This window comes from Lactuca saligna, chromosome 9, assembly GCF_052625555.1.
Source record: "Lactuca saligna cultivar CGN05327 chromosome 9, ASM5262555v1, whole genome shotgun sequence".
Taxonomy (NCBI): domain Eukaryota; kingdom Viridiplantae; phylum Streptophyta; class Magnoliopsida; order Asterales; family Asteraceae; genus Lactuca; species Lactuca saligna.
The window spans coordinates 60,237,212-60,309,300 of NC_136425.1; the positions used below are offsets into that span (position 1 = coordinate 60,237,212).

Consider the following 72,089-nt stretch of genomic DNA (forward strand, 5'->3'; position numbering starts at 1 on the left):
GTGCCACTAAAGATTATTTCCGATCATGATACTCGCTTCACTTCTCACTTTTGGGCGAGTATGCAACGTGAATTGGGATCTCAAGTTACCCTCAACACAGCTTATCATCCCCAGACAGGCGGTCAGACGGAGAGAACAATCCAAACAGTAAAAGATATGCTTCATGCATGCGTCTTGGAGTTCGGTGGTAATTGGGATAAATACTTAACTCATTTCAAATTCTCGTATAATAACAGTTACCACACTTCAATCAAAATGCCACCATATAGAGCATTATATTGTCGCAAATTGTACGAGAAAGAATGAAAGCAGCCTAGGATCGACAGAAGTCCTATGCAGAAAATAGGAGACGACCCATAGAATTCCAGGTGGGTGATTTCGTAATGCTAAAGGTATCCCCATGGAAAGGCCTTATGCAATTTGGGATAAAAGGAAAGGTGAGTCCCAGATTTGTTAGACCTTTCAAAATCATCCAGAGAATTGGTAAACAAGCATACCGCTTGGAATTACCTGAAGTTTTGGCAGGTATTCATGATGTGTTTTGTGTGATTTACCTGCGTAAATGTTTGAGCATTTGTGATGAGGCGATCCTATTATCTGAGGTGAAACTGGATGATAAATTAAGATATATAGAAGACCCTGAAGAGATAGTAAACGAAAAAACGACTGAGCTACGTAATAAGGAAGTGGAGTTGGTGCTTGTCAAGTGGAAACACCATCGAGGCCCAAATTATACTTAGGAAAATAAGAATGAGATAAGAGCGAAATATCCCCAATTATTTTAATCGATGTAATTTCGGGGACGAAATTCTCAAAATGAGGAGGTATCTGTAACATACACGTTTTAAAATCGTGTTTTGTAATCTTAAAAGTGAATAATATTATGAAATATTATAAGATTTGAGTAATTGAGTTCTAACGGATAGTTTTTACTAGAACCGAAGTAAAACTATGTTTAGAGCCAGTCAGAATGTATTGGAAGTCTTATGAGATTCCGATCAAAAGTCAAATCTTAAAATTTAACAAAAATATAAAATTTGAAATAAGTAAAATTTTATTATTGAAAGTTGTAAAGAATCTCGTTAAAAACATTTAGGCGAAAACCTCATCGAAATCCGAGTTATAATGAAGAACTTATGACTTATTAAAGTTTCGCAAAACCGGCACAACGCTAAATGACGTAAAAAGTGAGTTTTCGATAAACTAATTTTTAGCCTATATGATCCAAATGAAAGTCGTAGTATTCATTAAACCAAGAACTTTCATAAAAAGAACGTCTAAATCTGATTTCTTATGAGGAAGTTAAGATTTTTCCAAGTTTCAGTATAGCAGTAGACAGCTAAAAACTCGAAATAAACATCGAGTGATTTTTAGCCGAGGCAACCTAAACGAGAATCGAAGGTCTCATCAATAGTGGTACAGCGGTATAAAGACAGACGAAAACAGACATCGGATGAAAAAGTTATGAATCTTTAACGGACTTTTCCTATCCCGCCTGTTAAAAATATAATAATAAAAATAAAGTCAAAACTAGCCGATGGAGTCTAAACGAAAGTTGTAGAGCATAATTTCACCTACGCGTGCATATAAAGAACGACAAAAACAGAGTTTATGGCACAAACTTCGAGGCTGGTCCGAAGGGTACGCCCAGCATACAGAAGTTACGCCCAACGTACTAGAACCGATGAACACGTATCATGCACTCTTGACACGTCCGAGGCTCGGGTTCCGAACAGATGACAACTCGCAAGTACGCCCTGTGTAGCGTGCGCCCCGCATCCTTTCTGGTACGCCCAGCTTACGAGGGTTAAACTCCTTACTATAAATAGCAAGCGAAGCTCTCCGGATTTAGGTTACAAATTTGACACTTTCACAACCTCTTTCATCTATCAATTTACCCTAAACCCCCCCCCCCCCCCCCCCCGAAGTCCTAGTATCAATCCTGACATCCGAAGCAAGTCCCGACGCTCCAAAGTACCCGAGAAAAATATATTTTCAAGTCGAAACTCTTCGCATGTAAAGCCGTTTTTCAACTAAAAATCCCCGGTTTCGTCAAAGAAAGTCATATTTAAAGTCGAAGTGCTGCCCACATTAATACTTTAACCCCCGATTATTTCATGGTGAGTTCAATATATAGGAACAATTGTATGTTATGTGTTATATGTGCTATGTGCTTTTCCGTGTTATTGTTGTTATTTCGTGCTATTATGGTAGCAAAGTTGTACCTTTGACCATGTGATCAGTGAAAGGACTTAGATTCACGGTGATATTGGTATGTAGCCTATGGCCGTGTAGAGCATGTCTTGTAAGAGAATGACATTTATTCTATGGCATTGGTAGAAGGTTAGATTGAGCTAAAAGCCTGAAATCTACCAAAATGTTTAATCAGAAATTGTGTGTCTTCTGTGCCATTTGTGTCGAAGCGTTATTGATGTATATCAAGTATTGAAATTGTTATGTTTCATTGATTGTATATCATTGAATCAAATGATCGATCGATATGGAAAACTTGTTACATGATTCACAGATGTCTTTGTTGTTCCTCATTCCTCTTTGCTTCTGCCATATTGAAGTATATATATGACATAACATTATATTGTATCTATTATTGAACTCACTAAGCATCACTGCTTACCCTCACAATGTTTAACAATTACAGGCAATAAGCAACCAATATAGTTATATACTGTAGGAAGATTTAGAATAGTTATAATATTACTTTTGTATTTAGGGATCATGTAGGTATAAAAGTATAATATCCTGGGAAATTTTGTAACATATTAAAACTTAGTCAGTTTGTATTCAGTCGTATGTAATCAAACTATCAATGTAAAATATTGTTTATAAATATGCATGTAGCATGTTTTGAAGTAATAATGTTTTAATTATGAAAGTGTGGGTCTTTCATTAGAGTAACCCATACTCATAATACCAAGCTTATAGGGTTAAAAGAACATCATTTCATGATTAAATGAGATCTAATTAACACTTAACAAAGTCCAAAGCTTTTTACCACCAAATGATGTCAAATGATGATGTGGTTCTGGATCCAAAGTGTCCCACTCCTCCAAGATGAACTTGTCTTATTCCTTCCTCCTTTAAGGTCACCAAAATACACTCAAAAGCCTACAAATGCTCACAAAAGGGATAGTGTTTGCAAAAGGGTTGAAGTGAGGTTGGAGGCTGATAGAAAGGACAAGGTTTGGGACTCAAGGATGCTTAAATAGGTTCCAAACACTAAAAATTAGGGTTTGAGGTTCTGGCACGTATGCCTAGCATACATGAGCTCCGACCAAGATTTAAAAAAATGTTACTATAGGCCATTTTGCAACACTTCTCATACACAAGGGCTAAAATGCAACAATCTCCATACTTAGAGTTAAAATTTAGAAATACATCGACATCAGGATGTTACACGATATGTTTTTATTTTAAATAAATATATATTTATACCTACTAAATACAAATAAATATTTTTTATATGTAAATATGCTTTTAAAGGAAACATAAACATTCAGATGTGTATAAATATTAAATACAAGTACATATATTTTTACAAATGTATTTATATCTATAAAAATATTTTTATACATTTAAAAATGTATGTACAAATACATATAATTATATCTTTTATACAATATAAACCTTATAAATAGGTATTTTTATATTTATATGTATTCAATATATTTTTAAAAAATGTATTTATATCTATAAAATTATTTTTATATATTTAAAAATGTATGTAAAAATTATTTTTATATATTTAAAATATATAATAATAATGATGATGATAACAATAATAATAGACATATGTTTTGGCTTCATAAAAACAAACAACACCTGAATAGTTTGTGGGGAAAATGACTTATATGGGTAACTATGTTTCAAAAATCGTTCAAAAAATACCATTAAAGTTTGGTGTGTCAAAAAATCACCATCTAAGTAAAGTATTTGTACAAAAAACACCAACGAAGTACATTTTTTGTTCAAATTTGACTTTATGGTAATCGACAATTACCGGTAAAAAATAAGTAAAAGAAAAAAAACATGAGGCAATTACTCAAAGGGGTAACTATGTTTCAAAAGCGTTCAAAAAATACCATCCAAGTTTGGTATGTTCAAAAAATACCATCCAAGTTAACTTTTTGTACAAAAAAACACCAACAAACTATATGTTTTGTTCAAATATTATCCACCAGTAACTGACTCTTACAGGTTAAATGATGACTTGGTTGAACTATTATGACATGACATAATAATTATTGACAAAACAATAAATGATATATTCCTCCTTTAAAAATCGATTTTGGGTTTCTTCATGAATGAATGACTTTTTTTTCTCATATGATTGCTCTTCTTCTTCTAAAGTGATGATCTCGAACTCAAGTCCAAAACCCTAATTCTTGACTTAAGGCAAAAAGGGCTTATTTACCCCTTCCTCAATGGGTGTCCCTCCCCCAAAATCCATAAAAAGCCTAAAAAGGCATCCAAGCTCAACTACAATGCCTCTAAGGCCCAATATGGACCAAGAACCCCCAACATGGCCTTAAGCCCAAAAAAATGACATGCTACAATCAGGTGGGCTCAAGGCCTAACTTAAACAAGTCAAAGTCCATGCATATGCCCAACATATGCTGAAGCCTCTGCGATCCGAATGTCGAGCCAGTATGTCTGACGTACTCCTAGCATACGCCTAGTGTACTCGGCTAGGGTCAAGAACCGCCAACCTTCTAAAGGCCATAACTTCTTCATTGTAAGTCCGATTTCGTCATTCTTTATATCCACGGGAGCTAATTTAGGCATCAGACATCCATACAGAGGGTTATGGCCTTCAATTGTGATTCTTAGTGTTACCTTAATGTTAAATCAGGTTTCATCATTCTGGGGTCCAGCCGAGGGTTATGGCCTTCGGAAACGAAATTGCAATCTAATTTGGACCCCAGTATAGCTCTCTGATGCCTAAATTAGATTGCGATTCTTAGTGTTACTAAATGCTATGTATGTTATCTCTTTTTTTCCTTACCTTACTCTGCCTCATATATCATGTCTTTGGGGTATATATAGGTTGCTCGTTGTTAGAAGAGTTCATAGTCTTGACCGGTCCTTTATTTATTATCCAGTCTACAGACAGGCACGTATCTTGTCCTTTCGTTGTTGTTTTATTGTTTTGTACCATTTCCTTTACATGTTTCATGGGATATGGTTCTGATACTTGTGTACAATGTATTCAAATTTATATTCGTTCGTAACAAGTCGTGGTGTCTACAACATCCATTTGATGATGGATAATGTTTGTTGTGGGGACCGAGTGTTCGGTTTGTGTTGGAGCCCAAGGGCATATCAGTAAGTATTAGTTTGAGCCTTTATGAAGTTTGGGTTTATTTTAGAAAAGTTTTAAGGCAAGGTAGAGTTGATAGAAGTGTAGAGATTCTCGTTTCCTTCCCGTGGATATAAAGAATGATGAAATCGGACTTAGAATGAAGAAGTTATGGCATTCGAAAGATTGGCAGTTCTTGACCCTAGCCGAGTACACTGGGCGTACTGGCTTGAAATCCAGATTGCAAAGGCTTCAACATATGTTGGGCGTATGCATGAACTTGTTTAAGTTAGGCATCGGGCCCACCTAATTGTAGCAGATCATTTTTTATATTAGGCCTTAGAGGCCTTGTAATTGGGCTTGGATGCTTTTTTTGGGCTTTTTTTTATGGATTTGGGCCTGGGGGGGGGGGGGGGGCATTGAGGCAGGGGTAAAGGAGTCTTTTTTGCCTTAAGTCAAGAATTAGGGTTTTGGACTTGAGTTCAAGATCATCACTTTAGAAGAAAAAGAGCAATCATAGGAGAAGAAGAAGTCATTCGTTCATGAAGAAACCCTAAATCGGTTTTTAAAGGAGGAATATATCATTTATTGTTTCGTCAATAATTATTATGTCATGTCATAATAGTTAAGCAAAGTCATCATTTAACATGTAAAAGCCACTTACCGGTGGGTAATATTTGAGCAGAACATATAGTTTGTTGGTGTTTTTTGTACGAAAAGTTTACTTGGATGTTGTTTTTTGAACGATTTTGAAACATAGTTACCCCTTTGAGTCATTTCCTCTTGTTTTTTTCCTTTACTTATTTTTTACCGGTAAATGTCGGTTACCACAAGGTCAAATTTGAACAAAAATGTATGGTATTTTTTGTACAAATGTTTTACTTGGATAGTGTTTTTGGACACACCAAACTTGAATGATATTTTTTGAATGATTTTAAAACATAGTTACCCATATAAGTCATTTTCCCATAGTTTGTGCCTTTGTGGTAGGGATGAGCGTGGGACGAAACCGATACGTTCCCGATTTTCCGAATACCGAATTTGATCGAAAGTTAATCCCTAGTACCGAACCGAATTAACATCACCGGTACTTGTACTCGATATCAGTATCGGTATCGGCGACACCAATTCCCGAATTTCATATATTTGGAGTACCAAGTATCGTCCCATATTTTTAAATTCGGTACGATTCGATACCGGTTCCGATAAGATACCAGTACAGGATCAAGATTTGGAATATACTAGGGGTATTATAAAGTTTGATCGCGTAGATTTATCATTCTATTCTATAGAAAATAGAAAAACGTACCCGATCTTTTTGGAATAGGCGAACGAGTCCTAAATTGCTTGATAGACAACTACCACAAGTCCACAATCACATGAAACCAGGATTATGTTGGGCCCAACATCCCAACCAATTCCAATCGCCCTTTCTTTCCAAGATTTCCGATTTTCCCTAAATTCAATCTCAGATCGATTCACCTTTTAATCTACAAATCACCACACCAACATCATGGCTTCCGCGATCTTCAATCCTCCATATTTATCTCACCCTTCATCGTCATCATCAATATCACCCAAAAATTTTAGAAAACCCCCCATTTATGCTTCTCTCTCCACCTCTCAGATATCATGCTCTAAAACCCCAACCATTCGTTCTTTAACGTGGGTTCCTCATATTGGTTTAACTCCATTTTCTTCTTGGAATGGTCTCAGGACAAATGGGTCATCAATCTTCCTTCAATCCTTGAAATTAGGTATATCTTTTAGATGTCAATGCTAGTATATGTCAAAGGTAAACTTGTATAAGATTCGTTGCCAATTCATCATCTACATCGTGTTGTATGCATTACTGATAAAATTCACCATGAAAATTTGACAACTTTCACATCGATTCGAGGCTTGAATGATTGGGTTGTTTTGGTGGTTGCAGAAAAGAGAAAGAAATGTAAAGGGAAGGGCGTTTTTGCATCTTTATTTGGAGTTGGAGCTCCTGAAGCTTTAGTGATTGGAGTTGTGGCTTTGTTGGTTTTTGGTCCTAAAGGTCTTGCTGAGGTGCGTGTATATCCCAAAAACTTCATTTTGTAATCTCTTTCTGTTTTATTATCTCTTTTAGGATCTTATCTTTGTTTCAATACCATGTTTTCTTGAAATTCTAACACACCTAAACCGCAGGTTGCTAAAACTTTGGGAAAAACTCTGCGTTCATTTCAACCAACAATCAGGGAATTACAGGTAATGCGTGTTTGAATGTATGGTTTCAAAGTGATTACTTATCGCAACTTGAAGAATAAGAATCCGATACTGATTGAATGTTTGAAATGCACAAATTACTCCAAAATAGGAAGTTTCACGGGAATTCAAGAGCACCCTTGAAAAGGAAATCGGCCTTGATGAGCTAAAAAATCCTATACAAGGAAATTACACTTCCACCTCACAAACCCAAATTCCTCCTGATACCCTTCAGAATTCTCAGTTAACAGCAACACCACCTACCACCACCGATGATGATTCTCCGGCAACCACAACCACCCCAGAAGATCCTCAGGCAACAGCGACAACCACCCCTGATGTCAGTCTGGAAGATTCCGGTGACACAGCAGCAACTCCGGCTGTCACCATGGAGGAGGATTCTCAGCCTACAGTCGACACTAGTAAGACCCTGTTTCTCTTTTCTTGATATTGTGGTTGTTAGAACTTAGATGAGGGTATTTTAGACATTTGACTGTAACTGAACACTTGATTCAGCAAATGGGTCTCCTTCAAGCAGAGTGTATACGAGTGAAGAGCTGTTGAAGATCACCGAAGAGCAGCTGAAAGCAGTTGCTTCACAACAGCAGAAAGAGGAGCCACCATTGAAGCCCGAAAGTGAGATGTGAAGTTAAAAGGAAATACGGTTTTTGTTCATAAAGACATGTTGAGAGAGAGAAAGAGAGAAATTTATAGTGCCACGTAAGTTCTACAATCTTTAGGTTGTGAGCTCAAGTGTCTTTTGAGATATGTTGGTGTGTGAGTTTTATGTGCTCAAAAAAGTTAGGAACTTGGTAGGTTAAAACAAGTGTAAGATTTTGTACTTTGTTGTACATTTAGCTGATTCTTATTGTTTCAATTATATCATGTTTGATTTAGAAATGAGAAGAATGAAAAATTCCACCACTGCCATTATATGATTGGGCTTTATCTTGAATCCAAAGTATTATAAAATGGTCTAACAACTTCAAAAATTCATTCATTGAAGCAAACAAGCATCCATGAAGCTTTAACTCTTCATTCTAATGAGTATAACAAAGGGTTCAATTTTGCTTATAACCAATGTAAGACATGTGTTTATATTGGACATAGTGTAAGAGTTATTGTTCCCTTGATCTTGTATGATATTGACATAGTAATCACATGCAATGGATGTCTAACCTTGTAGGATATATAAATCTTGTCTTGGAAATGTTTTGCTACTACATATCAAGGAAGAGCAACATATATCATAGGAATCCAAATTTGAATTGATAAATTTAAGTGACAAATTGGTCATATTCAAAGTACAAACATTGAAGAAATCTTGAATCGATTCAAGATGCAAAGCTCCAAGTTTTGGAACCTTGCAATATAGCATGGTCAATACTGAGCAAGTATCAATGTAAGACACATGAATAAAGCTATTTTGGATTCATCCTTTAAATTCATCATGTATTTAACATCATGTATTTAATGTTATGTACCAAAGTACTTAACCATATATCTAGTATATCTGGAGCATTATTCGTAGATATCAATAAAAGGATAAGTGATTGTCACTATAATTTTGTAACGGGTTTTCTTAAGTGCTTATATGGGACTTAAGACATTTGAAGTTTATATATATATATATATGGTTGTAAAAATCGGTCTAAGCGGCCGATAGCACCTAGGGGCTTGGCGGCCTCCAACCGCCTACGAATAAGAGTTAGAGGGTAAAAAAATCGGCATTGGTCAATATCGGACCCAAAATTGGGCTCAAAAGAGACCACTGCCCCCAAAGCATGGTTGGATCTGAATTTCAGTGAGGTCTTCTACCTTTTTTATAGGAATGTTTGCCCTTGGTTTTTAATCCCACCAACGATGTGAGATACTCAATTGAAAAAATACAGTTAATAGAGTTGAGAGCTGCTCAAACTCAAAATCAACAATTCATTCTCTTATTCTTCTATTTTCTTATTCGTATGTTCAGAGGATGTTTTGGATTCTCGATTTGATTGGAAAAGCCTACTCCAACGATTTCATATGCTTTTATTAAGATATTGGATTGTTTTTTTTTCTTTAATCCGGGATCAAACATTGGGCTGAAGAACAAGCATCGGAATTGAGAGCTGCTCAAACTCAAAATAGTCGGAATTGAGAGTTGCTCGAAATCGATGGAGCCTCACCCATCGCTTCATGTATCATCGATTCATCGCTTCATCGGAATTCGTCGATTTCACCTGATCGACTCTCTCTCCCTGTCGTTAGCGATTGAATCAGACGGAGTGATTGTTAATTTGTTGTTTGTCGAAACACTAAGAAGCAATCAACTGTCATCACAATTTTGGTTGTTCGCGTTCTCAATCATCGTGACCAGTCGCCCCTACCCCATCAAACCACGAAACACGTAACAAAAACAGATTGTAGTTTAATAGCTTAGGCTCCTTCTTCTCCTTCTTCTTGTTATATATTGGTTGGGAATTCGTGAATTTGTGAATCTGTAATCACTTCTAATTTGTGTTTGGGTTTGATTCTATTTGGTTGTATATTGGAAATAAGCAGTTGTTTGTATACTGGAAATAAGAAGTTCATGTTTGTGTGTTATAATTTGTGTTTATCAACATGCATATAATGTGCTCGATGAAATGCCTGATGTGGTTAAAATGTTGTTCTTTGTTCCAAGTTCATGTTTGTGTGTTATAATTTGTGTTTACTTATATTATTATGACTAATGTTATATTTATTAATTTTTTTAATACTTTTTATAATAATTAATGGTCCCCGATTAATCACCGCCTAGTCGATTAATCACTTAACCCCAGTCCACCGATTAACCTACGTCGAGCGATTTCTACAAACTTGATATATATATATACACACACACACACAAGGCGAATGCCCGCGCGTTGCGCAAAAACACCTATATAGTTGAAATCTTTACAAATATATGTTTTTTTTAAATATAACAATAACTTTGTTAAATTTGATATAATAATTCATACACGAAATTGATATAATATATTGATTATTTTGATTTATATTATAATATATACATATATTAAAACTACATAATGTCAATCGTTTGAATGACCTCTACCCACGCGGGTTATTGATAAATGAAAATAAAAAATAATATATGGTTTAATGTTGTTTGTTTTTGTTAATTAACTTTTTAAAATTTATTTGTGTAACGTTTTAATTTCTATCATTATAATTATTTAAAACATCAAAAAATATTTTTGTTTTTAAATGTAACAATATAATCGTTTATATGAAGTTAGTTTTAACTATTGTTATTGTAAGTTATGTTAGGCTACTTATTCGAAATTTTAAATGATTATAAAAATATCTTTACGAAATATTGTAGTTAAATTGAGATTACAATTTAGTTTTTTTTTTTCATTTAACACTACAATTTATCACTTTTAACTATTCACAAAATATTATTTAGGGTTTTTGAAGTGAAACTTAAATTTATATTTAAGTTGACCATGTAATATTAGATTTAAATTAACAGTTTAAGTATTTTATCCAAACTATTCAAAAGTTGTAGCTTTAAATCGATAATAGTTTACATATAACATCATATTAAATCTAATAAATTAAGTATAATATGTTAAAAATTAAAGACATAACTTTATAAGTAGAAGTAAAGATATTGTTTTAATATTAAATTTTATTTTATTTATGATTACATTTTAGGTTTGATATTTATTTAACTTTATTAACCAACTTATAATAATTATTAGAAAAAAATTAAAAAGTCATGCGAGTTTTAAATTAATGTGTATCTTGGGAGTTTTAAATGAATGAGGTTCAAGGAAAAATGATATCTTTATATATATATATATATATATATATATATATATATATATATATATATATATATATATATATATATATATATATATATATATATATATATAGGCTTAGGTTAATATATTCTAATTAATTATTATGTGTATGTATGGATGATTTTGGATCACCACTCATTTTAGTTATTTTAAGAAAGTGATTAATAATTATTATTGAATTAAAAATAATCCATAAATACCATCAAATTTCACTATAAGGGTATTTTAGTCAGTTGAGATAACTTTAAAAAAGAAAAATTCCTGATTTTGGGGGATAATTAATTTTCTTGATTTAAAATTCTGATTTTCTTAATTAATTCAGTTTTAATTGTTACTTGATTTTAATTGTTACTTAACAATTTAACTATTTTATCCAAACTATTCAAAAGTTGTAGCTTTAAAATGATAATGGTTTACATACAACAATATTTTAAAATTAATAAATAAAATATAATACGTTAAAAGTTAAAGACATGATTCTATAAATAAAAGTAAATATATTATTTTAATATTGAAATTTGGTTTATATATGATTACACTTTAGGTTTGATATTTATTTAACATTATTAACCAACTTATAATCATTATTAGAAAGAAATTGAAAAGTCATTCGAGTTTCAAATGAATGTGGTGTCTTGGGAGTTTCAAATGTATGAGGTTCAAGGAAAAATACTATATTTATAAGATATATATATATATATATATATATATATATATATATATATATATATATATATACGCTTAAGTTATTATATTTTAACTAATTATTGTGTGAATGTATGATTGATTGTGGACCACTCATTTTAGTTATTTTAAAAAAGTGATTAATAATTATTATTGAATTAAAAAATAATTCAGAAATACCATATAATTTCACTATAAGGGTGGTTTAATTGAGATAGATTTAAAAAAGAAAAATTCCTGATTTTTTGGGATAATTAATTTTCTTGATTTAAAATTCTGATTTTCTTAATTAATTCAATTTTAATTGTTCCTTAATTTTTAATTGTACCCGATTTTATTCTGACATAATGTCATTATGTTATAATAATATTTTATAATAATGGCAGGATACATATTTTCGAACATAATATATGTTTTGATTAAATGAATTTCTTGAAGAAAGATAACGTCTTTGAACCATTAGTTGAAAAATAACAATATCATTGTTTACTCATGGACACCTGAATGTAGATTTATACATATTCTTACAGAATAACATTCTTATACATTTTATTACAACTATACATATTCTAATAGAATATATATCGTCAATCCATTCTAAACGAATTATATCTTATTAAAATAGCCTTATGCTTCGAGTTGCAGAAGAAGTTGAACTCAAGTATGGCAAATCCGTAAGAAACGCTTGAAATCCGAAAACATGAAAAACAAATACATATTAGATCCAATGAAATCTCGCATATCAAAAAGTTTGTTGTATCTAAGTATATGAAATAACTGAATAAAAACATGGCCAAAGTTTACATGATGATTAATGATGAACATAATTACTTATGCATAATTAATCCATGTACAAGTATTATTTGTCATGCAAACAAACCTCTAATACTTATTTTACTCCATAAAAATGGAACCATTATTCCTTATCATGAAGAACAAACTGTACAAGTTTAGATCTCACCTCTAGTGGAATACGAGTTCGGCGATAGTTTTTGTCAAGCCAAAGTAGAGTCGCTCGTGCCTCCAAAATTGGCTACATAAAAAACAACCATTGAAGGGCATAATCCTAAAAAAATCCAAATAAACTAAGGATAAAAGTTTGTAACCTCTTGATTTGGGATCTTGAATATGAATTCATCAAAGTATATATGAGTATCTGATGAGTCAGATACACTTACTCTCACAGTAAGCCTATCTCCAATCTGTTTTCAACTAGCCCTTATAGTTTCTTGATGGTTTTCTGATGAGTTAGATACACTCACTCTCACAATAAGCCTATCTCCAATATGTTTTCATCAGAAAACCATCAAGAAACTATAAGGGCTAGTTGAGATTTGAGAATAATTATTAAAAAATGTAAAGACATGCTCTCAAAGGTCCAAGAAATTTGAGTGATAAGTTAGACAAAGCTAAAGCATTGCCAGTTTGAGCAAATGTATCGACATTTATGCGTCCTATAACCACCCTAGGGAGGTGGTTGATGAACAAAAATGACAATCATGGATAATGGACACGATGGTCCTAGGTTATAGAAAAAATTGAGAAGAAGGAAAATAGAATGAAAAGAAGAAAGAAAAAAAGAATCGAGAAGTTTTACCTGTTGTAGCCGATCCCACAACCAAATCCTTCTTCTTTCTTGACCTTTCCTGCCTCGTCTTCCTCCTTGGATCGACACCCCAGTTGTTGCTCTTTTCTCCATATCACAATCTACTATTTCTTTCCCCGCTTAAGCAAATGCACGCCATAAAAGGATTTAGGGTTTGGTTGGTCTGTTAAGACCGAAATTGTTGAAGTGATTGGATTTTTTAGGGATGATTGAGTTGAAAAGTACAGAGTAACCACGATGGTCCTAGGTTAGAGAAACAAAATCGAGAAGAAGGAAGATAAAAGGAAGGTGTCTAGGGCGGACAATGGCGGCGACAACTTTGTATCATCGGCTAGGGCTTGTAATTAGTGGAGATTGAGCGACTAAAGGAAAAAAAAAAAAAAAAAGAGTTTTGTAACATCTATAAAATTCACACGAAATTTAAACTTTTCCAATCATAATTAAAAACCATAACATTGTTTACAAAATGTTTTCAAATCATTTTCCATCAGAGTGTCCCAAAAATCATAACATAAGGATGAGAAGCGATACGGTCACGCCTTCTCCTTTCCACAATCTCCTGAAGTACTTGAAACAGTAAACTGAAAACTGTAAGCTCGAGAGCTTAGTGAGCTACCCCCAAAATACCAACACCAAACTGACAATACCATAACAGTAATAATCAATCAATCAACCAACCAACATGCATATTGGGCCATCGGCCTGACTGAACCGCCCTACCGGGCCTACAGTCTGTATGGATCTATCCCGAGCTGTCACACCCCCGAACCAGACGGCGGAAACGTCCGAGGACTGTTGTGACTCAATTGAATACCATCACAGTGAATATACATGAAACATAACATCATTCATCACCATGCATTGGAATAGTACAACTGGTAGTGTTTACATTTAGTACATTGTTTCAAAACATTACATTCCCAAAAAGTAGATTGTTCGATACTAGTTAAACAAACAACAAGATATCACTGAGTACATTTTTCCCTTCGATTTACCTGTTACCTGAGAATACAAGCATTTTGAAAAACGTCAACATATGAAATGTTGGTGAGTTCATAAGTAATGTTTGAAATATAATGTTTTGTATTGTTTTGAAAACCACCAGAAAATCCGATCTTTTCTGAAAAGAGTATTGTATAAAAAGTGTGAAGATCCGTAAGTATGCTTGTTTGTTTCTATAAATGTAAAAAGAATTGTTATACTTGGTATGCATCTCGTAGGTGTATGAATTGAAAACCCTAGGAAAACCCGATGTTTTCCTAACACTTTGAATTACGCGTTTTATATTTTGTTGTACCGTTGCGACGTGTGTATTTGATGATTCCAGGTGACATTGGATTAATTATGGATTGTGAATTGTTATAAACACGCATTAATGAAAACGACTAGTTTACAACTATACAAACGATCGCTTAGGCGTCGTCCGTATTATTCACTTAATCCAACCACCCCGACTTCGCATAGCCCCACAACCGAGGAGAAAAGAGGGTACGAAGCCCCCGATATTTCCATAAGTCGTTCAAGGCTATCGTGAATGTGAAGGGCCCTTGGCCCGACCCGCATTTGTGAATTCTCGACTTTACTAGCGGTACCAAAGGACCCTTGGGGCCCAACAGCACAAAAGCCATTGAAAGTCCTTTTACACGGAATTAGGTTATACAAGACCCAACAACATGTAAGCGAGTTTCCTTCGGGCCTAAAGATCATGTCATTGGGCTAGCTAGACCCAACAAACACGATTTGAAACTTTCGGGCCCAAAGATGGTGCATCGACGTCTGGTGTATTCCCACGTGTGTATTGACTTCCCGAAATTTCCGCGTGTGTATTGAAGTATCGAGACCGAATCAGTTCGTTTGGTAACGATTTTGGTGTTGAAGGTGTATTATATTTCGTCGGTAGTCGTGGTACTAGTATTTCATCATAACAGATTTATTGTTTAAAAACACTAGAATTTTTCTTTTTGCAACCCCTTTCTTTTGGATAAATTACAAATTTGGCCTTTTGTATAATAGAATTTCCATTTTAGTCCTTAAACCATTTTTCTTGACACTTTAGTATCAAAACTTGTAGAAAAGGTATTTTTCAGCTCAAATTTATTTGAAAAACAGTTTTAGTCCCTCAAAATGAAGTTTTCTCGGCTGAAACCTCATTTTTCGCAATTTTTACACTTTTGGCACACAATAGAAATTTTTTGCATCTTTGGTCCTTTTTATATGTGAAAAGCATTTTTAACCCTTGAAAGGGACTTGGAGCACTAGTAGTCCCCTGTTTTACAGAAAAGTACAGTTTCAGCCCCTCTATTTTGAAAATCTCGCAAAGTGGGCCTTATTGGGCCGAAATGTTATTTTTGGCCCATTATGTTTAAAATTTCACCTTTTAATCCCTCAAAAGAGTATATTTCCAGAAAATACATTGTTGAAACTGTTTTGACTCATTTCAACCATCAAAATTTGTATATTGTCATTTTGGGCCCTTCCATTTTATATTTTTAACATTTTGAGTCCAAAAATGGGTTTTTAGCCCAAAGATATTCACATTAACCAACTTGGTTATTTTTCTAGAAATGATTTGCATGTAATAATATAATTTATACTAGCTTCATACAACTTAATGTAATTCTCGGTTTTAAGGACTTTTTGACTAGATCCAACACCACAATCACATAAAAGCATATACATACACATAGAAATCACACAAAACATACATATACTCATAGATCTACACATTTGCTTGTATTCCCCCCCCCCCCCAAAAAAAAAAAAGAAACTTATAAAACTGAAAAATAGGAGGTATGAAGCTCACCTTGAGTTGTAGTTTCGGTTTTGAAGAGAGAAAAGAAGAAAATTTCGATCCTAGCAAGTCTTCTTGGTAGATTTCGAGTGTAGGGAGGTTCTAGGAGAGTGATCAAGATTTTTATATGGACTAGAAGGAGATTTTGATAAAACAAAGTTCCTAAATCATAGATCCAAACTTGATCTTACCTTAGGTGAAGAATTTGTGGAGATATCCTCTTGAAAGCTTCTTAGATCTCGAATTTTTGGAGAAGAAAGGAGAGAGTTTCTTGAGAGAAAAAATGAGTGAAATGTGTGTGTGTGTGCTTGAGTTCGGCCGAGAGTAAGAAGTGAGAGAGAGAAAAAGAGTTAGCTAGTCATGGAAGTATTTGAGTGCATGGATGTTTGAGTTTCCTTGCATGGAAGTCCCTTGAGTAATGGTGAGGTGGCACTCACAAATTTAACTTTCTTTCTCTTGGGCTTGGGCCGAGAATGGGGAGAGTGAGAGGAGGTTTTTGGGCTTTTTGCTCCTAAGCCCATATTATAGTTAGGTTGGATGATTGTTGGTCCTATAAAAATATAAATGTGATTTTTATGCTTTATTAGGCTTGCTTAGGTTAATTATGGTCCAAAATAGTCCATAATATTTGATTTATTTCACTCTAGGCCCAATATGTCCCAAAATAGTGAAATAATTGGAAGTGGGTCCAATTAGAGTCCATTTAAGGGTTCTAAGCCCAAGATAGTCAAATTGGAAGTTTATTGGTCCATTGGGTCCAATAAGGAAGTCCTAGTCCAAAATGGACCTAAACAAGAACTTATAGGATTTCCAATTGCTTGTCGACTATTTGTAGTGCTTGTATGAAGTGTTTGATTGAAAATTTGTTGTTATAGAGTAAGTATCATGCATGCTTTCATGTCTTTGATTCATAATTCTTACTTAAGTGTTGTAGTTACAAGGCACAAAATTTCTTGTTGTGACACGAGCCTTCGGCATGGCTGGTCCGTCACGTGGGCCTACAGTCTCCCGGACCGCTCATAGGGTATGATGGCCTTTAGCACGAAGCATGGCCGCCTCAACCCAACCAACAAGCAAATAACCATGTGTGCATAGCAATCATATATTGGCATATTCAAACATCAAACATATCTATCTCACTGATCACAATCATAGAATTCTCCTGTAACTAGAGTACCGACCTAGCAGGTCACTATCACACCAGCCCCTACGGATCATAAAAGCATAACATACTGTCTACCTCGATTCCGAACTAACAATTCATGACCACATGAAACATACCATAACAATAACAATTAAAGGGTCGACCTTGGTGTCGTAGACCCTATCGATATAGTGAGGATAACTCACCTCGCAGATGTCGACTCAGAAGGTAAACTCCAACCCTCAAATCATTCGACACCGACCCCACCACCTATAACCATAGTTCAATATACGCATACGTCTTTAACCTTGTAAGGTACTCCATAACCCAATATTCAACCCCTGGTCAAGGTCAACAGTCCATGTTGATCTCAACTCGCCGAGTACACCTAGCTACTTGTCGAGTCCCTTGAAGCACAATCCAAATCGTCAAGTCATCGAGGTGACTCGTCCAGTTCCTTCGAATCCCGATCAGACCTTAAGGCCACCCGTCGAGTTCCCTCCCTGCGACTCGACGGATATACTCGCAAACATTATTCTTGGTTAAAACTCATCCAACTTTCCGAGTTGTTCTTTAGCTCGTCGAGTCTCATAACAATCTTCATCGGACTCGCCGAGTTGTTCAACCAACTCGTCGAGTTCAATGGCCATCTTCATGCGACTCGTCGAGTCCATTCAGTCCTCTTTCCATACAAATCCATTTTGAGGCATGCAGCGGCTCCAAATCACAGATCAAAGCTTCTAGGGCATGCTTATCACGTAAAGTTGCAAACTTTACGTGCATGCATGGCTTTAAAGGCTCAAAATGGAAAATCTAAGTTATTTATGGGTCTTTATGCACAAAGGGGACCTCAATCACTACTAAGGCTGCAACTTTATGCTTCTAGAATCCAAAGAGAGTCCAGATCTGAAGTTACAACTTCAGATATAGTCCATAGCTCATGATACCAACTTGATATTCCATGAAAACCCTAAAACTCACCCAATAAGGGAGATCTATAGGGAGAATGACGGATTGGGTACCTTTTGAAGTTGATGTCTGAGATGAGTGTTGATTCCCACACTCCAATTGCTTCAATCTCCTTCTCCTCCAAGAACTCTCTTTCAAGCTTCAAACACACACACACACACACACACGAATAAGGCTCTCAAGGGTTCTTTGGAACTGTAAGGAGGTCCAATGGAGGCTAAGGTCCCTTTAAATAAGGGTGCAAACCCCGGGAATTAGGGTTTCACTTGCCAGCTCCTACTCGCCGAGTCCCATTATGGACTCGTCGAGTAGGTCACTTAACCCGCGATCCTTCTCATTGCTACTCGACAAGTAGGTAAACCAACTCGTCGAGTAGGGCCTAATCCAAAAACTCGTATTAACAATACCTGAGAATCGGGGCGTTACAAGTTTGGTAAGAAAAAAGAAAAGCTTATTGATTGATTGGAAAATGATACTTCGATTTTGAATCTTGATGATCATTTGTAGAAGAAGAAGAATAAGAAGAATAAGAAGAAGCGGTGGATAGACAACTTTGATTTAGGACTATTCATAGTTATCATCGAGGTGTTGATTGTTCTAAATTTATCAGTACTCCTTGCGCCTTATTAGGAATACAACTAATATCTGCCAAGACTTGGTTTTTAGATAAAGAGGGGAACGACTCTAGATATAAACCTTGAGAAATTAGGTTAAAAGTCAATACCATGATTATAGGAATTATTTTTGGAAGTTACTAATCAAATTACTAAATTACCCTTATTTAATTATTTAATTATTTAATTTTTTATTTAATTTTGATTGGCCCACATTTATGCATACAATCACACAATAATTACTTTGAACACCTGAACCTATCTCTCTTTCCCTCTATCTCTCTCTCTTTCTCTCTCTCTCTCTCTCTGTATATATATATATATATATATATATATATATATATATATATATATGGCTTAAGAAATATGTGGTTGTTGTGTATCTAAGCTTACATATAGAACCCTCCAAATTATGTAGTTTTGATCCATTTATATCTAAACTAATCATGACATTTCTTTTAATATTCTTCATTTTGCATGTAACTTACTAAACCGATCGAATTTAAGTTTATTTTATTTATTGTGTCTAAGAACTTAAAACATTAAAAATTATAATCATTTAATCAGCCCTACCAAATTTTAAATGAAAACTATTAGAATAAAAGATAAAAGAAGAACATGCAATAACTTAATTAGACTTTTCACAAATCATTCGATATAGTTTTTCAATTGAAGGACAAAACGTTTGAGTTATATTCATTAAAAAATATTAATTTTTTTTATTTTCCCTATAAATTTAAATGATTTTTTGCAATAAAAATGTATATAATTGATCTTTTTCATTCTATAATTCAACTCAATTCAATGATATTCTATTAAAACAAAATTAAGAGAAAATGAAATTGGGTTTGTTTTGTTTAAAACTCCGTAGTTTAAAGGGTTTTATACCTAAACTTAGGTACATAACAATCACATATTCACTTATATATATATATATATATATATATATATATAAGTAGGATTAAATGAGAACACCTAAAATGTTGAGAATACGAGAACAGATCTTGACCATTTAAATATTTAGATCTAAGGTTATTATTAAACTGACGATTTATGAAAAAATCTAAAACTACTAACATTAAAGTGTAACTTTTAAATGATCAGAATGACATAATAGGAATTGCAAATTTATCCATTTCATATAATTTCTCACCCTCACTCCTCTTTCTTTTATATTCCTGTATCTTTATCCCCCCACTCTCTCTATAGGGTTTCATAATAAACTGCCTCCCTCTATGAACTCAGTTCTTTTTTATTTCCTCTCTTCAACCGGCGATCCAACACCAATGAGCGTCGATGTTCCCCGCACCCTAGTCGCCATATATATCATCGATTTACTACTAAGATGGCTCAATTACGGTCTTAAGCCAACTTTTGGTTTGAATCTGTTGTATGGATATTCAGTGTCGGTAATGGCGATTAGAAAAGCACCAACGGTGATACAAACCGCCAAATTTTGCAGCATTATCTTCATCAGCGATGGTGAATCACGCAAATGCTTTCTATCTATATTTTAGAGAGAGGCAAAATGAGAATCAAAAAGATTGAAGTAAATGAGAAATTAAAGTGTGGTACAAAGTGGTGGTGTTGTTGCTTTTATTGGGAATGAGGGGAATAAAAGAAAGAGGTGAAGATTTGAGAGGGAAATGGAAATCACAACCCCCTTCCATTTGTTTTGATTGATGCAAGTATGAGTGTTGAGTTATTTATTTATTTATTTATTTTTGTAGGTTTTGGTTAAATTTTTGTTTGATTGTTAATTATATTTGATTATTTCAATATTTAAAATCGACTAGAGGTGAACCCATTTATTGTAGGGTGGTTTTATATGTGATAATTGTTTAATCAAAAAACAATGTTTGATTATGTTCGTCGTAATCATTTGTGGTTATAAATATTGTTCTATATATGATTAGAAGACAACGATAAAAATCATTTATGATTATAACTATTTGCAACATAAACTATTAGACGATTAGTTGTAATTATTTATGATTATAACACCATATGATTTTGCTATCAATCATTCATTTTAATATTTTTTTAATTTATGATTATAACACTATATGATTTTGCTACCAATCATTCATTTTAATATATATATATATATATTTTTTTTATCATTTTAACACCATTTGATTTTGCTACCAATCATTCATTTTAATATTTTTTTAAGTATGATTAGTGGTTAATTTTTTATTCATTTAAAAATAAAAATAAAAACATTTTTAGATTGTGTTGTATTAATTTACGATTACAACCGTATATTTTTATAATTACAAATGTGTTTTATTCATACATATTTGAAAATATTCTGATGAATTATAAATTAAAATTTTGATTTTTTTTATTTGACAAAAAAATGATTACAAATTATTTTTATCATCCACTAATAAAAAAAAATCGGTTAATCTTTTTTTTTTAAGGTAAATGTAATCAATACGTGGAGTTAATTTTCCATATATATTAAACAAATATAATCACATTAATTAGGATGTTTAATCAATTTAAAATAGAGAATTAATAGAATGATAAGTGACATTATATTAATTAGGAGATCTAATATTATGACACTTGGCAAAAGAACTACTCTTTTATTAGCATAGGATGATATATATATATATATATATATATATATATATATATATATATATATATATATATATATATATTCTCGTTTATGTAATTGTTATAAATTAATTTTGGTCCATAAATTCTATTTTTTTAAAGACAAACACTTAATATGTAAATAACATAGGTTACATTAATTTCAAATATAAAATACGATTAAAAATGTAAAACACTACTTACTTCCTAAATACTACACTAAAACACAACTTAATACTAGATGAAAAACATAAATTAAAATTGCATTTAATACATAAAAAACTACGACTTATCCCAATCGTATTCTTTAGCAAAATCCCGCTTGACATTGTAAAAAATCTAACGATACTTGTAACATCCTAAAAATCACAATAAATTTTAACTTTTCAAAAACAACCAAAAGCCATCATTGTTTACAAAAACATTGTTTCAAAAATGTTTATCAACCATCAGTATCCTAAAATCCAAATAGCAAAAACCTGAAGGAATATGCACGATCACGCCTTCGCTTTCTAGCAATCCCCAAAAGTTCATGAAACAACTAAGTGGAACGGTAAGCCAACGCTTAGTGAGTTCTCCCAAAGTACTACCATACAAAACACATATGATATACAAACAAACATGTTGGGTCCGCTCAGTCATCAGACTGGAATACCCACTGGTCCACAACCATCGGGCTGGATTACCCCCGGTCCAACCGGTCATCGAACTGGAATACCAATATACCATGGGCCCACTCAGTCATCGGACTGGAATACCCTAGGGTCCATAGCCATCGGGTTGGAATACCCCCGGTTTGTTGACTCACGCACATAACAGTAAAGTCTCAACCCAAAATCATTACATGTCGACATATACATAACAAAATAACACATAACCAATCAATAGACAAACAAGTAGATCTACATATCACTACCGCATAACAACATCTTATATGTCAAGATACATATCTAACAGATCTGCACATCATAACAACATCCGATATACCATGATACATAACTTAGTGGGTCAGTATTGGTGCCTTCGACCCACAAGAATAGTGAGGAAAACTCACCTCACAGTTTGGCGAATCGTTGAACAATACTCTGCTCCAAATAATGGCTCTACATGTTACCTATTCAATGGATAGAGACTGAGGCTCAACTATAGGTTAACATGCCCACAATACCCTTAAGTCAAACATGGTCAACCCCGGGTCAAGGTTAATGTCAATGGGCCTTAACGACAAATATCCATCCTCACGCCGTGATCAGGCCTTATTCACTTTGTGATAGTCAACTCGGTCTGATTCTAACTTGACTCAACCCAACCTAGCCAACTTAGTCAAAGAAATCACCTGAGCTGACATCACGACGTGAGGACTAATTCTCATGTCGTGAGCTCTAGGGATCCTAACAGGAAATGGGGGATTATTCAAACCTCACACCGTGAGATCTTAGGTCTCACATTGTGAACATAGTCTGAAGCTAAAATTCACCATTTTAAGTCCTTATTCCATTAAGTTCTCGAATCCATCTCATCAAAAAGCTAAAGGGGACTCCTATAGTCCATAAAAGGCTTCCTTTATAGCCATGCTTACATTATGCATGAACCAACCCATTATAGGTCAAAAGTGAAGAAATATGCTTCCAACTTGCATGCATGCCTCTTATACCTCACTAACTTCTAGATCTAAACAATATGATGATTAAGGAACTCTTAGAATCCATAAAGTTGCTAACTTTATGGATTTACTTCACTCAAGCATGCTTAAACATGAAGAAAGGTGGACAAAATCCTAGATCTACCCTCGAAATGTAATAAAGTTTGGATCTTTGATACTTACAAAGGTCCAACAACAAGAAGAGATGATGATAATATTGCTACTTGTCCACTCCACCACTATATTACTCTTTTCCTCTTCTTTTCTCCTTATTCAAGCTAGAAACGACACCAAAATGGTTAAGAACTTAAAGGATGATAAACCTCAGGGTCTTAGGGGCTTAGAGTGTAAGGAAGGCAGAGGGTGAACGACCCTACCCCATATTTCCTTTAAATACCGAAAACTAGGGTTTTTGGCCCTCAGACCGATCTCACGTCGTGAGCATTGGATGCTTACGTTGTGAGCCTCAAAATAACGCACACGCCCAAATATTCCTCACAACTTGAGTAAGCATTCTTCACGTCGTGATAAATGCCAAAATCAAAAACTTTTAACTCCATAAAAATAATGTGCACCTGACCCGAGTGTTACATTCCTCCTCGGACAAGTTGTCTCCCGGGTTAAGAAAAGCTTTAAGGCATAGTTCCTTTCTTTTATCGCATGATTCCTTTCTTTTATCTTTCCCAATTCCAAAAAACTCTCAAGCTTATCGTCCAACCCTTTGATGTTGCTCCTTATCCCATCCACTTTAGTTGATGATATTAATTTATTCTCCTTTTAGGTTTCTTTTTGCTTTGTCTCATCCCATAGGACGAGTCGAAACTTCATATGGCTCATTATTGTTAAGGTCAATCTGTCTGATACACGCATCAGAAGATTGACTGTGGGTTAACTATGAAGTTTTTCTTCTTTTGGACATCCCCGCGTAATTATCAGGACTTTTCAGATCTAGCCATTTTCGATTGCCTTTCATAACATCCAAAAACTACTCACTGGAAAAAGCTCTTCCGACTTTCGCCTTGTGAATCTAACGAACTTTAGCCATGACATCCACCTCAGTTGCACCACTTTGGAGGTTGCAGATTGCGTTCAGGTAGATACCATTGAACTCCATTGCGGCTCGGTTGGCGATCCTCCATTTCGAGTAATGTGAATCGGGATTACGGTACTTCCTTTTCATGCGTTGACAAAAATTATGCAAAAATTTTGCTTTGAAGGTTATTGAGTCTTGGTTGTTTTCGTGGATCGGGTCCTCCGACACATCTAGCCAGGATTAAGTTAGTGCCCTCTCTTCATCATTCGTCCATCCTCTACATCGAGCCCTCCCTTTTTCCTTTTTTTTTGTGCTTGTGGTTCGACTTTGGGCTCTTGAAATGATTCTTAAACGGGATCTTTAATGGGGCCTTCACCGGAAGACTCGGTTGACTCGTTGGGTAGGCGGTGTGGTTGGGATTGAAAGTTAGTTTGCGGTTGAGGTTGAGAAAAGAATTTAGTTTCTTGAATCGTTTCATACGAATCTAGATCCACATTCGGGCGAGGTGTTGGTTGAGATTGGTTGTGGTAAAATCCCATTGGTTGAGAAGAGAACGAATTAAATGGAAACATTTGCGGAGCCATTGTAGGAAAGTAGTAGCTAGCAGGAGAGTGAATTGGTTAATCAAATGATGGTCGATAACATGGCGGTAATGGAAGGTTTGGGGATGGAATGTTTGGTGATTGAGTGTTTGGAGATGGAAGGTTTGAAGCTTTCATTTTTTTTAGTTCTTGGGGTTTTCTTTGTTTGAGATGAAGACAATTTTCTTTGGTGAGTTGAAAGAGTTTGTGAGAGAGATATGATATTTTGTGTGTGTAAATTGTTGAGTGTGGTTTGATTTATATTAGTTTAATGGTTGTTGAATATATATATATATATATATATATATATATATATATATATATATATATATATATATATAATAAAAACGTTTTTTTTTTGTTTAATTATTTGAAGGAGTTGGTGAAAATTAAAAGTAGAATTAAATTGGGTGGTAAATGCAATTAAATTGGATGGTCAAAGGCAAGTGGAATATTAGGTCAAATGAAATTGAATTGCAATCCCTGCATCTGTTCTCTAAATCGACGAATAAGTCTTAGCTCCCGCCCCCCGCGACGACCGGTAAGGGGTGGTGTTCCAACCTCCATAGCAATGATAGCGAACCTCTAACGAGTCCTACTCTGTCTAGTCTTATGCAACATTTTATTTTTAGGTGAAATTTGAGACATATCACAAAATTATGATGAAGACTCCATCTTTAGAAAATTTTGGCAACTTTAGAAGCTATTTTTTATATCTATTATGCAAAAAGAGGACGAACATATGTTTTTATGTTCTTTTTCTTCTAAAAAAACATTTTTTTTCATATATGTCTACTGTTGCGTAGACATAAATGACGTAAAAAATATTTTTCAACAAAACAAATACCACATTAGTCACATATTTGTCTTCATCAAATAATCATTATTTTTGTCCATGTGTGTATCTCTCCATATGCTTGATTTTACATTTATGTATTGCATTTAATCCGACTAAAACTGGAGAAACTTATTCAATGGTCAATTGTAATTGGTTTTGGTTTCGAATCTTTACTTATTTTAATATCCGTTAGTTAAATATTACGAAGTAGGATAGGTTCATGATAGAGGTTTATGATTTTTTTATTTTATTTTTTATTTTTTGTCATTATTGATTCCTAAGATAAGTCCATGAAAATAAGTCCCTACATGTTAAAGTTGTACTATTTATTGGAAAGATAACTTCCCTAACAAGGGTTTTCGAACCAACTTTCATACATCGATTAATACCCCGCTGCAAACATGAGACTGTGTCTCATGTCCTGGAGTTATTGTATGCGAACCTCCATAACCACATGTGCTAAATAGAGCCAAAATTTGAGCATGAGTTAATAATTTATTCATCATATTTTTCACATGTCCCCAAGTGTTTAAGTTGTACTTTGTTAACTATACTATAAATGTTTTAAGTGAACATTGTAGTTTGTTAACATATAACAATCAACTTTGATGATAGATCATAACATTGCAGTTTTTTAATTTTCTTAAACTTTGCTTATAGCATTATAAATCTCGTTTTATATGTTGGTATTCTAGAGTCACAAACTATATAAATCAGGGGGGAATTTACTTTGTTCCATTACTTTAATTTTTTCCGTCAAATGTAAATTTAGTGAAAATTCGTTAAAATCTGTCAAAAATCCATCACAAATTCATCACGAATCTGTTGACAATTCATCACAAAGTTTGATAATTGTGAATTTAGTGTAAATTCTTCCGTTTAATGATGATTTTGTGATGAAAACTAGCTTTAGAAATGATTTTTTTTTTGTAGTAGTTCAACCCTTAAAAAATTTATATAACTCCTAATTTTTTTTATGAAACCGTCACTGAAATCGTATGTGAGTTGATTATCTTTAGTAGTGTTTCTAACTTTCCTCATTTTAATAGACTTTAGAAAATAATTTGTGAAAGAAAAAACCGTAGATAATATTACTAGCGATTATTATAAATCATTTCACATGTATATCTACAAATTAAATACTACGATTTACAAAAAACAATAATGTGCTTTGAAAGTAAGTTGGGCTAATACAACATAACTGGCCCACATTCGACTGTGTTTGGGCGTAGCCCAATTAACAAACAAACAAAATATATTAAAAATTCTTTAAAAAACAAAAACCCTAAACCCTCTCCTTATAAAATACACAATTCGCCGCTCTGCTTTCCCATCCACCCCATAAACCCTAGAAATTTTCTTTGCACCAAAAAACGCCTTCAGCTGGGAAGTATGAGGGCACCAATGAGAGGAGGTATGTTCTTCTACATCAAATTCAGTTATTTATCTTTATTTTTCAGTTAACTAATCTGTTGCTGTTTGATTTACAGGACGTGGAGGTGGAGGTTTCAGTGGCGGACGTGGTGGTGGAGGTTTCAGCGGCGGTCGTAGTGGAGGCCGTGGCGATGGAAGCGGTAGAGGAGGAAGGGGAAGAGGAGGATTTGGTGGAGGAAGAGGTGGTGATATGGCTCGCGGAGGTGGAAGAGGTGGCGGCAGAGGCCGTGGTGGAGGTCGTGGTGGTAGAGGCGGTGGAATGAAGGGAGGGAGCAAGGTTGTAGTTGAGCCACATAGACACGAAGGTGTGTTCATCGCCAAGGGCAAAGAAGATGCTCTCTGCACCAAAAACATGGTTCCTGGAGAAGCTGTGTACAACGAAAAGAGGATCTCCGTTCAGGTACTACAATAGATCACTATCGACGATTTAAATTGTTCAATTTTGCGCATATATTCTTCATTTTGACATGCATCAATTTCTGATCAGAATGAAGATGGGACAAAGGTTGAATACAGAGTATGGAATCCATTTAGATCAAAGTTGGCTGCTGCTGTTCTTGGTGGAGTTGACAACATCTGGATGGTAAAAGTTCACTCCATAATCCATTTCTCTGAGATCTATGATGCTATTATTGTATTAACATTCGTCTTTTCCATTTGGTTTAGAAACCTGGATCGAAGGTGCTATATTTGGGAGCTGCATCAGGAACCACCGTCTCTCATGTCTCTGATCTTGTCGGACCTGTAAGTAATTTTCGATTCACTTCGAGTCATTTCATTTATAGCAACAGTCACCATTATTGTGTTATTTACTTGTTTTTGAACTATCAACAGACTGGAGTTGTGTATGCTGTTGAGTTTTCTCACAGAAGTGGTAGAGATTTGGTGAACATGGCTAAGAAGCGCACGAATGTGATTCCTATTATTGAGGATGCAAGGCATCCAGCCAAGTACAGGATGCTTGTTGGCATGGTTGATGTCATATTTTCTGATGTTGCTCAACCTGATCAGGTTTGCTTTTACACCTATTAAGACCACATCAATGCTACTCAAATCTTTTCAAGTTGCATCACATTAATCTTTTACTTTCCTGAAAATATTTACTTTTTTTTTTCAGTTTTTAGTATATCTACCAAGTTTTTTTGTGTGTTTCTAGCATTACGTTCGTAAATTTGAATTCTTTTTCTCTTTTGCTTTCTATTTCCCCACTTTTTAAAGGTTTTTCAACATGCTAAAATGTGTTTTTCAAATAGTTTATGAAAAAAATTATGTTTTGTTTTACTTTTTGAGTTACAAAATAGCATATGATGAGCTTACTCGGATTCCCCTTCAGGACATCTTGGATGATGCAAAACCGAGTTTCTGATGCATCTATTGATTTCTAGATTTATATTTTCAATATTTTTTGTATGTAGTACTTTAAACATTAGTTTGTAGACTTTCTGTTTATTTTGAAATTACTTCTTTAAAAGGAAGTCAATTTTGACTTCCAAGTGCATGATGAATTAACTCGGATTCCCCTTCAAGACGTCATGAGTGATGCAAAATCGAGTTTCTGATGCTTCCATGATGAAATATTAAATTTTAATTTCTTCATATCTTCTGCCTAAGTTTTATAATTGGTAACGAATTCTGTAACTCTAGTTAATTATTATTTATTCACACATCACTACTTATTTATTTATTTCTGTCTCTTTAAAATACAGGCAAGAATTCTAGCACTGAATGCTTCTTATTTCCTGAAATCTGGAGGCTATTTTGTTATCTCTATCAAGGTTTGTTTTTTCTAAATTTTTTTTGTTATTTCAAATTGATTAAGTTGTTGAGTAAGTAGTTAAATTAATGTGGTGGTTGATATAAAATGGTGTAGGCAAACTGCATTGACTCAACAGTTCCTGCTGAAGCTGTGTTTGCTTCTGAGGTGAAGAAGCTTCAAGCTGAGCAGTTTAAGCCGATGGAGCAGGTGACACTTGAGCCATTTGAGAGAGACCATGCTTGTGTTGTTGGAGCCTATCGTGTCCCAAAGAAACAAAAGACTGCAGCATAATAGATTAATGTTTTTTGTTTACACCAAATGTAATGTAATGAAACTCTATGGGGTTTGTGATTTTAGGTTTGTGGATTTGGTTTCGTTTTATTAGTGTAATAGAAAAATAGTGGATTTGATTTTTGTCTGTAGTATGTTCTTTGTGCTGAGAATGATGGAAATTTTGTTATGCCAAACCACCTTTATCTGTTTTTTTTTTTTTTTGTTTGTTATCAACTCCCGTTGGAATTTCATCTTATGGCGTTAACTCCCATCACAAGGTTTAAAAAAATGGTAGTCAAAATCTTTATTTAAGTCTACTTTAAATATAGTCATTTTTTTCTTGGTCTTCTTTGCTCAGAAGTTTTTATTTGTAAATAATAGGAAGTATTCATTTGTAAACAATGTTGCTTTCTGAAACATAGGGTAATTGTTTGAGGCTAATAAACGAATATTGGCAGTTTGGTAATTTTAAGCTCAGTATTGTCCGGTTCAATCCTAGTCAGTTCAGTCTCGTTCAATTATGTACCATTACCCAACGCATGCTATCTTATGGATTTTAGGCCTTTTCATCTTGACAAAGATAAAGGACATAAACCAAATAAGAAATATTTTCAAATGATTAAATAAAACATGATGCACATTGTTCTTTATATGCTACCCTTTTGTCTTGCTGAAAAATTAAAACTAGCTGATGTTTTCGTTGGAAAAGGAGAGTGGGTTTTGGAGGGCGACTCTCTCTCTCTCTCTCTCTCTCTCTCTCTCTCTCTCTCTTATTTATGTCGTTGGAGTTCGGCTCGTAATCGGACCTCTGTCGTAAACAACTAGACCTCAACCCACCATAATTGGACCTGCAATTTGTCGGAGATGATTTGTATCTTTCTCATCACTGACAAAGCCCTTAGTAAAACCATAGCCTCTAGCGCCGCCAACCCGAGCGACTCTACAAACCATAGTAGAGATGGTGGCTTGTGATTTCTAGCACCACAATCAACAAACACCACCATTTCAGGTCTTGTTTCAATCGTCTCTAACCACCTCCCCATTATCGAATATGTAAGAGAGATGCTAAGAGAGGTGGTGTTCTACCTCAGATCTGTTAAAGAGAGAAGAAGAAAAATCATGTTTCAGATTCGATGAATTTAGGGTTTAAGATGTGACAAGTTAGATTTTGTTCCACCTCAGTTCTTTGAATTGAATTTTAGGTTTTATGTGTGTGTGTGTGTTTGCGTTAAATGTTTTCAAAAATCGAGTAATGTGATGTTCAATCTCAAATCTTTGAATTTGATCTGATTCTGTGTGTGTTTTCATCAAATCTAATTTTGTGTATGGTTTTTGTTTATGTGATGATTTTTTGGTGGAGATGAAGTGGAAAGTTTAGATGGAAATAGTGGTGGTAGATGGTGGCGGTGAAGATGTTTTTAAATCTATGAATATGTTTTTGGATGTTTATCAAAAACACACATAGATGTATTTCTTTTTTATTATTCTTTTAAATATAACAATATTTAAATAAAAAAAAAAAAACTAAACAAGCAAAAACCAAAGATAAAATTATGTTTACAAAAAATTCAAATCAAATTGGATGGAATTCTAAGAAAATGATACTTTTGGACTAATGTTAGTCAAAACATGAGTTTTGACATGGACTATTTTTGCATTGTTGTGACTAATATTTATAAAAATAGGCCCAAAAGCCCATCAAGTATGTAGCCATTTTCAGTATCTCCTAAATCTTGCCAGAGCACGACGACATCAATCATAGGGTTTAGGGTTTACGTGAACTTCAACTAGTCGACGACATCAATTATTCACCTCTCTCTCTGAAAAACAAGATGGGAAAGAAGCGAAAACACAGTGAAGTGGTGGTGCCGGAGGCGAAGAAAGATGAAACGGCGCCGGAGAGGCCTAAAAGGACTCTTTTGGGTTGGAAAGACAAGCCAGAAAACCCACAAGACTCTACAACCACTACAGGTTTTAGAAACAGAGAGAAAGTTCTCGTCACTTGCTCTCGTCGCATAAATTACAGGTTAGCTCTTTCTCGATTTGTTCATTTTATATTGTATTACTCATCTTCTTTTTAATTTGATTGATCGGTGTGAATTACTTTAGATATCGCCATTTAATGTTGAATTTGGTATCGATTTTGCCACACTGCAAGAAAGATAACAAAGTTGAGTCCAAGGCTACCAAAGGAGCAACCCTGAATGAACTTGTTGAACTAAAAAGCTGTTCATCTTGTCTCTTCTTTGAGGTTACTTTCTTTCTTCTTCATATTATACTTCTCAATCGATCACACTGTGCCTGTTTTTTTTTAATCCTCAAAAACTTTTTGTATGAAAGGCGAGTAATCCTTCATTTCATCTTTAAAACCCCATAGTAGATAGATTTAAGTTTTTTGATCATAAGTGTTTGATTGATCCCTTCATTTCCAGTGTAGGAAACACAAAGACTTATACTTATGGATGTCGAAATGCCCAAATGGTCCATCTGTGAAGTTTCTAGTGAATGCAGGTAATCTTGTTCCTTAAATTTCTTATTGATTCCATTCTGTATATATATATATATATATATATATATATATATATATATATATATATATATATATATATATATATATATATATATATATATATATATATATATATATATATATATATATATATGATTTATATTTATTTGACTTGTGAATGTTTTATATTAGTTCACACAATGGAAGAATTAAAACTTACTGGAAATCATCTGAAAGGATCTCGACCTCTTCTCACATTTTCATCAAATTTTGATAAAGACCCTCATTGGAAACTTCTGAAAGAAATGATCACACAGGTATGCACTCCTTTTCTTCAAATATTTTATTTTATTTTGTTGCTTATTTATAAATCGTTAAACAGATATTTGGAACTCCTAAAGAGCATAGAAAGTCAAAGCCCTACCATGACCATGTCTTTGTGTTCTCAATTGTTGATGACCACATTTGGTTCCGTAATTACCAGGTTTGTTTTTTCTTTTTTTGTAATAAATAAAGATTTTATATAATTATTTAAAAGTAATGTTTTTTTTTTTTTTTTTTTTTTGGTTTAATCTTATGTAACAGATATCATGTCCTCATACTGGAGCAGATAAAATTGATCGTGGAGGGTTGGAAAAGATGACACTTATTGAGGTTTGTAGTAATGTTTGTATTTATATATTTTTTTTTATAAAAAAAGTTGTTATGTACAAGATTAAAGATTTATTTAAAAATAATTGTGACAGGTTGGTCCAAGATTTTGTTTGAATCCAATAAAGATATTTGGGGGTAGTTTTGGAGGTCCGACTCTATATGAGAATCCATTCTATGTTTCACCAAATCAGGTGATTATTTATTTATTTGGTTGGAAATTATTAAAGAAAGCATATTTATGTTTTAATGGATGCTAATTTTTAAATAAAAATTATTATGATTAGATACGATCTTTGGAGAAGAGACAAAAGGCTGGGAAGTATGCGATGAAGGTTAAAGCAAAGACGAGAAGAAAAATGCATGAGATGAGTAATCCACTTGAGACTGATGAGTTTGCAGACATGTGGAAGGAATGATTGATTATTATTATTATTATTATTATTATTATTATGTATTTTTAATTTTGATATGTAGGATTTAATGATTTAAAGAGTCATGTTGTTGAATTTTGATATAAGAGAAAACTTGTGAATTTTTTGGATGCATGTTTTTTGTACACTTATAGTTTTTAGTGTAATTAGATTATCTTTAATAAATTAAAAGTATGGAACCTGTTGTTTATTTCTTTTGACTTAATGTGTAATGAGTGATTATACCTAAAATTTGTATTGAATGACCATTGTATACTTGTGCGTTTCAAAAGAAACAAATTTCATAATATAGATCAATTTTAATAATTTTGATGCGAGGGGACTGCAAATAATTTGTTTGATTTGTATGAAAGATTTTTAATATTTCGTGTGTGTTTATACTTTATACTATAGCATAGCATATTTATTTGACACTTGTCACCCATCAAACAAGAATACCTACCTCATAATTGCGTAGGGGAAGTATACCTTCATTTTTGTTTAAATACCGTGTATTTCTTGTCTGGTCTGTGCAAAAGACATGAATACTGTTAGTTAAAGATTTAAGTGTTGTTCTTTTTAGATCATTTGGTGACATCAATACAATAAAAAGACATCAATACAATAAAAACTTGGTAAGTTGATTGGGAACATTGTAACTTAGTGAGCTTTTTACAGGTATAAAACCGTAAAAATCCTTCTTGACGCATGAAGGGTTGTTTATAAACCACGTGTGCCGAAACATAGATGCAAAAGGTATTTATCTTGATCTCATTATTGACATTTTTTTTTGTGTGTGTGTGTGTTGTGCAAACTTTTTTAAGGGGTGTTGCTCAATGCAAAACCCTTAGGTCCATCCTTCTATATGGTGTTTGTCTATGATTTTTTGAGCTTTTGAACACGTTTAATTCTTTGTAAATTTGCTTGATATTTGTGTAACCATGTTTAATGAAAGTTTTATGATTTGTTAATGTCTAATGTTTTTTTTTATTAATCGTGTTATAAGGCTGGATTGAAAGACATAAAACTTTGTTTAGAGAAAGTGGGTGTGTTTGTTTTTGGCATTGATGAATAAGAGACTTAGATTGTGTTTGTCATAATGTTTCGTTAACTCTTGTGTTTGATGATAATGGTAAGGTTTAGAAAAAAATGTGGGTGGGTGTTAGGTGGATCGTGAAGGTGGGGCTGGGGATATGTAATGGGCTTGATATCCATTCTAATCCAATAGCATAATATTAATCACTAGAAATGAAGATGATGAAGATATATTGACCTTTTAAGCACTTGTATTGTTTGTATGTGGAGTTATAACTCCAACATAAAACCATGATGAAGAAATGTTGATTCTCTTTAATGGGTTAGTTGTTATCAAGTTTTTAAACCATCTTTGGGGTGAAAAACATAATATCTAATTAGATGACTTGAGTTGATGGATGCTTAGGAGTTAAGACACATGTGAGTTAGGAGGATATATGGTTATTTGTTGATAATCGATTCTATTAATGAAATAACGAGTAATTGGTTATATGGATGGAAAAGGGGTGGGGCTGACTATTCCTACCAAGTGCCTAATATCGTCCCCATCCCCATCCTTGAAGGATGCAGGGAATCAAATTCACTCCCATTTGGATGAGGGATTTGACCGTCCTTGTCCTCATTCATAACCTATCTCTAGACCGTCCCCGATCTATGAACATAACAAACTCAATTGATGCAAAAAAAAAAAAAAATCCAAGTTTAATAAGCGATCAAAGCTAAAGGACATAATCAAACTCTGTTTACAACACTCATAAAGTTAACAAACATCAAAAAGGGATGTGACGATTTGGTATACCGACCGTCGAATGAAGTGACTGTTGATAAACTCTTGGAATTCGGAACGTAATTTGATATATAGACTCTATCTCTGATGGTTTAATATATATCAATTTATGTTTAATGGACTTAATTCAAATTCATAAAATTATATATATATATATATATATATATATATATATATATATATATATATATATATATATATATATATATAAATAAAAGTTCAATTGAGAAAAAAATAAAGATTGATAATAAAAGAATCATTCTCATCCAATCATTTATTTTAGCAACAAAAAGCATTCTCGTACTGACACGACAAATGATGATTAATATTCATACCAACAACCATCACCACTAACCACAAACGTCCTATTAATATATGAATATTCACTTCTTCATATATAAATATATGTATTCATATATGAATACACTTATATATATATATATATATATATATATATATATATATATATATATATATATATATATATATATATATATATATATATGGACCAATCATTTTACTTATTTTTGAAAAGTGAATAATACATATTATTAAATTAAATATAATTAAAAAACATCATCTAATTTCATTCTAAGGGTATTTTAGTCAATTAACATAAATTTAAAAAAAGGAAAATTGCATATTTCAAGGGAAAATAGATTCTATTAATTTTAAAAATCTGATTTTATGGATGATAATTCTTCTAATTCGAAAATTCTGACGGAATATGTTTATCAATATATTGAAAAATAATAAATATGATTGAACCATACAAGAATACACATTCTGACATAATATATATATATATATATATATATATATATATATATATATATATATATATATATATATATATATAGATTTAATGAACTTCTTGAAGAATAACAAAATTTTGGATACAAGTTAAAAAAATATATATATTACTGTAGCACCTGGTTCCCGGTACGTACTCCTTGTTATTTACCTTTTAAAAATAAATAATAATAATGCATCTTGCCTTGTACTTGGCGAGATGGGCCAACTCGCCGAGTAGGAGTGGGACAAGGCGCGAGAGTTGGACTTTAGACTTGGCGAGTCGGTCCCCGGACTCGGCGAGTAGGCCCTGGTTGGGCAAAAACCCTAATCCGGGTGTTTGCACCCTATTTAAACGCTCTAACTTGGTCTCTTTTGTCCCTAACACTTCCAGAGAGCAGTAGAGCGAGACCCTAGCCCCCATATTGTTCTTGAGAGTATTTTTGGCTTTGTGAAGAAGGTTTGGAGCTTAGAAGAGGAAAGAGGTGGTTGAAGAGTGCAAGGAAAGGAGTAGATCCGAACTCTACTCAGGGAGAAGCTTCCATTCAGGTAGAAAAGTCCCTACCTTGATCTTTAGGTCATTAGTTACCATTTTTGTCCTAATTTGGTGGTTTTCAAGCCCTAAAACACCAAACTCCATGTGGTGCTTAATGATCCGAAAGGACTTCAGATCTAGGCTTATTGGATGAATTAGAAGCATAAAGTTTCTGTGGTTGAAGTGTTTGAGGTCCCCATTGAGTGCATGACCTCATTAAGAGTTTGGTTTTGGCCTTATGAGCTTATAGGGCCATGCATGCACGTAAAGTTTGCAACTTTACGTGATAAGCATGCTCAAGGAACATGGATCTGTGGTTTTGAAGCGTTGCATGTCTCAGATTTGGCCTATATGGGAAATGGGTCATAGGCACTCGGCGAGTCCCAAGGAGGAACTCAGCAAGTTCCATGAAGATGGCCTTAGACTCGGCGAGTTGGATGAACAACTCGACGAGTCCTATGAAGATTGCCTGGAACTCGGCGAGTCGGGTCGCGATTCGGTTCAATCATCCCGAGTAATGAGCTAAAGGTGATTCAGTGAGTGGGAAGAAGGACTGGTCGAGTAGGGCCGGGTTAATAGGAGAAGGACTCGGCGAGTCTATGCCATGACTCGGTGAGTCCAGTCAAATGGACATTGACTTTGACCAAGGAGTTGACCTTGGACCAAGGGAGGGTCAGTCTTTTGACCTAAGGGTATTTATGGGTGTCTAACCTATGTTTATGGTTTATAGCTGGAGGATTTGCGATCCAGCAGTCAGACGCTCAGCAAGCAGACTTCAACAGCTATTTTCGAGGTGAGTTACCTTCCAGTAGCGGTGGGTCTAAGGCCACAATGCCGGCCCACCAGTAGGAGACGTATGATAGATGATTGTCTTTGTGATATCATCTAGGTTTGCTACTACCTGATATGTTATATGCTAGCATGATATGTCGTATGTGATAGTAGTAGAGTTCGATTGCTAGGACCGAAGGGTAGTCAGACACCCCAGATACGTTTGACAGTATGTGATGATATGTTTGCATGTTGGCTTGTTATGTTATATGCGATAGAGGTAGTAGGAGGGGACTAGTCCCCGAGTTCGGTTGTTAGGACCGAAGGGTAGTTCAGGCACCCTATATATGTCTGACATTATGTTATGTTATGATATATGTGATAGTAACAGTAGGGGGTGAAATAGTCCCCGAGGATCGGTCGTTAGGGCCGATGGGTAGTCAGCACCCCAGAATGGATTGACATGTGTTGTCAGCACCCCAGAACGGCTTAACACGGGTAGGTCGGCACCCCAGAATGGCCGTACCGGGTAAGTCGGGCACCCCAGAATTGCCCAACAATATGTATGATATGTGATTGTATGGTATGTGGTATGATGGGGGAACTCACTAAGCTTCGTGCTTATAGTTTTCAGTTTTGGTTTCAGGTACCTCTTCTTTGAAGGGGAAGGAGTTGGCGCAGTAGCAGCACATCACACACACGCTTTGTATTCTGCACTATGAGATCTTCCTGGGGATTTGTACTCTGACATTGTTATGTTTTTATAAACTGGTTTCCAGACACACACATCTTTTATGAAATGATATGATCGGTGAATGTTTTATTTCTAATGTTTTGCTAAGTATGTGTTTTAAAAATGAAATTTTTGGCTCGTATTTTGGGATGTTACAAGTTGGTATCAGAGCCCTGGTTTGAGGGATTCGGACACACCTTCGGGGGTGTCTGGACTCAAATCGAGGGATTAAAATAATTGGAAAAAGAAAATGTTTTCTAAGAGTTCTTTTTTTTAAGAAGGAACAAAGTGTGTGATGTGCGCGACCGGCTGAGCTCAAGTAAGTATTCCCCAATGTACCCATACAAGTTTATATATGTTTATCAGTTCCTGTAGAACAACATGCTAGAATAGGACTAAGGATCTAGGAGTGATGCCTTATGTGCCTGCTTTATGTGCTTCAGTATATGAAAATTGCATGCTAGGATTGAGTAGACAGCAGTAGGATAGCCTGTTTAGGTTATGCCTGATAGCATGAGCTTAGCACTGTATGCTAGTACAGTTTCCCATTATGAGGATGGAATTGCTTGAGTAGCCTCCTATGTCTGAATGCTTCTTGCTTTGTGCTTTGTGGGACTCTAAGTGATTAGAGTTAGCCATTAGGTGAATGCGTCATGTCACATGTGAACAGGGTTGAATAATCTCAGAGTGCTAGACTTGGCCCTATTGCGCAACTCTTGTCTGAGTCTAACCGTTGTAGGGACGAGTCTTTTACTTGAAGGATTATCTGAGCCTCGCCGAATGTGATGGTATTCAGGTGATGGCTAATTGGCATCACAAGGAGGCTTTCAACAGCTAAGGACTGGATCGCGTATAGTCAGAGGATTCCCTAGGGCAAGCCTAGGATGGAAGTAGCAGAAATTATTAGCAATAATAGTGACTTGGTGGAGTCAAGGCAGTACTTGAGGAAAGTACAGATAGATGTGGAAGGTAGTATGGGCCCGTACTACTGGAAGCAGAGGATCCGTACTCGAATCAAGGAAAGCTGAGATGAGACCAGGAAACTTGTGGTAGTAATGATTCCTCGAGATTTATCAGTGTTCCTGACGTTTATTATGTTTCAGAATGGTGGTATTGTGCCCTAGACCAACAATTGGCAGTTCAGGAGAGGGATTGGGTTTGGGATCAGGTTCCGAGCCGGTGGATGAGGGGCTACGTGATTTCATCGTGTCAGAGATCACCAGGGCATCCCCATTATCTTCGGGTCGATCAAGGAAGGGATAGTTGAGTTGGTGGAGGATCGCCTACGAGCATTCAGGAGCGACATGGCATCTGGCCAGTCGGGACCTCGCACACTGTCCTTTAAGGACTTCAGGGGTAGTGATGCGCCATATTTACACGGGGCGAAGGACCCCATAGCTGCCAGGCGATGGATTGCAGACGTTAAGTCTGCACAAATGATTAGCATCTGCCCTGAGGGGTCGAAGGTGAGGTTTGCAGCAGGGTGTTTACGAGATCGATCTAGGGATTGGTGGGAGTCCGTGAGTGACTCGTTGGGAGCCTCGACTGTCGAGGCTATGACCTGGTCGGACTTCACGAACTGGTTCAGGACAGAGTTTGCGTCGGCTATCGAGCTTCAACAGCTGGCCAGAGAGTTCTTGGATATGAGGCAGACGATGAAGACTGTGGCGGAGATCACCGCCAAGTTCCGGGAGAGGGAATTGTTGGTGCCCCAGTATGCGGGTGATGAGGAAATGAGGAGGACCCGCTACCATGATGATATAGGCATATTTAGTTATGATGATATAGGCATATTTAGATAATATTAGCATCTATTTTAATTGTTTACCGTTCCCTGTGTTCGATACCATACTTACCTGAACTAAACTGCTAATCGATAGGTACACTGCCTTTCGTGTGTTTGTCTTTGCGTTTAAGTTAGTAGGATTAAAACTAGTTTGTTTCACACACATCAAGTTTTTGGCGCCGTTGTCGGGGAACGGTTCTAAATAGTTAATTTTATTTGCTAATTGTTATCATTTTTTTATTTTATTTGTTGATTAATTTTTTTTATTTAATTTAATTTTTTTATTTTTATTTTTATTTATTATGTATTTTCCAAATCTCGATGCTTTTGATGCTTTTCTTGAGGAAGTAGTACAGGAAATTAAGCAAGGAGATGAGGAGTATGACTCAGATGAAGATTTGAAGAAATTTGGAAGATGGTTAGATAACATCTTGCCCAACACAGAAGTAACATCTGAGTTACAAGATGAAGAATTTAATCCAGAAAGAGACTTGGAGGAGCTGGAAAGATTGCTAGCAGAAGGGTCAGATGAAGAACAAGAACAAGCTGAATTGCAGGAACCAAGTTGTGGTTTGACCATTACCACGACATGGCCCCTTGTATTTTCGGTTTGTGTTTCGAAGCATGGGGTGACGATTCCAACTTTGGAGAAAGTTCTGAAGTGTGATCCATTTCTGATTAGTATCCGACCGGTTCCAACCCTTGTCAAGATTGTTGGGTTTCATGAATTTGAGCTTGTTTGGCCAATTTTAGAAGAAACAAGCCAAATTTTACACATTGGTCAAAAGAAAATATATAATGCAATGGATGGATGGGCATTGATTTTATTAGAAGTTTATTAAGTTGGGAGTCCAGCTAAAGACTCGCACAAAAAGAAGTGCTTGCGGGAGGCAACCCGTCATTAGAGTTTGCTTTTCTTTTTCTTTCTAAACTTATAGTATTTAGGGATAATTAAGGATTTTTATTTTGATTTATTTTTATTATTACTTGGTATTTGTTTTTGATCTTTTCAGAATATATGGTGAGGAATAGAATGAACGAATAAAGCGTGAGGAAATAAAGTGAGTGGTCGAGTCATAGACGAGAAGATTAGAAGATTTGAGTGATTTTATAAGTCCGATGGTTTTAACGGTTAAAAAGAAGTTGTCATTGAAGAATATAAGGAGGTGTATTACCTTAATACCCTCTTTGACCTCAAAATCAAACCTGAAGCAGAAAGAAGAATTTGCACGATCAGAGCCGAAAACTCGTCGAGTGCACCCTTATAACTCGACGAGTTCCAACGAAAATACACGATTTCTGCACATATGACGATTCAACTTGACGAGTCTCCACATAAAACTTGACGAGTTGCTCATTTTTTTTTTTATCTTTGAGCCGACAATTTGATTCAATTCAAGGCGGCAATTGGCTATATTTTTGAAGACCATTTCTAGGCGATTCCAAATGCTTTTTCCACATATTTGGAGCTGTCAACCGCACGATACAAATGACACCCAAGGCATGGATGAGTTGTTCCCATGTCTAAAGTAAATTGAAGATGGAGCTAAAGAGAATAGATATCAACCTCGCCACTACTATCCCAGGGGAGTTTGTTCCAATTCTCTCCTTATTTTTATTGCTCTTTATCATGCATGATATGCAATAGGGACATTGCATAAATTAAGTGAGGGGTAGGGGGTTGGTTGGTTACACTAGTTAATTTTTAAAGTTTTGCATAAAATTTGCTAGGATTAATTTAGAAAATTTTGGTAAAGCAATTAGGGATCATGCTAGTATTATATTTGATGATTGCATGAGAACCCAAATGTTTAGTTGAGCCTATATACGTTCTAGTGCATTTGTGGCTTCCTTATTCCAGTGAAATCATAGGACAAAAACACGACATCGCTTAGTTTGAAGGATGCAATATGTTTAGCATTGTGTACCAGAAATGTATCCAGGAAAATTATTATCGTTAACCAATAAAGGTTGAAGTTGAGCGCCCCTGCTTAAGCATGTAGGGATTTTAGTGAAAAAAAGTGAGTTACATGTTAAAAAAAAGGGAGAATTACAAGAAAAAGTTTGAAGAATTTTTGGAGCATCAAAGTTAAGTATGAAATTAGAAGATCGAAAATTCTGAAGAAATTCAAAAGGTTGAAGATACCAAAAATCAAACAACAAGGTGGTGAATTCAAAGAAATTAAAGATCGAATGTCAAAGAAATGAAGAATTCCAAAGAGCTCCATAGTGGTATCATAAATTGTAATTTTCTAGATTATGTATGCTTGGGTTGCTCAACCAAAAATACCTTGAGGTTAAGAGGTTTTCTGAGGATGGATTCGGAGGGATGCATAAAATGAGCATTGTTCGGAAAAAGCGGGCGAATGTTTATGAGGATTGTGAGTATTTGGAGTATGGGGGGTTATTAGGAAAATTTTAGACACAAATGCATGCGTTGCGGTCTTGGCATAATGGCTGGGTTTGATTGGGATTGTCTTATGTAATATTAGTATACTAAAATTCAGTTTTGCTTGGGGGCAAACAAAAGTCAAGTGTGGGCCGTGGGGTATTTTGATTTGGGCATATTTAGTTATAAAAATCATGCGTGATCTTAATACTCTATGTTAACTTTATCTCAAATAATGAACCAAAGGTGCTTAATTAGCTTAAATATTTCATTTTTAGTAACAAAGACATGCTCGGGTGGAAAAGGAAGCGGAACTAGCTATTGGAAGCTTGGATCTTGGATTTTGAAGAAAGAAGGATGTTGTTGGACAGCTTGACCCCTCGTCAGTGTTTTGGCCATATCTCATGAACCGTAACTCCGATTGATGAGATTCAAAATGTTCTGAAAAGTAGACACAATTTCGGACGACTTTCGTGTTTTGAGAAAATGCTGATTCGAAACGTACTCGGCGAGTAGGGTCGATTACTCGCCGAGTTGGTCTGAAGTTTCGCGATTTTGGACGCGCTGACTTGCCGTACACGGGTTTTAAGTGATGGACTCGCCGAGTAGGTCAATGGACTCGCCGAGTAGCCCCTGTTTTGTGAAAATCTATATAAAGGGACTTTCAGATCGATACCCTAGCATATGGATGAACCCTTGGAGGCCAATTGTCGACTAAAGGTGCTGTTGGAGCGTGGGAAGCAAGGGAATCAACCCTACATTCAATTTTAAGGAGAATCAAGTCAAAATCAAGTTTACTCTTACCTAATCTCTTGTTTGAACTATGTTTTTACCAATTGATTTCGTTTTTGTGCTTGTTTCTGCTGTAATCATGAGCTAAAAACTCATAACTTCTGTTTGGGTAGACAATTTTGTGAACATGGATTAATTATTTGAGTAGGATTAATTTTAATTGGTGATTATGTTTTATTAAGCTTGTTAAAGAACCTTATGTGTTAACAATAACTATTCTTCTGTTAATAAATCAGTAATTAAGTTGTATGAACATCTCTTAGTTATTAATTTCATATGATTTATTGTGACCACATAGTTGTATGTCTAGGAATAACGAATGTGAAACTAGAATTAACTAGAAGATAGGTAAGTTAATGTGTGAGATTGTTTGATGAACATCAGCAAGAGGTTAATTGAAGGGCCAATTTAATTAACCATTACAAGTCTTATTTAACCCGAATCAATAACTAGGAAATTCGTTAATTTAGACAACTGGCCACTGCTTGAGTTAATTTGTTTCCTAAGGATTAGTAATAGCAAACGTGAAACTAATCATCTTAGTCGGTAGCCAATGAAGAATTAATCCGATACATTGAAATCATCCATGGGAACAAATGAGTCGAACCTAAACAGAAGTCCTCTTTATTATTGAATTTAGTTGATTTTTATTTGCTTAGCTCTTAGTTTCTTAGTTTAAGTTTTAGTTAATTGTTTAAGTTTCTAGTCTTGCAAAACTAGAGAAAACCCCTTTCTATTACTTGTTTTATTTAGATAATATTAGCATCTATTTTAATTGTTTACCGTTCCCTGTGTTCGATACCCTACTTACCTGAACTAAACTGCTAATCGATAGGTACACTGCCTTTCGTGTGTTTGTCTTTGCGTTTAAGTTAGTAGGATTAAAACTAGTTTGTTTCACACACATCACATGACATGCTCTGAGCTGATATTTGAGAGCATGTCAGTTTTTCAGCTTGCCCTACCTTAGACTCTATGATTGCCAGGGCGAGGGAGAGAGAGATAGATTTGGAGCACATCTGGAAGAGGAAGACAGAGGAGGGATAGATAGGAGGGGCTTCGGGGAAGAAGACCAAGGGATCAGATGGTAGGCCGAAAGGCCAGTCAGGACCGAGCCGCTGCAGGAAATGCGGCAGGCCTCATGAGGGGGCACGTAGACTGGGATCGTCAGGCTACTATAAGTGCGGCAAGTCGGGGCATTTCAGCAGGGATAGTACCTCCCCTGCACCTGTGATACAGACGTCTGAGTTGCTGTGTTTCCACTGCAACCAGAGGGGCCACAAGAAGGCCAATTGCCCTCAGTTGACAACACCCGCGCTAGTGAAGGCGTTACCTCCAGCGACCCTGCGGATCACTGATGGCCGGCAGGGCAAGGCAGAGGCTCCAGTGATGAGGAGCCGGGCATTTCAGCTGACTACCGAGGAGGCACGCGCCACACCCGATGTGGTGACGAGTATGATTCTTTTCCTCTATTTCATTTTCATGTTGTTATGTTATTGATATGTGCTCTGTGTATATGCTTTAGGATCGTTCCATGTGAATGGTATCCCTGTTCAGGTGTTGTTTGAATCGGGTGCTACCCGATCATTTGTTTCTCTTGCGCTTATCAAGAAGTTTACTGAGTCTTCAGGCATGTTGGGTTGCCCTTTAGAGGTAGAGATCGCCGATGATCGATCGGTGCAGGCATCAACGGTGTTCAGAAATTGTGTTATGAGATTATTCGAGGAGCGCTAATTGGTGGATTTGGTTCCCATTCCGTTGCGGGGGAACAAGGTAATTATAGGCATGGATTGGTTGAGCCATAATGGGGCGGTGATAGATTGCGCACAGCAGCTAGTGCGAATCAGGACCCCAAGTGGGGGAGAGTTGGTGATCCACGGTGAGAGGCCACAACGTGGACCCACAGTATGTTCAGCAGTGAGAGCTAGGCGCTACCTCCAGCAGGGTTGCGCGGGATATGTCGCGTATGTTGTGGATACCCGGGAGGCGGGTAAGGTGACAGTGAATGAGGTTACAGTGGTGCGAGACTACGCTGATGTGTTCCCGGAGGAGCTTCCTAGAATACCTCAAGAGCGACAGGTAGAGTTCAGGATCGACCTAGTCCATGGTGCGGCTCCAATAGCCAAGGCACCGTATCGGTTGGCTCCTCTTGAGATGCAGGAGTTGTCTACACAACTACAGGAACTGTTGGACAAGGGATTCATTAGACCGAGCAGTTCACCCTGGGGAGCCCCGATCCTGTTTGTAAAAAAGAAGGACGGGTCACATCGGATGTGTATAGATTATCAGGAGCTGAATAAGGTAACGGTGAAGAACCGTTACCCGCTTCCGAGGATTAATGACCTCTTTGATCAGTTGCAGGGAGCATCTTGGTTCTCCAAGATCGATTTGCGTTTAGGTTATCATCAGATGAGGGTTAGAGAGGAGGATGTGCAGAAGACCGCGTTTCGGACGCGTTATGGCTATTATGAGTTCGTGGTGATGTCGTTCGGGCTCACCAATGCTCCTGCCGCGTTCATGGACCTCATGAACCGCGTGTGCAGACCGATGCTGGATCGGTCTGTGATAGTTTTCATCGATGATATCTTGGTTTACTCCAAGACGCACGAGGAGCACGAGGAGCACCTGCGGGAGGTGCTGGAGACTTTGAGGAGGGAGAGCTTGTATGCCAAGTTCTCCAAGTGAGAGTTCTGGTTGCGCGAGGTGCAGTTTCTGGGGCACCTAGTCAACCTGGACGGGATTTCAGTAGATTCGGCCAAAGTGGAGGCCGTGATGAGATGGGAGGTTCCGAAGTCTCCATCCGAGATTCGGAGTTTCCTGGGTTTAGCGGGATACTATCGGAGATTCATTCAGGACTTCTCCAAGATAGTCGTACCCCTGACACGGTTGACTAAGAAAGCCGTAGTCTTTCGATGGAGGCCTGAGCAGCAGGCAGCATTCGAGGTTCTGAGACAAAGATTGTGCGAGGCACCAATCTTAGCCCTACCAGAGGGCGTAGAGGATTTCGTGGCATATTGTGACGCGTCCATTTCGGGATTGGGTGCGGTGTTGATGTAGAGAGGGCACGTCATAGCCTACACTTCGAGGCAGCTGAAGCCTCATGAGGCGAACTACCTGATGCTTGATTTAGAGTTGGGGGCGGTGGTTTTCACCCTCAAGATTTGGCGACATTACCTCTATGGAGTTCGGTGTACCATTTACACGAACCACAAGAGTTTGAGGTACCTCATAGATCAACCAAATCTGAACATGAGACAGCGTCGGTGGTTGGACGTGGTGAAGGATTATGATTGTGAGATCCTTTACCACCCGGGGAAGGCCAATATGGTGGCCGATGCACTTAGCCGCAAGGCGGCGTCGATTAAGGATATTTGCATGAGGATGACAGTGGTGACTCCGCTTTTGGAGCAGATTCGGGAGGCCCAGCAGGAGGACCTGAAGGAGGAACATCGGAAGAGTGAGCGCATAGTGGGTCAAGTTTCCTCCTTCGACTATGATAGCAGGGGATTATTGACATTACACCGCAGGGTATAGGTGCCATACCTCGGAGGCATGCACCAGATCTTGATGGAGGAGGCGCACAAATCCCGATTCTCCATTCATCCCCGGGCGACGAAGATGTATAGGGACCTTTGTCTGGACTATTGGTGGCCCTGCATGAAGCGGGATGTGGCTTGGTACGTTGAGCGGTGCTTGACCTGCAGGAAGGTCAAGGCCGAGCATCAGAGACCGCACAGCAAGATGCAGCCGTTGGATATCCTGTTGTGGAAATGGGAAGATATTACGATGGATTTATATCACAAAGCTTCCCAGGACCGCGCGAGGAGTGGATTCTATATGGGTCATCATGGATCGATTGACCAAGAGCGCCCCTTTTATTCCGATTCAGGAGAGCATCTCGGCCGAGAAGTTGAGCGATATCTATATCAGGGAGATAGTGGCGTGGCACGGGGTGCAAGTATCAGTGATTTCAGACAGAGATGTGCGTTTTACTTACAGGTTTTGGAAGAAGTTTCATGATGAGTTGGGCACTCGTCTGCATTTTAGCACTGCCTTTCACCCGCAAACGGATGGTCAGTGTGAGCGGACCATCCAGACTCTTGAGGATATGTTGCGGGCATGTGTGCTAGATTTCGGTGGTAGTTGGGATACCTATCTTCCTTTAGCTGAGTTCTCATACAACAACAGCTACCACGCGAGTATTGACCATCCTCCCTTCGAGATGTTGTACGGATGGAGATGCAGGACCCCGATATGTTGGGGAGAGGTTGTCGAGAGGGTCATGGGAAGCACCGAAGTGGTGCTCCAGACGATAGAGAAGATTCAGCAGGTCCGCAGCAGGCTTCAGACTGCTCAGAGTCGGCAGAAAAGTTACGCTGACAAGCACCGTTCAGACTTGGAATTCCAAGTTGCGGATATGGTTCTTCTGAAAGTGTCGCCATGGAAAGGCGTCATCTGATTCAGAAAGTGGGGTAAGTTAGGCCCAAGGTACATCGGGCCATTCAGGGTTGTAGCCCGGGTGGGCAAGGTGGCGTAGAGGTTGGATCTACCAGCCGAACTCAACCAGATCCAAAGCACTTTCCACGTCTCTCAGTTGCGGAAGTGTTTGGTGGACGACTCGGCAGTGGTGCCTTTGGAGGATATTCAGGTCAACGACAACTTGAATTACATCGAGCAGCCTATGGCAATCCTCGATAGGAAGTCGAAGGATCTGAGGAACAAAAGGGTGGAACTCGGGAAGGTGCAATGGCAGCACCGGAAGGGTTCGGAGTGGACTTGGGAGCCGGTGGAAGAGATGATGGAGCACTACCCCGAGCTGTTTCAGGATCGAGGAGCAGACTTCGAGGACGAAGTCTAAGATAAGTGGGGGAGAATTGTAGCACCTGGTTCCCGGTACGTACTCCTTACTATTTACCTTTTAAAAATTAATAATAATAATGCATCTTGCCTTGGACTCGGAGAGATGGGCCAACTCGCCGAGTAGGAGTGGGACAATGCGCGGGAGTTGGACTTTAGACTCGGCGAGTTAGTCCCCAGACTCAGCGAGTAGGCCCTGGTTGGGCAAAAACCCTAATCCGGGTGTTTGCACCCTATTTAAACACTCTAACTTGGCCTCCTTCATCCCTAACACTTCCAGAGAGTAGTAGAGCGAGACCCTAGCCCCCATATTGTTCTTGAAAGTGTTTTTGGCTTTGTGAAGAAGGTTTGGAGCTTAGAAGAGGAAATAGGTGGTTGAAGAGTGCAAGGAAAGGAGTAGATCCGAACTCTACTCAGGGAGAAGCTTCCATTCAGGTAGAAAAGTCCCTACCTTGATCTTTAGGTCATTAGTTACCATTTTTGTCCTAATTTGGTGGTTTTCAAGCCCTAAAACACCAAACTCCATGTGGTGCTTAATGATCCGAAAGGACTTCAGATCTAGGCTTATTGGATGAATTAGAAGCATAAAGTTTCTGTGGTTGAAGTGTTTGAGGTCCCCATTGAGTGCATGACCTCATTAAGAGTTTGGTTTTGGCCTTATGAGCTTATAGGGCCATGTATGCACGTAAAGTTTGCAACTTTACGTGATAAGCATGCTCAAGGAACATGGATCTGTGGTTTTGAAGCGTTGCATGTCTCAGATTTGGCCTATATGGGAAATGGGTCATAGGCACTCGGCGAGTCCCAAGGAGGAACTCGGCAAGTTCCATGAAGATGGCCTTAGACTCGGCGAGTTGGATGAACAACTCGACGAGTCCTATGAAGATTGCCTGGAACTCGGCGAGTCGGGTCGCGATTCGGTTCAATCATCCCGAGTAATGAGCTAAAGGTGATTCAGTGAGTGGGAAGAAGGACTGGTCGAGTAGGGCCGGGTTAATAGGAGAAGGACTCGGCGAGTCCAATCAAATGGACATTGACTTTGACCAAGGAGTTGACCTTGGACCAAGGGAGGGTCAGTCTTTTGACCTAAGGGTATTTATGGGTGTCTAACCTATGTTTATGGTTTATAGCCGGAGGATTTGCGATCCAGCAGTCAGACGCTTAGCAAGCAGACTCCAGCAGCTATTTTCCAGGTGAGTTAACTTCCAGTAGCGGTGGGTCTAAGGCCACAATGCCAGCCCACCAGTAGGAGACGTATGATAGATGATTGTCTTTGTGATATCATCTAGGTTTGCTACTACCTGTGTAGCGCCCTGATTGCAGGTATGAATTTAAATAAAGAATAATTGGCCTTATGTCCTACTCGGCGAGTTGGTTGCCCTATTCGGCGAGTTGGTTGCCTTACTTGTCGAGTAGCAACAGGGATAGAACGCGTGTTTAGTGACCTACTCGGCGAGTCCACTAAGGGACTCGGCGAGTAGGAGCTGGCAGATGAAACCATAAATTCTGGGGGTTTACACCCTATTTAAAGTATCATTGGCCTCCACCAGCCTCCCCTTACTGCTTCTTGTCCCTCTCAAACCCTAAATCGTTTGTGTGTGTGTGTGTGTGTTCTTTGGTGTGTTCAAGCTTGGAGAAGTAACCTTGGAGAAGGAAGCACTTGAGGTAGCAAGGAAAAGCAAGGCCAGGAACTTGTGGGAAGCTAAGGGATTTCCTCAGTCATCATTCTCTGGAAGGTATTAGGCTGTCCCTTAAGCTCATTTCTCTTTTGAACCTCTCTTGGATGAGTGTTATGAAGGGATCTCCATGTTTAAGCTAAGATCTGAAGTTGTAACTTCAGATCTGGACTTCCCTTGACCTCTAGATTCATAAAGTTCCCATCTTGTTCAAGGATGAGACTCTCCCAAGGTGTAAAACTCCATTAAGAGCTTAGGTTGATCATTTAAGGCCTTTAGAGCCTTGCATGTGCGTAAAGTTTGCAACTTTACGTGATAAACATGCCTTAGGAACTTGGATCTGTAATCTAGGACCTTGCCATGGCTTAAAAAGCATCTGCATGGATTAAGCACTGCAAGGACTTGGTGAGTTGAATGAGAAACTCGGCGAGTCCGTTGAAGATGGCCATGAACTCGACGAGTTGGATGAACAACTCGGCGAGTTCGTTGAAGATTGCCTTGAACTCGGTGAGTTGTTAGAAGACTCGGCGAGTTGGATAGGGTTTCTTCCAAATCTTGGCCACGTATGAACTCGACGAGTTAAAAAGGGAACCTTGACGAGCCAATCAAGGATTTCACGACTTCTCGAATTCAGGAAGAACTCGGTGAGTCGATGATCTACACTCGGCGAGTCGAGTCAACATAGACCGTTGACTCTGACTGTGGACTTTGACTTGGACCAAGGGTTGACCAGTCGAATTCTGTTGGTTTCTGGTAATTGGGAGATTTATGAAAATGTTTGTATGATACATATAGGTGGTGGAGTTCTTGTTGGACTCGAGAGTTGAGCTTTTTTATTTTCGACGACAGTTGCGAGGTGAGTTATTCTCACTATACTAAGGGGTCTAAGGCACCAAGGCCAGCCCATTGGATATGATATCCTAGTAGTTGTATTATGTTGAGTATGAGTTAGTTATGCATGCTATTTTGAAACGCTAGAGGGTAGGTCTGTAGGGCTACCTGTAATACTGATTGATTGCCTGTATGTGCATTATCTGTTACATGTTGATATGTTATGTGGGATGGGTTGAGGTTGTACTGATCCGTGTGGTAGCCAACAAGTCCGAGAGTAATCCAGATATGAGCTGAGGGCCCGGTAGGCATTCCAGACTCATACCGAGGACTTGGGAGCATTCTAGATACGAGCTGAGGGCCCGGTAGGCATTCCAGACTTGTACTGAGGGCTCGGTGGCAATCCAGATGTGAGATGAGGGCCTGGTAGGCATTCCAGACTCACAATGTGGGCCCAGGGGTATTCCAGTCTATTAAGCTGTGGACCCGTTATGTGCTGTTCTGTTCAGTTTTTTATGATATGTTATGGTGTGACATGGTTATGTGGACTGTATGTGTATCGGTATTTTGGGGGTAACTCACTAAGCTCTCGGGATTACAGTTTCAGTTTATTGTTTCAGGTACCTCAGGGGATCGCGGCAAGGTGAAGGCATGATCGTACAGCTTCTCCTATTATGTTATGTTTCTAGGAAAACTCTGATATCAATGTATTTTGAAAACGAAGTTGTAATGTTTTGATGAATTCGACATGTTTTGAAAGTTTAAATTTGGCTTAAATTTTTGGGTGTTATAAGTTGGTATCAGAGCCTTGGTTTGAGTGAATTGGAGGAACACTCGTGTGACTCCAGTCTCAAATCAAGGAAAGGATTTTCAAAATGATTTTTTTCAAAAAGGTTTTCAAAATAAATAAAGAAGGATGCAGGGCGTACGATCAGCCGGAGCCAGTAAGTAGACCCCAAAATACCATACAAGTTAATTAATTATATGATATGATAGAACAACATGTTAGTGCTAGGCTAGGGATCTTCATAAATTGCGTGAGATTGACATCATTACTGTAATTGTCTAATGTATGCATCACAGTTGTACATAATTAAGATTTTGTAGCCTGAGAATGTTTGATTTGGCCTTATGTTCTGTTCTTGTTTGACTGGGAGCTTGGGGTAGGATTGGATATTCGAAAGTCTATAGGGTCCAGCATTATGTATGGCTAGCATACATTAGTAGGGAGTTGGCTCCCAAAGATTTATATGAATTATCTGATATCTTGTGGTATGTTTCAGAATGGTGATGATGAGGCGTTTCGTGGCTGGATCCGGTTCAGGATCAGGGGATGGAGGCCAGGAGGGGCCGACATCACCCGAGCCAGTGGTGCAGATGGGTACAGAGGAGTTGGATGCCAGGATTTGAGAGATCCTGCATGATGAGGTTCCTGTTGCATCAGCGCTATGTAGCCCTTGCAAAGACAGCCGCCGCAGCAGCTGCATCAGCTGTATCAGCGACGGCAGGAGGACTTGGTACAGGTTTTTTGTACAGGGACTTCGATAACACGAAGCCCCCTACTTTTGATGGGACGCAGGATCCCATCAAGGATATGAGGTGGATTTCAGATGTGAAGGGGTGTTTCTTCACCTGCTCGTGTCCTGCTGACCAGAAGGTCAGGTGTGCTCTGAACATGCTTAGGTCTGGGGCCAAGGACTGGTGGAGACTTGTGATTGGGTCATACTCTGATGATCAGAGAGCTGCTGTTACTTGGGAGCAGTTCGGGGATATGTTCTGTGCCCGTTACATTCCACGGGTTGAGCGGGAGCGATTGTCACAGAAGTTTTTGAGTTTGAGACAGGATGGGGATTCGGTGACGGAGATTACCCGGATGTTCACTGAGAGGGCGATGTTTTGCCCGGAGTTTGCTTTAGAGCAGGCTCAGATGACCCGTTATCTGAGCATGCTCAAGATGGATATCCGTCATTTTTTGTCTACCCAATGATGTGATACTCTTCTAGAGTTGCAGGAGGCTGCCAGGCGGCGTGAGTTGGAGATTGAGCAACAACTGAGAGAACAGCGGCAGGCCCCGGCACACTCTCAGCCGGCGCCGAAGCGGTCTAAGACCGCTGATACGAGGACTGGGGGTCAGCAGAGCCGCACATGTGGGAAGTGTGGCAAGGGTCATTCTGGGGTGTGTCGAGCTGGTAGTGGATGCCACAAGTGTGGCAAGGAGGGGCATTACGCGAAGGACTGCCGCCAGGCCGCTCCAGTTCAGAGTATGAGGTTATGTTACCATTGTGATCAGGTTGGCCATTTGAAGGCCAACTGCCCGTTACTTGCTGCCAAGCCGGCGCAGGCTCCAACGCCGACTACTTTGAGGATCACGGATGGGAGACCAGTCAAGGCAGAGCCTCCAAAGGCTCAGGTTCATGCCTTCCAGCTTACAACGGAGGAGGCCAGAGCAGCACCAAATGTGATTGCTGGTATGTTTCTATCCTTATCTCGTTTTTCTATATATGTTGCATTCTTATCTGTTGCACCTATAGTTAGGTACGTTTATAGTGAACTCCTTGCCTGCTTTGATCTTATTTGACTCGGGGGCAAGTCGGTCCTTCGTATCTCAAACATTTAGTAGAGGGTTCAGTGCGCCAGTGGGCGACTTAGAGTGTCCGTTGCGAGTGTCTATTGCCAACGAACACGGAATTTCTGCTTCTTCAGTTTATCGAGGGTGTGACTTGGAGATTTTTGGGATGTCATTCCCGATAGATTTGATTCCGATTCCCATGGGGGAGGTATGCGTGATTGTAGGCATGGATTGGCTTAGTCGATTCGGTGCCATGATCGACTGTGAGGAGCAACGTGTAGTAGTTCGAACCCCAAGTGGGGGAGAACTGATTGTATATGGCGAAGGCACCAGAGTGGGATCAGGGTTTTGTTCAGCTGCCAGGTCACGACAATACATTCAGCACGGGTGTACATGTTATCTAGCGTATGTGATAGATACGCGAGCCAGGGTCCAGATTTCGGTTTCCAACGTACCGATGGTCAGGGAGTTCGCAGACATATTCCCGGAGGAGTTACCAAAGATACCTCCGGAAAGGTAGGTTGAGTTCAGGATCGACCTGGTGCCAGGTGCGGCCCCTATTGCTAAGGCATCGTACCGATTGGCACCGCCAGAGATGCATGATTTATCATCGCAGCTGCAGGAACTGCTGGGCAAGCAGTTCATTCGACCTAGCAGTTCTCCATGGGGAGCACCGATACTTTTCGTCTGGAAGAATGATGGTTCGCACCGGATGTGTATCGATTACCGGGAGTAGAATAAGTTGACGGTGAAGAACCATTACCCACTCCCGAGGATAGACGATCTCTTCGACCAGTTACAGGGTGCATCTTGGTTTTCCAAGATAGACTTGTGGTCTGAGTATCATCAGGTCAAGGTCAGAGAGGAGGACGTGGAGAAGACCGCGTTCCGAACTCGTTATGGACATTACGAGTTCGTGGTGATGCCGTTTGGGCTCACCAACATGCGAGCGATATTCATGGACCTGATGAATCGGGTCTGTAGACCGATGCTTGATCGCTCGGTCATAGTGTTTATAGATGATATCTTGGTGTATTCCAAGACCCGAGAGCAGCATGAGGAACATCTGCGAGAGCTTTTGGGAGTTCTGAGATGGGAACGGCTGTACGCCAAGTTCTCGAAGTGTGAGTTTTGGTTACGGGAGGTCCAATTCCTCGGACATCTCATTAACTAGGAGGGGATTTTGGTCGATTCGGCCAAAATCGAGGTGGTTATGCAGTGGGAGGTTCCGAAATCTCCCTCGGATATTAGGAGCTTTCTGGGATTGGTAGGGTACTACCGGAGGTTCATACGGGACTTCTCTAAGATCGCAGTGCCACTCACTTGTCTGACAAGGAAGGGAGTGGATTTCCGATGGGGTCCCGAGCATCAGAGGGCGTTTGAGACCCTCCGTCAGCAATTGTGCGAGGCTCCAGTATTGACACTTCCGGAGGGAGTCGAGGATTTTGTGGTATTCTGTGATGCATCCATCACAGGGTTAGGGGCGGTCCTCATGCAGAGAGGACGAGTGATAGCCTACGCATCGTGGCAACTGAAGCCGCATGAGACGAGATACCCTATGCATGAATTGGAACTGGGGGCGGTGGTGTTTGCCCTCAAGATATGGAGACACTACCTCTATGGGGTCCGTTGTACCATTTACACGGATCACAAGAGCTTGAGACATATCATGGATCAGCCGAACCTGAACATGAGGCAGCGCAGGTGGATAGACGTAGTTAAGGACTACGATTGCGAGATCCTTTACCATCTCGGTAAAGCGAATGTAGTGGCGAACGCTTTGAGCCGCAGGTCAGCAGGGTCTTCCACCCCAGCAATATGTATGAGGATAGCAGTGGATTCTCCGCTGGTGGGTTTGATCAGAGATGCCCAGGTTGAGGGCATCAGTCCGACAAATTGGAAGCTGGAGAGGATCAAAGGCGAGAACTCCCAGTTTGTGCAGGATAATCGGGGACTATTAACCCGATGCAGTCGGGTTTGGGTCCCAATGATGGGTGGGGTTAGGCAGACGGTTATGGAGGAGGATCATAAGTCTCATTTCTCTATTCACCCGAGGGCCACCAAGATGTATCGAGATTTGAGGTTGAGCTATTGGTGGCCGTGCATGAAGTGGGAAATAGCTTGGTACGTTGAGAGGTGCTTGACCTATAGGATGGTCAAGGCCGAGCATCAGAGGCTGCATGGAAAGTTGCAGCCCCTAGAGATTACCATGTGGAAATAGGAACAGATCACGATGGATTTTATTACCAAATTGCCGAAGACGGCAAAGGGGTTTGATGCTATATGGGTCATCGTGGATCGATTGACCAAGAGCGCCCATTTCTTGGCTATACGAGGCCGAGAAATTGGCCGAATTGTACGTTCGGGAGATCATGTCTCGCCATGGGGTTCCTGTCTCCATTGTCTCTGATCAGGATGTCAGGTTTACCTCCCGCTTCTGGCAAAAGTTTCACGAGGAGCTGGGCACGCGGTTTCACTTCAGCACAACATTCCACCCGCAGACCGACGACCAGAGCGAGCGGACTATTTAGACCCTCGAGAATATGTTGAGGGAATGTGTCATTGATTTCGGTGGGAGCTGGGACTCTCACCTACCGCTGCGGATTTCGCCTACAACAACAGCCATCATTCTAGCCTTGGTGCCCCGCCATTCGAGCTGTTGTACGGTCGGAGATGTCGCACCCCGGTCTGTTGGGGCGAAGTTGGAAACAGGGTAATGGGTAGTACGGAGGTAGTCTTGCAGACTACCGAAAAGATCCAGCAAGTTAGACAGCGCTTGCAGACCGCTCAGAGTCGACAGAAGAGTTATGCCGACAAACGCCGATCCGAGTTGGAATTTCATGTAGGGGACATGGTACTCCTGAAGGTCTCGCCCTGGAAGAGCGTGATCCACTTCAGAAAGAGGGGAAAATTGGGTCCCCGATATATCAGGCCGTTCAGGATCATTATCCGGGTTGGCAAGGTGGCTTACAGGCTAGAGCTGCCGGAGGAGCTTAGTCGGATACACAACACTTTCCACGTTTCGCAGTTGCGAAAGTGCGTCATGGATCAGGAGGCGGTGGTGTCGTTGGATGATATTCAGGTCGATGAGCGCCTGAATTATGTGGAGAGGCCCGTGGCCGTACTGGAGAGAAAGGTGAAGATACTAAGGAACAAGGAAATACCTTTGGTGAAGGTACAATGAGAGCACCGGAAGGGATCCGAATGGACGTGGGAGGCAGAGGCAGAAATGCGGGAGCATTATCCGGGACTGTTCACCGCAGTAGACTTCGAGGACGAAGTCTAGTTCAAGTGGGGGAGAATTGTAGTGCCCCGATTCCAGGTATGAAATTAAATAAAGAATAATTGGCCTTATGTTCTACTTGGCGAGTTGGTTGCCCTACTCGTCGAGTAGCAGCAGGGATAGAACGCGTGTTTAGTGACCTACTCGGCGAGTCCACTAAGGGACTCGGCGAGTAGGAGCTGGCAGATGAAACCCTAAATTCTGGGGGTTTACACCCTATTTAAAGGATCATTGGCCTCCACCAGCTTCCCCTTACTGCTTCTTGTCCCTCTCAAACCCTAAATCGTGTGTGTGTGTTCTTTGGTGTGTTCAAGCTTGGAGAAGGAAGCACTTGAGGTAGCAAGGAAAATCAAGGCCAGGAACTCGTGGGAAGCTAAGGGATTTCCTCAGTCATCATTATCTGGAATGTATTAGGTTGTCCCTTCAGCTCATTTCTCTTTTGAACCTCTCTTGGATGGGTGTTATGAAGGGCTCTCCATGTTTAAGCTAAGATCTGAAGTTGTAACTTCAGATCTGGACTTCCCTTGACCTCTAGATTCATAAAGTTCCCAACTTTTTCAAGGATGAGACTCTCCCAAGGTGTAAAACTCCATTAAGAGCTTAGGGTGATCATTTAGGGCCTTTAGAGCCTTGCATGTGCGTAAAGTATGCAACTTTACGTGATAAACATGCCTTAGGAGCTTGGATCTGTAATCTGGGACCTTGCCATGGCTTAAAAAGCATCTGCATGGATTAAGAACTGCAAGGACTTGGCGAGTTGAATGAGAAACTCGGCGAGTCCGTTGAAGATGGCCATGAACTCGACGAGTTGGATGAACAACTCGGCGAGTTCATTGAAGATTGCCTTGAACTCGGCGAGTTGTTAGAAGACTCGGCGAGTTGGCTAGGGTTTCTTCCAAATCTTAGCCACGTATGAACTCGACGAGTTAAAAAGGGAACCTCGACAATCCAATCATGGATTTCACAACTTCTCGAATTCAGGAAGAACTCGGCGAATCGATGATCTGCACTCGGCGAGTCGAGTCAACATAGACTGTTGACTCTGACTGTGGACTTTGACTTGGACCAAGGGTTGACCAGTTGAATTCAGTTGGTTCCTGGTAATTGGGAGATTTATGAAAATGGTTGTATGGTACATATAGATGGTGGAGTTCGTGTTGGACCCGGGAGTTGAGCTTTCTTATTTCCGACGACAATTGTGAGGTGAGTTATTCTCACTATACTAAGGGGTCTAAGGCACCAAGGCCGGCCCATTGGATATGATATCCTAGTGGTTGTATTATGTTGAGTATGAGTTAGTTATGCATGCTAGTTTGAAACGCTAGAGGGTAGGTTTGTAGGACTACCTGTAATATTGATTGATTGCCTATATGTGCATTATCTGTTACATGTTGATATGTTATGTGGGATGGGTTGAGGTTGTACTGATCCGTGCGGTAGCCAACAAGCCCTAGAGTAATCCAGATATGAGCTGAGGGCCCGGTAGGCATTCCAAACTCATACTGAGGACTTGGGAGCATTCTAGATACGAGCTGAGGGCCCGGTAGGCATTCCAGACTCGTACTGAGGGCTCGGTGGCAATCCAGATGTGAGCTGAGGCCCTGGTAGGCATTCCAGACTCACACTGTGGGCCCAGGGGTATTCCAGTCTATTAAGCTGTGGACCCGTTATGTGTTGTTCTGCTCAGTTTGTTATGATATGTTATGGTGTGACATGATTATGTGGACTGTATGTGTATCGGTATTTTGGTGTTAACTCACTAAGCTCTCGGGCTTACAGTTTCAGGTACCTCAGGGGATCGCGACAAGGCGAAGGCATGATCGTACAACTCCTCCTATTATGTTATGTTTCTTGGAAAACTCTGATATAAATGTATTTTGAAAACAAAGTTGTAATGTTTTGATGAATTCGACATGTTTTGAAAGTTTAAATTTGGCTTAACTTTTTGGGTGTTACAACCTGATATGTTATATGCTAGCATGATATGTCGTATGTGATAGTAGTAGAGTTCGGTTGCTAGGACCGAAGGGTAGTCAGACATCCCAGATACGTCTGACAGTATGTGATGATATGTTTGCATGCTGGCTTGTTATGTTATATGCGATAGAGGTAGTAGGAGGGGATCAGTCCCCGAGTGCGGTTGTTAGGATCGAAGGGTAGTTCAGGCACCCCAGATATGTATGATATTATGTTATGTTATGGTATATGTGATAGTAACAGTAGGGGGTGAAATAGTCCCCGAGGATCAGTCGTTAGGGCCGATGGGTAGTCAGCACCCCAGAATGGATTGACATGGGTAGTCAGCACCCCAGATCGGCTTGACACGGGTAGGTCGGCACCCCAGAATGGCCGTACCGTGTAAGTCGGGCACCCCAGAATTGCCCGGCAATATGTATGATATGTGATTGTATAGTATGTGGTATGATGGGGGAACTCACTAAGCTTCGTGCTTACAGTTTTCAGTTTTGGTTTCAGGTACCTCTTCCTTGAAGGGGAAGGAGTTGGCGCGGTAGCAGCACATCACACACACGCTTTGTATTCCGCACTATAAGATCTTCCTGGGGATTTGTACTCTGACATTGTTATGTTTTTATAAACTGGTTTCCAGACACGCACATCTTTTATGAAATGATATGATCGGTGAATGTTTTATTTCTAATGTTTTGCTAAGTATGTGTTTTAAAAATGAAAATTTTGGCTCGTATTTTGGGATGTTACAAGTTGGTATCAGAGCCCTGGTTTGAGGGATTCGGACACACCTTCGAGGGTGTCTGGACTCAAATCGAGGGATTAAAATAATTTGAAAAAGAAAATGTTTTCTAAGAGTTCTTTTTTTAAGAAGGAACAAAGTGTGTGATGTGCGCGACCGACCGAGCTCAAGTAAGTATTCCCCAATGTACCCATACAAGTTTATATATGTTTATCAGTTCCTGTAGAACAACATGCTAGAATAGGACTAAGGATCTAGGAGTGATGTCTTATGTGCCTGCTTTATGTGCTTCAGTATATGAAAATTGCATGCTAGGATTGAGTAGACAGTAGTAGGATAGCCTGTTTAGGTTATGCCTGATAGCATGAGCTTAACACTGTATGCTAGTACAGTTTCCCATTATGAGGATGGAATTGCTTGAGTAGCCTCCTATGTCTGAATGCTTCTTGCTTTGTGCTTTGTGGGACTCTAAGTGATTAGAGTTAGCCATTAGGTGAATGCGTCATGTCACATGTGAACAGGGTTGAATAATCTCAGAGTGCTAGACTTGGCCTATTGCGCAGCTCTTGTCTGAGTCTAACCGTTGTAGGGACGAGTCTTTTACTTGAAGGATTATCTGAGCCTCTCCGAATGTGATGGTATTCAGGTGATGGCTAATTGGCATCACAAGGAGGCTTTCAACAGCTAAGGACTGGATCACGTATAGTCAGAGGATTCCCTAGGGCAAGCCTAGGATGGGAGTAGCAGAAATTATTAGCAGTAATAGTGACTTGGTGGAGTCAAGGCAGTACTTGAGGAAAGTACGGATATATGTGGAAGGTAGTATGGGCCCGTACTACTGGAAGCAGAGGATCCGTACTCGAATCAAGGAAAGCTGAGATGAGACCAGGAAACTTGTGGTAGTAATGATTCCTCGAGATTTATCAGTGTTCCTGACGTTTATTATGTTTCAGAATGGTGGTATTGTGCCCTAGACCAATAATTGGCAGTTCAGGAGAGGGATCGGGTTCGGGATCAGGTTCTGAGCTGGTGGATGAGGGGCTACGTGATTTCATCGCATCAGAGATCACCAGGGCATCCTTGAGTCGACCCCCATTATCTTCGGGTCGATCAAGGAAGGGATAGTTGAGTTGGTGGAGGATCGCCTACGAGTATTCAGGAGCGACATTGCATTTGGCCAGTCGGGACCTCGCACACTGTCCTTTAAGGACTTCAGGGGCAGTGGTGCGCCAGATTTACACGGGGCGAAGGACCCCATAGCTGCTAGGCGATGGATTGCAGATAGAGGTAGTAGGAGGGGACTAGTCCCCGAGTTCGGTTGTTAGGACCGAAGGGTAGTTCAGGCACCCCATATATGTCTGATATTATGTTATGTTATGATATATGTGATAGTAATAGTAGGGGGTGAAATAGTCCCCGAGGATCGGTCGTTAGGGCCGATGGGTTGTCAGCACCCCAGAATGGATTGACATGGGTAGTCAGCACCCCAGAACGGCTTGACACGGGTAGGTCGGCACCCAAGAATGGTCGTACCGGGTAAGTCGGGCACCCCATAATTGCCCGGCAATATGTATGATATGTGATTGTATGGTATGTGGTATGATGGGGGAACTCACTAAGCTTCGTGCTTACAGTTTTCAGTTTTGGTTTCAGGTACCTCTTCTTCGAATGGGAAGGAGCTGGCACGGTAGCAGCACATCACACACACGCTTTGTATTCCGCACTATGAGATCTTCCTGGGGATTTGTACTCTGACATTGTTATGTTTTTATAAACCGGTTTCCAGACACGCACATCTTTTATGAAATGATATGATCGGTGAATGTTTTATTTCTAATGTTTTGCTAAGTATGTGTTTTAAAAATGAAAATTTTGGCTCGTATTTTGGGATGTTACAATTACATTCTTAGAAAAGAAAAAACAATTATATACTATTCGATGATAATGTTACACTTATTAATAACATAAAAACACAATATATAAATCATTCTACCAGAATATACGATTACATATATTTTTTCATTATATTGTATATTATTTTGGTAGAATAATGTATTCTTTTCAGAAGATTGGTGGTCATTGTTTATCTTCATCTCATACATTGTTCATCTTCAAGATTCTATTCTGACAGAATCAGAATTAAAGATTCCATTCCAGTAGAATGTTGTAAGTTTCATATGTACAATGTTTTGCTTTGATATCTCTTGATTCGTTCCCAGCCAAGAAAACAAGAACATTCTTGTTCTTGATTTCATGTATACCTGCAAATGAGAAACACAACCACTCATTGTTATTGCTTAATCTTCTTTCCAGGGAAATTTAAAGCAATATACACAACATCGAATTATGTCAAGCAAAACAAACAATTTCCTGTAAAACATTAACCCCATAAATCCATTCCATTTATCCATTTCTATCAAAAACAATCAAACCGAAAACCCATCAACACTCACTGAATTTTTGTCAAAACAAAGGAAAGAAAAACAAAATCAAAAGAATATCCATGGCCACATTTGTTCTACTGCTACTCTAGCACCCGGTTCCTGGTATGTATTTTATTTAATGTATTTTGCATTTTTGGCCTGGGACTCGACGAGTTTAAGATCCAACTCGTCGTATAGGAGCGGGTTTGGATGAGACTTAAGTAGCGGACTCGTTAAGTCGGCAGCCAGACTCGACGAGTAGGCTCTGACTGGACAAAAACCCTAATCTGAGGGTTTGCACCCTATTTATTTATCTCTTTCAGCCACCACTCGTCCCTATTGCTCCCAAAGACCCTCCATAGCAAACCCTAAGTGTTTTGGTGCAAGAGCTAAGGCTTTTGAGTGATTTTTGTGGGTTTTAACCTCAAGGAAGAAGGAAGAGCATAGAACGATCAAGAGGAGACTGAAGGATTCGAGTTTGGTTCATCATTTGCAGTCTTTGAAAGGTATAAAAGTCTGTACCTTGCTTGCTTGTTTGTTAGATCCCTTTTTGGGGAAGATTTAGGGCTTTTAAGCCATATGAGGTAACCAACCATGATTTGCAAACATGGTTGGGGGTCAAGACTTCGGATCTAGCACTTGGGAAGAGTCACAAGGCAGATTTGGGTTGCTTTTTCACCCAAGGAAGGTCCCATGCAACAAAAGAGCCATTTTAGAGCATTTTTGGCTCAAAAGTCCCATACCTGCACGAAAAGTTCGTAACTTTACGTGCTAGATCGACCTTAAGGGCTTGGATCTATCATTTGGACAAGTGTTGTACATAAGAAATCGAGGATTTAGGGTGTGGACGTTATCAACTCGACGAGTCCGTTCTTGGGGCTCGACGAGTCCAAGGCATTTAGTCCCATATCTGTTGAGGTTCAAAAGAACTCAGTTGGGTGTTAGAAGGGTTGTAGCAGGTCAGAAGGAGTGATGCAACGCATTGGACTTACTTTTAGACCTAGAGTTCATGGGATTCGACGAGTGCTAGAACAGACTCAGCGAGTCCAAGGCAATCTCCTTATGTTTAAAGATGAACTCGACGAGTTTTTCATACAACTCGGCGAGTCAAGGTCAGGACTTGTTCATCAGATGAAGGTGAACTCGACGAGTTGTTCATACAACTCGGCGAGTCGGATGAAGGTTCATTGATGTTCGTAAAGAAGGGTAAATCGTCGATTCGTTGCCAAAATCGACGATTCGAGTCATGGATAAGGACGAGTAAAGGGTAGGGAATCGACGAGTTGACGGCCCAACTCGGTGAGTCGGGTCAACTGGAAGTTAACTTTGACTTGGACTTGGTTAGGGGTAAAATAGTCATTTTACCCTAAGAGTAGATACCAGATTCTGACTGAGTGTTTTGTGGGGATTATAGCCGGAGGATTTCTGGAGCAGCGACAGACAGAGGTTTCCCGCACAGATTATCAGCAGCTACTTGTACGAGGTGAGTCACCTTCCAGTAGGGGTGGGTCTAAGGCCACAATGCCGGCCCACCAAAGAGGGGTATTTAGAAGATGATTGTCTTTGTGATAATTATCTTGGTTTGGTTATGTGCTTTGATCATGAGATTTATCTGTATGATATGTTATGTGTATAGTAGGGGTCAGTTTCCCTGATAACGGTTCTTAGTACCGAAGGGTAGGTCAGTACCCGAACATGCCTGACTGTATGTTTATATCTTGATGTTGTATGCTAGTGGTAAGGGGTGGAATAGTCCCCAGTTACCGGTTGAAAGATCCCGATGATAGTTACCTGTTGAAAGATACCGATGATGATTACCGGTTGAAAGATATCGATGGAAGTTACCGGCTGAAAGATACCGATGATATTGTATGGTATGTGGTATGATGGGGGAACTCACCAAGCTTTGTGCGTACGGTTTCTATTTTGGTTTCAGGTACCTCTTCGTCTAAGGGAAGGAGCCGGCGGCGTAGCATCGCATCACACACACATGATTCCGCATCGGACTTTCTGGGATTGTACTCTGATTTTCATTATTTTTGATGTCATGGTTTGGGACACACCATTATGATTTTGTAATGCGTTGCTTTATTGACTATGTTATGGTAAAATGTTTTAAAAATTATTAATTAAAAAATGAAATTTTCGGGCTTGAATTTTGGGATGTTATAAGTTGGTATCAGAGCCCTAGTTTGAGGGATTCAGACACACCCTCGGCGGTGTCTGGACTCAAACCGAGGGACTAAAAGATTTTTACAAGGAAAATGGTTTTCTAAAATCTAAATGGAGGGATTTTAAGAAAGACGAAGTGTGTGATGCATGCGACCGGTCGGGATCAAGTAAGTTTTCCCCAAGATACCCATACTTGCTATGTTATGTTATATGGTTTTGATTCAGAAAAATGCATGCTAGAATAGGACTAAGGATCTAGGAGGATGCCTTGTGTGCATAATATATGATTCTGAGAATTGCATGCTAGTTAGGGCTAAGGGTCTAGGGAGTATGCCTTATATTCCTGTTGTATGAGTTGTGTGCTAGGACTGTTTAGTCATTAGTAGGATGACATGTGTAGGTTATGCTTGGTTTGGTTCCCCAATGCACGAATGTTGCTTGCTTTGTGCTATGGGGGTCCTGGCCATCTTCAACTAGCTAAGGAACGGATACGTAACAGTATCCGCAAGCTAGTTAGGGGGAGGTGGTGAGGACTCCTAGTGTAGCTAATGGTGGAGGGTAGGTCGGGGAGTGCCCTAGGAAAGCCTAGGATGAGGTTAGTGGAAGGGGTATCGGTAAAAGGGACTTGGTAAAGTCGAAGCAATCCTTGAGGAAAGTATGGGTAGATGTGGAAGGTAGTATGTGTTGGGTTATGAGCATTCTAACACTCCTAAGTGTACATGCAACCCTAAATACCTTGGATCTATGTTTTCTCTATTATACATGCAAATATGAACATCCAAGGTATTATCCTAATCTAGCATACAAAATATCAATATAACAAGATAGAATACATACCTCTTTAATGGTGCTTGTCTTCATGAAGCTTGAGTGCTTAGTGCCCCAAGTGTGACACCTCAAATGGTTCACACAACACCAAATACACTTGGAATAACTTAGAGAGAAATTAGAACACTTCATGAAATCGTGTAGCCCTCATACACACACATAGTGTTAGTCATCGTCACGATTTCTTGAGCCATGGGTTTCTTTTATATGGTGGCTATTAGGGTTACACCATGTAACTCATGACTTTACCCATTCCTTATGCTCCATGGATTTTAACCTCCATGGAGTATCCATGGGTCACCCCATGGACTTAGTCCAACATAAGGAATCTTGGATCACAAGCCCACATATATAAGAATGAATGATTTACACAATCAACCCATATATTTAATTAGTCTTCTTTTGATCACTTAATTAATTCTAGATTAATTCTTGATCAATACTAATTAAATAATCTCATTATTCTTATTATTAATATACTAGAACTTATAATATATTAATAACCGTAAGTGTCTTATTTCTCTCATTATAGTCTATCCAAGTGCATGATGCCATGCAACCCAAATGGACCATGCCGGGTCGGGTCAAGTCTTACCAATTATAGTTATGGACTTAGACATTAATCCAACAGTCTCCCACTTGGATAAGTCTAAAACTATTATTGCGTATGACTTCAGGAACCAACTAGCAATCGTAGCTCTCAAAAGCTTCTGTCGAACTCTGACCTTGTAGATGAACTCTGATCTTTGTCAACGACTTGTCCATTAGATAAGGGATCATATATTCCTCCATTCTAGATATCATATGGACTGAGACATGGATTATAATCATTCTCTCTGTCCATTAGTTGTTTCCCGATTTCCGATTTATGACGACTGACTAATTGAACAAATCAAATCAGTCCTGGCCCGGCCGAGCACTTCCATTTGTCATCATCAAATCATCGAGGGGCCCACAGATATCGCTTTTATCCCGAAGGTAAAAGGAATGGATAAACTTCGACTCATATGGCTTGTTCTACTACTTGTTGAATCATACACAAAGGCACGTTTTATAGCACCGAGTTACCAAATGCAGTTTCGTGCAATCAATGTACAACCAACTCATAGTAACAACTCATATCTCTAGGTTTGAAGAATATAAGATATTATCGTCTCATGATCACTCGTGATAAAATCCATGAAGTGATTCCAATGAGCGCGGGTTGAATCCAATACTCAGAACTTATGAGCACTCATGAGTGTTGTAGCCCTTTGTCCAACAACTTAGACCTCTACAAGCCAACCCATGACAGTCTTAATTCATATCTACTTCCAACATATGACCGACTGTGGATGGTTTGAATAACTTAGTCATTCCGGAAGAATAACCTAGTTTATTCGGGAAGTCAAAACATGCAAAGTGAAACACAATAATAATTGAATCCAATATGGTCTCAGAACTTATGAATATAAATAAAACACTTTTTATTTATCACCATATGATTACACATTATTTATTGTATATTGTTTCAGCTATCAACATTATTCTTGAATTTAAAACAATAGTTGTCCCATGCTCCAAGCATGCACACTATGTTTTCTAAACACTAGTCATGCCATACACCAAGTATGCATACTATGTTTGTCTATGATCTTTACTTTGTGAACTGGATCAATTGAACATAACTTCAATAATTCTTTTTTCACAATCCTTACTGCAAATGCAAGAATTCCAAATTCATGTCATTTACTGAAATCTGTTAGATTCTAAACTTATATGCATCGATCCTCTTGTAATGATTATGCACAAAGTCAGAAAGACTTAACAACAATCATTACAGAGCATTCCCAAGGAGATCAAGTCCTTGGAACCATCCTTCTTGCATTAAGTTTCCTTAATCTTACACAGATTGAAAATTCTAACTTTGAAACATTTCCAGATTCCATTTCGACTATCACTTCTGAACAAGAGTTGCCTCCTTACAGATTATGTCAATATGGTCCTTCCAGAATTATCACTATACTTCCAATTTTCCTTGAGAAACCAATCTTTGGTAAACCTTAGATTGTCCTCGACAATTGTTTAATCCTTTTTAGTCATATCCAGTTCTAAACCTTTTCCCTTCTTAATGCCCTAGACATTTGGAAAATTTTAGAAAGGATGAATATAGCACATGTAATCGATCCTATATCCGAAGCATATGGGACACGATTCATGATGTCTCACATAAAGACTAAACCAGTCTTTTGCTATAACATTTCCATTTCAATTTGCCAAGTTCTCATAATTCAGATTATGAAAAGGGATGCCGTAATCATAATCGAATGCAAATAATGGACCCATATACAGAATTTCCTTATGTTGAGCCATTCCAACATGAAATTCATATATATACTTGACTAAATGATTAAAACCTCATGATCCAAGCTTATAGATTTGAGCTGAAGTATAATTTCCTCTCCCTTAATTATAGCAAAACAACTCTTTCCCAGTTGAAACTTTTGTTTTCTATAATTAACATTGCTAGCTTGCAATACTTATCGTAATTATCATGCTCCCACAAACATGATGATTATTAGCATAACACTTATGCTCCCACTAGCTTTGACATGTACTCAGAAATCACTGGACTTCTAGAAATCAATACTTTATTGACTTTCTTACCAAAGTTCAGATTTCTGATACTAGATTGTTTTGATAAAACTTTATCAAAAACATACACCTTCCTTAGATAGCTTGTGGGTGTGTCAAAAAAATTTTAAGAACTATGAAAAGGGATGCCGTAATCATAGTCTTGATCGTTTTGACCTTTGCCATTTCTCACAAGTCCAAGTTAGTGTGCCGGTAAACCACACACGCTCCATTAACGACTTTGAGATCACAATTGCTATCTAGCTAAAATCTACTTAGTGGAAGTGTTTCCTCACCATAATTTTCATGAATCGGAGAGAAACCTTATGACACTTAGATTTAATGGTGTATGAGTTCCTACCCATATGAATTTGTCAAAACCATAATCACAAGACAAGGATAATGACAAATCCAAAACCATATGGATTGAACTCAATCTTAATTTCTTGCCACCTGGTAGCTCAAGGGCCTACCATTGCTTCCAAGTTGTTGTGCAACACATTGAGAACTCTAAGAACTCATATGGAAAGTCAACTTTAACTGGAATGGGCACAGAATATGTCAACACGATAGGTTATAAACCTTAAGTCGTGTGCTAGTGAAGAACTTTAGGTTTCATTCTTGATTAGTTCTTGAGACTTTCAAGACCTTTAAGACTCCCACTGTCCTCTTGACATATAAGACTCTCTTGTCAGATATTCAAGAGATAGTGTGGATTCTAATCAAGACAAACACTTCACACAATTGGCCTAAGTTGGTCTTTGTTTTATCCAAAACATCACAACTTACCAATTTCAAATGTACAAGAGTAGAAAACTTTTACTCTTACATTTGTCAAGTGTTTTAAACCTTCTTTAAGACATGTCACTCAAATTACAATCTTGGAGTATGACTCTAAGACTTGTATTGGAACGAAGTATGACTCATCTTCTTGATTTAACCATTTCAACAATTCAAGATCCCTTCTTCTTAGTCATAAGAATGCACTAAGACTTCCTTAGAGAACAAATTTTGATATGGTTTCTTAATCATTAAGATGATCACAAAGCTGATACTAAAGTACTCTCCCATCTTTTCAGATTTGAGAAACTTTTATCCTTCTACCTAATTTGATTCTTCTTATTCGCTCTGCCTTACATTGGAACCTTTTCCAATGTCTCAGAGTTACACTTAAGATTGTAAGTATAATCATATTTACTGAGCTTTAGTAAACTATGACGAATAGCCTTATATATTTTGTGGTGGACTTAATCAGTGCACATGACTATGTACTCGATCCCTTAGTCCATTACTTGACTCACACATCCATGTGAATAAGTAATTAGTCTTAATTTTCCAATACTTGAAAGTTCTCATTCATCATGCTATACAACTTGCATGATTCCAAGTCCCGGTCCAATTGAGACTTTGGATGATGAGAATCTTTCCTTGTTTGGTAAATTTAGACATTACCACAAATGAAAGAATCGATTTCATATTTCCACTCTTGCTATTAATGGAATTATATAAGCAACAATTTTTTTTTCCTCAAATGCCATTGTAAGGATATTTTAAAATAACTAAAAATAAAAATTTTCTTTTATTTTAAAACTATGCGGAAAAACTTATCCTTACAACCCATATGAAAAACTTGTTGTTATCTATTCCTTAGCAATATCTCATAACTCCTAAGAATTAGCTCAAGAATCCGTTTTTTCAAACTACGCGATAGAAATCCATCTATGCGATCAGATTCAGCATATTCTTTCTTTAAGTTCCTTTACTTTTCTTTGATTCTTAAAACATTACCATGTGACCCAGTCACAACATGTATCAGGAATCTGAAAATAGAAACTTAACAGAGTTAGATTAGTGGACTTTTACCTGAAGTAGAGTCAATCTTATTGACTTTAACATCCTTAGGTAAATTAGGCAGCTTCGCAACTAATGACCCTTACTTTGGCAATATAAACATATGGACCCTTTGATAATGGTACACAGGACTATTACAGACTTAGCTTTTTCTCTTTACCATTTGTTCAACCGAGTTGACTATGGCCGATCCCTTTCCATTGGGAAGAGAATGCTTTTTCTGTATTTCCAGTGTCACCATTGTCAATGTCCATAAAGTTTCAGGAAGTTGATCTTAACAATAGATGAGATCATTAAGGGTCTTGTCATAGTCTATTTCATAGGTGTCCCAAAGGAACTCACTATGTAACTTAGAAAGTGATTGAACCACCAACTTTCTCAAGACATTGACACCCAACTCTCCCGGCTAGTCAATATGTGACTACATCTCCAAGATGTGATCACACCTAGACCTTGTCTTGCCAATAGGGTTCGAGTGACCTTAAATTTTTAAAGAACTTGTGGGGTAGGAAGAATAATTTGGAGGAGGTGAAAGAAGTATGAAATCCATGGGACATCATCTTCATTTAGGAAAGCTTGTTTCAAGAGATTTGGGAAGATCATAAATGTCTAATCCAGACATGTTATGGGAGATATTCAAGATAGTTGATCTTTGAGTCCTTAATATGACACCCAATATGAAAATATTAAGGCTAGGACCCAACAAACTATTTTATAACTTAGAAGAGGTATGCCGTAATCCAAGCTATAAAACAATTTGAAGGTAGGTGAATGACGATTCACCAATTTCCACTAAGATAAACGAAATGTATTATTAGGTTTTAATTGGTTTTGAAACTCCTAGATCTTTTGAGATTCATTGAACTGTTCAATGGCATGTTTCAATCTCGAGTGTGCCCTTCAGGTTTTGTGACTGGGATGCCGAGGATCACAAAACAAGGTGTGAAGTAACCATGCAAATTACTTGGTATCCTTAAGTGTTTACCCCTCAATCGATGTGCCGGTTAACCACACACGCTCCATCGATACTATGATAAACATTAAGTTACCCTTTGCCTACCTTGTTAAATACGAGTTAGTGTGCCGGTTAACCACACGCGCTCCACTAACCAACTCAAACAAAGTGCAAAGTGTAATTTCGTGGATTAGCACCTTATTCACATTTTTCTAAGTAACTAAGATTGGGTATTATTAAAAGTTTAGTTACTTAGTATTTATCATTAATACTTTTAATGAAGGGAGAATTGCAGTCATGTCAAACCCGTTCGGCTAACGACCCTCCACCAGTCAAGCGAGCGGTGGGTGAGAGTGAACACCCATTAAGTTGCCATTTTATAGGCAACAACCTTATACCCACCTTATAGACCGGCTTCGTGAATGAGGCGTACTAGCGGTAAGACCGACTTTACTCTTATACATATATATATATATATATATATATATATATATATATATATATATATATATATATTATTAACTTATAATATTATAAAGTATAAGGGTTGAATTTTAACTTTTAAAATTCTAAGGGCTAACTTGGAATTAAAGTATTCATAAGAGAAAACTTTACAAATTCCAAAACTTGAGGGCAAGTTTTGAAACTATTCAAAACTAATTAATTCCATAACTTATGTATTTAAAGTAGTTTTAATCCAAAAACTCTTCAAGTTCCATAACTTGTGGACAAATTATGGAAGACTTTAAACTAATAAAGAATTAATATTTTCTTTATTTTATAACTTATGGAATTAATTAAGGTTACATATTTTATTTATTTATTTATTAATGAAGTGACTCTTGAACCTCCATAACTTAAGGACAAGACTCTTCATCTTTTTGTAACCTTTGCCAACTTTATGAGTTTTTATGAAACTTAAATGTGACTTTTCATGTAACTTGAGGATAAGTTACACAAACACATTTTATATTCAACTCTTAGATTAAAAATGGATTGAAAACAACTATTTCAATTAATCTAAGCAACTCATAAGAACAAGATAATTCAAATCAAACTTTTTCATGTAATTAGTCTAACCTTTAAACTAATACAAAACATGAATCTATTGACAATTATCTTTGAAAATGGATTAGCATGAACATTACCACATTAAAAAACAAGTTTATAAGTTCAAAACAACTTAGGGTAATGTTCCTAGTCCATTTCTAGCCAAAAACCTCGAAGATATGCTGTCTGGGGTCCAACTCGTCGAGTGCATGAACACAACTCGGCGAGTTGGATGCATTTTGCCTTGGACTCGTCGAGTCCCTTCATGGACTCGGCGAGTCAGCTGGGCTGACAGCATCAAAACTCGATTTTTCAGCTTCTATTGCAGGTATAACAAGAAAACAAGCCTAGGCTCTGATACCACTGTTGGGTTATGAGCATTCTAACACTCCTAAGTGTACATGCAACCCTAAATACCTTGGATCTATGTTTTCTCTATTATACATGCAAATATGAACATCCAAGGTATTATCCTAATCTAGCATACAAAATATCAATATAACAAGATAGAATACATACCTCTTTAATGGTGCTTGTCTTCATGAAGCTTGAGTGCTTAGTGCCCCAAGTGTGACACCTCAAATGGTTCACACAACACCAAATACACTTGGAATAACTTAGAGAGAAATTAGAACACTTCATGAAATCGTGTAGCCCTCATACACACACATAGTGTTAGTCATCGTCACGATTTCTTGAGCCATGGGTTTCTTTTATATGGTGGCTATTAGGGTTACACCATGTAACTCATGACTTTACCCATTCCTTATGCTCCATGGATTTTAACCTCCATGGAGTATCCATGGGTCACCCCATGGACTTAGTCCAACATAAGGAATCTTGGATCACAAGCCCACATATATAAGAATGAATGATTTACACAATCAACCCATATATTTAATTAGTCTTCTTTTGATCACTTAATTAATTCTAGATTAATTCTTGATCAATACTAATTAAATAATCTCATTATTCTTATTATTAATATACTAGAACTTATGATATATTAATAACCGTAAGTGTCTTATTTCTCTCATTATAGTCTATCCAAGTGCATGATGCCATGCAACCCAAATGGACCATGCCGGGTCGGGTCAAGTCTTACCAATTATAGTTATGGACTTAGACATTAATCCAACAGTATGGGCCCGTACTATTGAAAGCAGAGGATCCGTACTCGAATCAAGGAGAGCCTATTAGGAACCTAGAAACTTGGAAAGTGTGTCAGACCTCTAAAAAGTATATGTGACCCTAACATTTGTATGTTTATTTTCAGAATGGTGGTCACGCGACATGGAGCGGGAGGTTCAGGACCTGGGTCAGGATCGGGCTTGGGTGCAGGATCCGAGCATGTGGATAATAGGTTACAGGAGTTCATCACGTCCGAGATCACGAGAGGTATCCTTAATGCGACACCGGTTATCTTCGGGTCGATCAAAGAAGGGATCATTGAGCAGATGGAGGATCGCCTCAAGGCGTTCAGGAGCGACTTGGCGATCAAGGAGTGGTGCATCGGATTTCCATGGGGTGAAAGATCCCACTGCCGCTAGGAGATGGATTGCAGACATCGAGTCTGCGCAGCTGACGAGCTTCTGCCCGGAAGGGTCGAAGGTCCGTTTCGCTGCAGGGCATCTGAGAGACAGGGCCATAGATTGATGGGAGTCGGTTGGTGACTCTCTGGGAGCCTCGGCTGTTGAGGCTATGACTTGTTCAGACTTTGT

At 38.3% G+C, this 72,089-nt stretch overlaps 3 protein-coding genes and 2 non-coding genes across 5 annotated transcripts; all 5 read left to right on the top strand.

The window, feature by feature from the left end:
• The first annotated feature begins 6,673 nt into the window (after positions 1–6,673).
• LOC145018228 (sec-independent protein translocase protein TATB, chloroplastic-like) lies at positions 6,674–8,449 on the top strand. Its single transcript, XM_078976129.1, has 5 exons — positions 6,674–7,074; positions 7,251–7,372; positions 7,493–7,552; positions 7,662–7,971; positions 8,066–8,449. Exons 1-5 carry the CDS (start codon positions 6,831–6,833, stop codon positions 8,194–8,196), a joined length of 867 nt encoding a protein of 288 aa, XP_078832255.1. The 5' UTR covers positions 6,674–6,830; the 3' UTR covers positions 8,197–8,449.
• Positions 8,450–27,190: 18,741 nt separating this feature from the next.
• FIB2 (fibrillarin 2) lies at positions 27,191–29,551 on the top strand. The gene is made up of 7 exons (XM_078974055.1): positions 27,191–27,308; positions 27,385–27,728; positions 27,816–27,911; positions 27,995–28,072; positions 28,163–28,339; positions 29,035–29,103; positions 29,199–29,551. Exons 1-7 carry the CDS (start codon positions 27,287–27,289, stop codon positions 29,373–29,375), a joined length of 963 nt encoding a protein of 320 aa, XP_078830181.1. The 5' UTR covers positions 27,191–27,286; the 3' UTR covers positions 29,376–29,551.
• Positions 28,627–28,698, top strand: LOC145018887 (small nucleolar RNA snoR60). The gene has a single exon (XR_013667248.1). It is a non-coding gene; the product is annotated as a small nucleolar RNA snoR60 (small nucleolar RNA).
• LOC145018888 (small nucleolar RNA snoR60) lies at positions 28,820–28,891 on the top strand. Its single transcript, XR_013667249.1, has one exon. It is a non-coding gene; the product is annotated as a small nucleolar RNA snoR60 (small nucleolar RNA).
• A 1,497-nt stretch (positions 29,552–31,048) lies between the features above and the next one.
• LOC145018728 (ribosome biogenesis protein BRX1 homolog 2-like) lies at positions 31,049–33,078 on the top strand. The gene is made up of 8 exons (XM_078976585.1): positions 31,049–31,383; positions 31,467–31,608; positions 31,790–31,868; positions 32,059–32,183; positions 32,249–32,350; positions 32,452–32,520; positions 32,613–32,711; positions 32,805–33,078. Exons 1-8 carry the CDS (start codon positions 31,190–31,192, stop codon positions 32,934–32,936), a joined length of 942 nt encoding a protein of 313 aa, XP_078832711.1. The 5' UTR covers positions 31,049–31,189; the 3' UTR covers positions 32,937–33,078.
• Positions 33,079–72,089: the final 39,011 nt, after the last annotated feature.

Coding starts and splice junctions, on each gene's coding strand:
- FIB2 (XM_078974055.1), top strand. CDS start 27,287: ATGAGGGCACCAATGAGAGGAG. Junction 27,309..27,384: donor GAGGGCACCAATGAGAGGAG/GTATGTTCTTCT, acceptor TTTGATTTACAG/GACGTGGAGGTGGAGGTTTC. Junction 28,073..28,162: donor TCTCTGATCTTGTCGGACCT/GTAAGTAATTTT, acceptor AACTATCAACAG/ACTGGAGTTGTGTATGCTGT.
- LOC145018728 (XM_078976585.1), top strand. CDS start 31,190: ATGGGAAAGAAGCGAAAACACAGTGAAGTGGTGGTGCCGGAGGCGAAG. Junction 31,384..31,466: donor TCTCGTCGCATAAATTACAG/GTTAGCTCTTTC, acceptor GAATTACTTTAG/ATATCGCCATTTAATGTTGA. Junction 31,609..31,789: donor CATCTTGTCTCTTCTTTGAG/GTTACTTTCTTT, acceptor CTTCATTTCCAG/TGTAGGAAACACAAAGACTT.
- LOC145018228 (XM_078976129.1), top strand. CDS start 6,831: ATGGCTTCCGCGATCTTCAATCCTCCATATTTATCTCACCCTTCATCG. Junction 7,553..7,661: donor CAACAATCAGGGAATTACAG/GTAATGCGTGTT, acceptor ACTCCAAAATAG/GAAGTTTCACGGGAATTCAA. Junction 7,972..8,065: donor TCAGCCTACAGTCGACACTA/GTAAGACCCTGT, acceptor CACTTGATTCAG/CAAATGGGTCTCCTTCAAGC.